General features: G+C 37.7%; 1 protein-coding gene and 2 pseudogenes across 1 annotated transcript; 2 read left to right on the top strand and 1 right to left on the bottom strand.

Moving 5' to 3' along the window:
- The first annotated feature begins 39,294 nt into the window (after window positions 1-39,294).
- Window positions 39,295-40,406, top strand: LOC112921752 (mitochondrial fission regulator 1 pseudogene; annotated as a pseudogene).
- A 12,264-nt stretch (window positions 40,407-52,670) lies between these two features.
- On the bottom strand, window positions 52,671-59,620 carry PTGS2 (prostaglandin-endoperoxide synthase 2). The gene is made up of 10 exons (XM_026001208.2): window positions 59,408-59,620; window positions 58,508-58,624; window positions 58,248-58,391; window positions 57,537-57,680; window positions 56,967-57,148; window positions 56,282-56,365; window positions 55,933-56,179; window positions 55,367-55,653; window positions 54,843-54,990; window positions 52,671-54,708 (listed from the first exon to the last, which is right to left on the bottom strand). Exons 1-10 carry the CDS (start codon window positions 59,457-59,459, stop codon window positions 54,299-54,301), a joined length of 1,815 nt encoding a protein of 604 aa, XP_025856993.1. The 5' UTR covers window positions 59,460-59,620; the 3' UTR covers window positions 52,671-54,298.
- A 173-nt stretch (window positions 59,621-59,793) lies between these two features.
- Window positions 59,794-68,648, top strand: LOC112921717 (non-POU domain-containing octamer-binding protein pseudogene; annotated as a pseudogene).
- The last annotated feature ends 3,441 nt before the right edge of the window (window positions 68,649-72,089 follow it).

Genomic DNA, 72,089 nt, shown 5'->3' with positions numbered 1-72,089 from the left:
CCATATACACAAGTGTGGCTACCATCTGTCACCGTATAATAGTATTATAATATCATTGACTATATTCTCTATGCTGTGCCTTTTCTTCCTGTGACTTGTTCATTCCATAACTGGAAGTCTGTATCTCCCTCTCCCCTTTACATATTTGTACATCCCTTCATCCTCTTCTCTCTGGTAACCATCAGTTTGTTCTCTGTATTTATAGGTCTGATTCTTCTCTTCCTGTGTTCTAACCTCAACTTTAGCACTTTATGGTTTCTCAGAAGACATCAATTAGGCCCTTAAATTTCTATATGACCAGTCCCTTATTTCTCTTTTACATACAATGAAACTTCTTTTTTTAAGCCTTGGTATAAAACACTAGGTTAACCCTTGTGTTAAAGGCTCATATAGTTTCCTTAACTTTTTCAAAGTTTTTGTTAAAATTATAATTCATGCATTTCTTTCAACAAATATTCGTTGAATGTCTTATATGTCAAACACTCATCTTGATGAATTCAGTAGGTTATAAAACAGGCATTATAGTGGGAAAGAGACAATAAGCTAGGTAAATAAGCCAAGCATATCATACATTACTCAATGAGAAGAGTTTAAGGAGAAAGGTATGAAATAGGGATGATTATAATTAATTACTTGCATAATTGTTTGATGGGTACTTGTCTTTCTCATGAGACTCAAAGGCTGTGTCAGGTATATTCAGAGCCATATTCTCTAGGACCTGGAGGGATCTTGCATGTAGTAGGTGCTTAGAAATATTCACTGGATAAAGTGAAGCACATGGAGAAAAACATTTTGAAAAAGCTTGGAATCATTAACAGCATGGTTGATATTATTTTGTTCTAGCCAGTCAAGGAGAGTGTATTCCAAGGATATTTCTTGGAGATACTAAGAAAAGAGGAAAGGAAAGGAACAAACTTTAGTTGAGTCCCTGTAGAGTGCTGGAACTGCCCTGGGTGCTTCATATTCACTCTCATATATGGTCCTTTAACAACTGGAGCTGGAAGGTATTACTTGTCTCATTTTAAAGACGAGGGATTGAAATTATTTTTCACTGATTAAAGATAATCCTTTAACTAGACTAGCAGTTTTAATTTTCATTTCCATCTTTAATGTAATTTTTTTGCCAGATAAGTTTTTATCTCTGAATTTTCAGTTAAGTTATGAAACCCTATTTCCTCATATTTGGACTTCCCTGTTTTTCAGGGAAAATGTTTTTCAGCCTGAAAAATGTTCATATAGCATCTGCTTTAATTAAAGTAGAAAATGTAGTAGTTGCATATATGAACACAAAGAAAATTTCTACTCTCTACAATAAGGCAGCCATGCTTCTGAATAGTAATATTTGATCCTTATTTCATGACCAAACTTTAAGGAATACAGCCTGAAACCAACTTTTCCATTTTCCTGGTAAATCTATCCATCTTCATATCCAGATTAGGAAGCTAAACAATGGCTGAACATTATAATTATATCATAGTGTTTATGAAGGTAAAAAAAAAAAAAAGTTGGCAAGGTTAAGGAAATGATGAGCCACAGAAAGTATATGGGATTTCCCCTAATCTCACATCATTCTGGTTGTGTTAATGTATACAGAGTTCAAGGAGTTGTTGTGTGAGGTCACTTCATGAAGCAATAGTTTATTATTAATTTATTCCTGGAAGAATAAAGAAGGTTGAAGATGATACAGGGGATTCTCAAATTTTCTGAAAGAAAGATGTTGGCATCTGACTGTAATGTGTGAAGAGATCAGAGTTGGTAATCTCTATGGGCGGTTTATCATCATGCTGAAAATGATAAAGCAATATAGGCAGTATGTGTATAAACATGTTTTACTGCCTTATATTTACTTACGTACCTGAAAAAATGCCATTCGTCTTTTTCTTCGCAGAGTAAGTACTCCCTGGTATGGTTTGGGATTTTAACTTCCTGGCTTACAAAATATTTTTGTTTGGGAGAACTGTCTCCTAGGTGGTATCTTTAAAGGACCAGGGTAATATGCTCAAAACCATGAGTTCTAAGAAGGAAAGGGTCATGTTCAATCATTTCTTTGTATTTCTAGCTCATAGGACAGGGTTGACATAGGGTAACAATTCAATATAATTTGTTAAATTAATGAATAATGTATGTGACCCAGTTGTTCTCTATCCTCTGATTTATTTTTACTCTCTAGTCTCTTAAATATTCCTATTTTCTTCACAGCATTTATCACTATCTTTTGTTTTATGTTTATTTGTATTATCTGAATCTTTGCTCTAGACTATAACTCCATGAAGTAAGGACTTTATTAGTTTTATTTATTACAATATTCCTTTTGTTTAAACTAGTACGTGGCACACAGTAGGTTCTCAGTAAATATTTATTAAATAATAAAGAGAAAAGCAAGATATACAAGCGAAACCACAAATGATAGTATATTCATCTGTATCGGTCAGAATCCAGTGAGAAGAAAGAAATCACAACAGTAATTTGAACGGAGAAAATTTGATATGAAGAATTGCTAAGCTGTAAAATTGGTTAACTACTAAAAGAGGGAAAGAAAACTCTAAGAAGTAGAAAAGTAGCAAACGCTTAAAGCATTTATTATTCCTTGGGCTGAAAGAGAGTTGAAGAAGGAAGGAAGAAACTAAAAGAGCTCTTCTCCCTCTGGCCAAGACTGAAGATTCAGACCTCCGGTGAGGGTGAGGCTTGCCATGGGAACACAGCGTGCTTGTGGCAAGAAACTTGCTAGGGACACTACAGCTGGTCCCCAGACCAACCTTCAGCGTGGCAGAAAAACTTGTCAGAGTGTCCACGAGGTGAGCTGCTGATACAAGGCATTACTAGGCCTTTTCCAGGGCCATCAACTGGCTGCCATGCCAAAACCACACTTAGGAAGCAGGAAGAGAAATCCTTCTTCCTACCTTGGACTTGCGGTGTCTCTCCAGCACCCTCTATTGAAAGACCCTAAAAACTGAGCCAGCTATCAAAAAAGAAATGTTTAAAGACGGCTTCAGGATCAAGAAACAGGGCAAAGAGTGGTCTTTGACCTGAAAAGCAATGCAATTTATAAGTGGCACAGTATATTATAGAAGAGATATGCACCTATTAGAAAGAAAATGTTATAGAATATATATAGCATGTTTCAATTTGGGGAAGCCAACTCACCAGCATGGTCTTGTTTCTGTATGAGCAAATAAGAAGCATACCAAACTGCTAACTCTGTATATACTAGAGGATAAAATAAGGGGCCAATAGGGGAGAATAGTAATGTTACTATAGACACTACAGATGTATTAGATTGCAACAATGAGTGCATATTACTTTGGAAACACCTACAAAATGTAGACTTTTTGTCAGCACTAAAGCTGTATGCTCCCTCACCACCCCCACCCCTGCCTTAATATTGACAGGGCCCCAAAAATGTTAGAGAGCACATTGTCCTCCTTTGAAAACATCTTGCTTAATCCATTGAGAATTGAAGCGGTCTCACTCTGATCCAGTTCTGCCCAAGGATATGTCACAGTAATTGGCAGTAATTGGTTTGGGAAAGGAAGGGTTCTGAGAAAACTCACTGTTCTTAAAAAGAAGGATCCAGGGCAGCCCGAGTGGCTCAGCAGTTTAGCGCCACCTTCAGCCCAGGGCCTGATCCTGGAGACCCAGGATGGAGTCCCATGTCAGTCTCCCAGCATGGAGCCTGCTTCTCCCTCTGGCTGTGTCTGTGTGTCTGTGTGTGTGTGTGTGTGTGTCTCTGTCTCTTATGAATAAATAATAAAATCTTAAAAAATAAATAAACCACTTAGTTTATTTATTTTTTAAATTCCACATGTAAGTGAGATTGTATAGTATTTGTCTTTTTCTATGTGATTTATTTCACTTAGCGTAACACCCTCTAGTCCATCCATTTTGTCATAAAGGGCAATATTTCATTCTTTTTTATGGTTGAATAGTATTACAAATGCTATAAATACATTATCTCATGAAGTTCTCACAAGAACACTAATATGAGTATACTTAGTGATTGGGTTACATAGTTGAAAACAATATAATCTTGGGACGCCTGGAGGGCTCAGCAGTTTAGCACCTGCCTTCTGCCCAGGGTGTAATCCCAGAGTTCCAAAATCGAGTCCCACATTGGGCTTCCTGCATGGAGCCTGCTTCTCCCTCTGCCTGTGTCTCTGCCTCTCTCTCTGTGTGTCTTTCATGAATACATAAATAAAATCTTTTTTTTTTTAAGAAAACAATCTAATCTATACCTTGAAAAGGCTCACAAATTAGTGAGCAGACAAACAGACTATAATAATATAGTATGATAAGGGTTATAGTAGATTTATGCATCCTTCTATGTTCAGCACCTTTCTGGTGGACTATTTCTCTTATTGTCAGTTAATAGTTAGGAAGCACTGATTCTATCACATACCCCAGCACCAAGAGTGAGTATATGACCTGGTCAGTCAGGCTATCTCATTGTCCTGAGTAATGTGAGTGTTCAGTAAAACAGGTAAATGGCCGAAGCTAGTTCAATGAGAAGCTATCTTAGTACTTTTGATGGAAATTTTAAAAAAGTAGCTGGTGACCTTCTTTGTCACCATGTAGTGGTGGCCTACTTGAGATTAAGGCCAATAATATAGGGGAAAATAAAGATAAAAATGGAGGAAAATATGTGGACTCCTGAAGACATTGGTTAAGCCACTATATTCAGCTATGCTTTAAAATTTACCTCTTGGTCTTTCCACTAGCTTTAACGTTTTGCTGTTTTTTAAAATATTTTATTTATTTATTTACCTGAGAGAGAGAGAGAGAGAGAGAGAGAGTACACAAGCCGAAGGGAGGAGCAGAGGGTGAGGGAGAAGCAGACTCCCTGCTGAGCAGGGAGCCCAAAGCAGGGTGGACCCAGGACCCCGGGATCATGACCCTGGCTGAAGTCAGGCACTTAATTACCAAATGAACCCCCCAGGCACCCTCCACTGGCTTTAACTTAATGCATTCTCTCTAGTTCCCCCTTCTCTATTTTTAAATGTTTTGGGTTTAGTTTTAGAACTTACAAACAAAAGTCCTGGTATAACAAATGTAATAAGGCATGGAAAGATCTATGGGTTCCTAAAGGAAGCTTACCTATTTTAGTTCTGAGTAATGGAGTTAGGGAGGTTCCAATAAAAATAAATCTTGGTAGAAGTGAAACAGATGTTTTCAAAGGAGAAATAATTAAGCTGAGAAAGGATAAAGGGAAAATAATGGAAAGGTGTAGGAAGGGAGTACGGCATGCTCACAAAACTATAGGTTGTTGTCTGTGGCCAGATCTTAGGATGCCTGTGGAATTTGGAGAAAAGATAAGACTGGGAAGATAGGTAGCCAGGGGTCAGATTTTGTACAGCCTTAGGTTTGTGTTTTATCTCGAAGTTGATGGGGGTTTACTGATTTGTGCCTTAGAAAGTTTGTTGTGATGACACTGAGGAAGTTATGTTAGAAGAGATAAAGCTAAACGCAGAGGTCTAGTGAGACTATGATAGGAATCTATATAAGAAGTGAAAAAGCTCTAAAGTAATATTTAAGGAGCACTTAATAAAAAGAGTTGACAGGGCTCGAAGATAATGGATTTGGGAAATCCAAGAAAGAGAAAAGTTCTAGGAGGACTTCATGTTTTTTATTTAAGCAACTTGGTGGTTACTGCTATTCGTCGCAATGGTAATTATAGGCAAAAATAGTAAAAGGTTATTTTCATTCAAATGCAAGAATAAGTTATAAAATATGTGAAATACTTTACATTCAAAAGTTACTTATAGAGGTGAAATGACAGATGTACTGTTAAAAGAAGGAGGAAGAAAAATCTCAGGTGATAAGTAAAGCATTTACCTAGTAACTTCTACCACTGATGAAATTATTAAAAAGTTTTAAAGATTTAGTCCAGTTGGCGGCTAACTAAAATAATGGAACCTCAGCAGTGAAAATTTTGGTAAATATGCAGATTTCTCCCCACAGAGTGTAATTAAGCTTATTATTTTGAAATAGACTTTGAAAACACTTTGAGGTCTCTATACCCTATAAAAGGAGTGGTTACCCATAAAACATCCTTTAAAAAATTACAGTGCTCTGAATGAGAGAGGTCTGCACAGTTTTGACTAAAATCGGCATTACCCAGGCTCATTAGCAATTTCATTCATCAGCCACAATGACAAATGCCACTGTGTGGTTAAAAAAAATCCCCAAATTAGAAATCTATGTTCTCATAGGGGGATATTCAGAAAAACACAATGTTGGTTTAGTTGGCAGTTCTTAACAGTGGATATCAAAAAAATTTTTTAATCATAATTAAAATAAGGATAATATCTAGCCAAGTTTCTCTCCTTTCATGAATATAACACGAATTTACTTAAATTGCCAGTTCTGAGGAACCTGGGTGGCTTAGTGGTCGAGCATCTGCCTTTGGCTCAGGGTGTGATCCCGGAGTCCTGGGATCGAGTTCCGCATCAGGCTCCCTGCATGGAGCCTGCTTCCCCCTCTGCATGTGTCTCTGCCTCTCTGTGTCTGTCATGAATAAATAAATAAAATCTTTAAAAAAAATCGCCAGTTCTGGTATGTTTGTTAAAATCATAGTTTATTTTTATATAGTCATTTTCCTGTTTGTTTTGTTTTTAAATGTTCATTGAAAAATTTAAACTATACAGATATATAAATATATGCTTTCTAAAACTTTAAGCTGCATGTGTGTGTGTATGTGTAGAGAGAGAGAGAGAGAAAGAACAAGAACTATTATTTATATATCTAATGTATAGTTTTAACGTAGGTGATTATGTTAACGTTTTGTTCTGCAACTTGATTTTCCACTTAATATTATATCATCAATAAGGTTTCATATTATTATGCCTCCTTATTTATTTTTTTAAATTTTATTTATTTATTTGAGAGAGATACAGAGAGCATGAATGGGGGTGGGGGCAGTGAAAAGGGAGAGGGAAAAGCAGACTGCCTGCTGAGCAGGGAACCCGAATGGGCACTTTTCCAGGATTCTGAGATTACAACCTAAGACGAAGGCAGATACTTAACCAATTGAGCCACCCAGGTGCCCCTATATCTCCTTATTTTTAATGGCTACATAATCTGCTAGAAATTATTTTACCACTCTTTTGCATCATTTAAAAATTAGTATATGCTTAAAAGGGTGTCTGGCACATAGTAAGCACTCTGTGTGCTAGGTCTTATCAAAACCAAAAGGGATTCTATAAAAGACGAGAGAGGATTCCAAATAGCAGGCAAGGCAGAGATGGGCTTGGCAGGGCCTGTATTTAGGGCAGGAAGCATCCAACACAGACAGAGATGCTCCAGGGCCAGGGCAGGCAGTTGATCTGCAGGCAAGGCATTTAATAAACTAGTTTTGGGGAGCGCCTGGGTGGCTTAGTCCGTGAAGCATCAACTCTTGGATTGGGCTCAGGTCCGGAGCTCATGGCTTGCAAGATCCAGTCCCCCTCAGGCTCCCTGCTCAGTGGGAGTCTGCTTAGACATTCTCTCCCTCTGCCCCTTCTCTGCACACTCTCTCTCTCTCTCTCAAATACATAAATAAATCTTAAGAAAAAAAAAAAAGCACTTTTAGGAAAATATACCTTATCTAAAGCTGAGTGTATTTTTAGAGATTGGTAGTTTCAGAATTTTATACAAATTAGATTTTCAGGATAGAGCCACTGTAAGTCTGTTAGCTGACTCAGCGCCAAGTATGATTCCAGTGTTTTGCAGGTGAGACACACATTATAGACTAAGACGCTTCTCCTAGTGCATGATGCGCTGTAAAGGAAATGTAGGCAATCCGTGTAAGGGGGAAGTGGTTAAGTGATTGAAAGCAGTTCAGGAATTGTGCAATGCAAAGCCATGGTCACAGAAAACTCCAAATGCGTTTTAATTTTCAAATGCTGAATTACACAGAGAATTGCACAAGGACAGTCTCAGAAGGCTCCCAACCAGACAACCATAATCATCCTGACGTACCTTGATTCCCATTGCTTTTGCCTGCTAGAGCACATTTGGAACATTTTAAGAATCTGCCCCACAGACAAAGAGGAAGTATTTTTGTTGTGAAAATCTGGCTTTTTGTGATTGGACAAGGAGAATTGCATGTACATTTAATTCACAAACAGTATCATCTGTCAAAAGCATCTCTCATTTAGTAGGGATTGAGATTTTTTTTTTTAAAGATTTATTTTTTAGAAGGGGGAGGGTCAGAGGGAAAGAGATCTAAAGCAAACTCCGCACTGAGCACAGAGAGGATGTGCAGCTCAATCCCCTCAACCCCAAAATCAGGACCCTGAGGTCACAACCTGAGCTGAAAGCTGAGTCAGGCACTTTAACCTATTGTGCCACCCAGGAACCCCGGAATTGAGGGTTTTTAAAAAGCATTTCTCTGTGGACTTAAGTAGTGATTCACTTGTTTATTTTTAGTGCATTTTTTCATCCTTTAATTTATTAGTGATAACTGAGAGACGTTGGCTCCTTACATTTCCTTTCTTTCTCAGAAATAGCCCAGCTCACCTCAAGATGAGTTAAAGCATTTGCTATTTGAGAGCCATATTGATTTTAATTCTTTTCATCATAAAAATTATACATGCAAATATAAATAATATATAAATTCCTTATACGTCACCATAGCTTTCATACAACATGAAACCAAAATATTAAATCCATAAAAAGTAAATTCCAGCAAAATTTAAAGCATTAATTTTTTTTTAGCATTAATTTAATCAAACAAACAATGTTGTGTTTTGCACAGTGGAAAATCAGTGCTGACTGCTACGGCCCAGGTGCTTTCACACTTTCTAGGCTTAGACTACATTATGCCATCTGTCGACTCAATTCTTCCAGAACTTTTCTCACAGTGTTGCACAGGGTGATAGAGCATAATGGGCAAGAGCAGAGGCTCTAGAGTTGTATTTCCCAGGTAGTTTAAATCCTGCTTCTGCTACTACTTACTGGCTCAATGACTTCAGGCGAATTACTTAACCATTTTGTGATTTAGTTTCCTCACATCTGGAAAATGGGAACAGTAACAGTCCCTATAGCATTGGGTTGTGATAATTCAGTGAGTTAATGGCCAAAGACTAGAACAAGAAAATATTCAATAAATACACTAGGCTGTGATGTCATTTGGCATACACATATAACTTAATTTTCATAAGCCAGTGTGGTGGCTTTGCAATGTGTCAACTTGGCTAGCCTGAACTACATTTCCCAGAATGACCTTTCTTGAAAGTCTTTGGTTAGGGTAAACCACAAAGGATATTCTTGTGCAAGATTTGGAAGGCAGACGTGAAGCAGCAATTATTTTGTGGCTCACATACATTGTCACTTATAGGCTGGCTCACCCACTTCGCGTAAGCCAGGAGCTGGGCCTACAACTCTTGCACTTCCCTCCTATAACTTCTCTGACTCTTGGGACAAGTGTATTTGTTTAGCCTCATGGTGAAGCCCCCCGCCCCCCCACCCTGACACTCCAGAATACACATAGCACTAAGGGCAGAGGAACAAAAACTGACATCAGTTTCAGTCCAACCTTGCAGATTCCAGCTCGTGCTTATGGGTTCCAGTTTATTCTTGGTCTCCCTGACTTTGCAACCATTTTCTCTTCCTGACTGCCTATCTCATAGATTTTAAGCTCCAGCACTGGATGGAAAGACAACAGACTTAAAGAGACTGCTTTTTAAGCAGCTCCCACAATTGTGTAAGGTCAAATCTCTATAACAAATCCATAGAGAGATCGATAGATCGATAGATCGATAGATAGACACACACACACACACACACACACACACACACACACACACACACAGATAGGTCCCTAGTGGCCCTGATCCTATGAATAAATGCCTGTCTGATAAAGCCAGAAATAATTAAAATAGTTCCACTTTACAACATGATCATAAACTCAAACGAAAACATGAACAATTAAAACACATGGATATCTGGTTGTAAGAAGATCATTTATAAAACTTGAATAAAATTACCCTTTAGGTTATGAAGCTTCACATTTAAAAAAATTCTCATAAGGTGTCCTAGATTATATCACCTTTGTAGCAGACACTGTAGACTTGAACTTTTCTAAAAATATATCATAGATAAGATTCCTTGACTCTCGGTCTCCAAACTTATCTCCTGATTCAAAGGAATTCTATCTCTCACTAACCACTCATTCTATATCAATTCAATCATTTTAAAACATTTTTGAGTACCTGGTAGGTGCTAGACATGCAGTTTTTGCTATGTATACAAAAACAAATAACTGTCTTTTCCTTAAAGGATCTGAGTTTCTAAAAGGGAGAGAAACAAACAAATAAGCAATGATGATAGTGTGTTGAGTGCCATGACGGAGCCATGCAAAGGACTCTCTTTGAAAAGGCAGTCAACCCACAAAGGGGAGGGGGGGAGAGCTGTCTAGAGAGCGAATATTTGAGTTGAATATAAAAATATAAATAAGGGTTAAGCTGTAAAGGGGAAAGATATTTCAGAGAGAAGTACATGACTATCTAGTTCTGGAGGCTCATGGAAACATGGAATTTTTGGAAAAATGCCTAGGAGGGAATCATGAATTTCATGAAGGTCAGGAGCAAGATCAGAGTTAGAATCACACTGTGAAATTATTTTAACTTTGGAGACAGTTAAAGTTGTGTATGAGAGAATACAGATTGAGCATAAAATAAGAAAGACAATGGTGGCCAAGAATGGTACTCAAAAGAACCACACCACTTTGCAAGCAAAGGAAGAAGCACCCTTAAAATAAATAGGAGGGGCTGGATAAGAAGCAGGAGAGAGTTATGTCCTTAAATCCAGGTGGTGAGGGGATTTAAAGAGAATGTGTTCAAAGTGTCAAATGCTGAAGAAGGTGCAGTTAAAATATGGATGGATGATAGAGGGATATTACGGGTGACCTTTCACAGTATACTTCAGAGGAATAGAAAGGCATGAATGAGTGATCCTGAATGCTCACCAACAAAACCCAGAACTACTGAAGTAGACAGTAGCTGTGAAAATGTTTTATCTTGTCACAGAAGCATTCTTTCCTTTCAAAATTTGCTATGGTGATTAATCTAACAAAAATCAGAATCTGCTGCTATCCTTATAGAAACCTCAGTTCAGTTAACTCCCCAAAGCTTACAGTATAGTCTCTGTGTTATCAATCCTAGTTGTGTAGTTCCCTTTCTTATAAAAGGATGATATAACCCATCATTGCTATGTGACTTATAGTGCCTTCTATAGGATGAGTTTATATGCCCAGTCCATTATGTTGGGCTTGTTCGTGTGACTTGCTTTGGCCAATGACAGATGAGCAGATGAGATATTTACTTCATTCAAGCAGAAGCTTTAAGAACATTTACATGTGTCCAAATTTCTGCTACAAGAATGCATGTCCCAAATAAGGACTGCTCCTTGGGCAGCCCGGGTGGCTCAGTGGTTTAGTGCTGCCTTCAGCCCAGGGTCTGATCCTGGAGACCCGGGATTGAGTTCCACGTAGGGCTCCCTGCATGGAGCCTGCTTCTCCCTCTGCCTGTGTCTCTGCCTCTCTCTCTCTCTCTCTCTCTCTCTCTCTCTCTGTCTCTCATGAATAAATAAATAAAATCTTTTTTTTTTTTTTAAGGACTGCTCCTTAATCCTGGGTGCTCTCAGAGGCAGATATGTGGAAAGAGCTATAGCAGATGACCCACAATCATTGATATATAATACGAGGAAAATTTAATGTTTGTCATTGAGCCACTAAGACTTTTGAGTTGCTTTTCACTTCTGTAAAGCTGTTTAATATGTAATTTGATAATGAATTTGGAGTAATTCTTAATAAGAGAGTACCCAAAATAAGAGAGTAGTGAATCCAGATTTATATTTAAGATTGATCACATAAGCAAATTTAGGACACAAGAAAATGCTTTGACAGGATTAAACATCTTTATTTATTTTTATTTTTTATGTAGGTTCCTTGCCCAGCATGGAGCCGAATCCTGGGCTTGGGCTCACAATCCTCAGAGCAAGAGTCTGACGCTTAATCAACAGAGCCACCTGGGCACCCCAGGATAAAACATCTCTATAGCCCACTTTCTATATCAGTGGCTTTGCATCTTCTTAACTACAGCTTTCATTACCATGTGGCATAAAGAGACAAATTCATTCCAGTTTTTTAATGGATATTTACCCTTATCCTCTTCTCTTGAGTAGTGATATTTCAACATGGCTATTATTTAGTTATCATGGACATACAGATTTTCATGCTGATTTGGCAACCACAAAATTTAGATATTTTTAAATTACCCTGTAATGTATGGGTATCTAGCTGAAAATTAATAACATATGACTCTTCTTAGGCTCTGTGCTTTTCATGTACACTAGAGAAAGTTCTCACCCAATCTACATCTGGACAGCATTATGCAGAATCTGGAATTCCCTTAAAATTTGAGAAAAAACATAAATAAACATCAGGATTCTTATTTTACTGCTCTTCTATGAATATAACACTGTTCCCAACTGGACCATGTGGGTAATGATTTCAATATGGATTAGTATTCATGTTACCCTACCCCTCCGTGACCCCATGGTCCTTCTCTGACCTCCATCGTCCCTGAGTTTTACCTGAGCCACACCTGGTCTCTCCTCCTATTTCCAAGTATAGCTTCATCTGCTCCACTACCTATTCCTGACCCTACCCTCTTCCCAAGTCTCATTTCATTTCACTAATTTAACCTGTGTCTTAGTGGTGAAATTCAAGAATGGGCTTTAGAGGTGGTTAGAGATGAAGTTGTTTGTGGCATATATTATTGAATGATTTTTTAAGTAGTGGGTTACTTTTAAGGCTTTATCAAAATACAATGTAAAATTCTTGTTACTATGTCAAAACTGTTCAAATTCTTTCTGCTTTCCTCACTTGTAACTATTTTTGATAAATCAGGGATGCTTCTCTGTAATTTAAAATAAAGGAATATATCTGAAATCTCTGGATTTTGTCCTTGGCCTCTTTAATGCCATTAATAGTGATATGGCCTGAGATATAAAGCTTTGTAGAGGACAGAGCCATTTAGATTGGATCTGAGGACTGGTAAATACCAACCAACAGTATATGGATTGGTTAAATTTTTTATTAATAAAGAAACTAATGAATTCACTTTATTTCTGAACAAGTTACATTACTTTCAGATAATTCATATTTGGGTTTTATATAGTCAAAGTTTAAGCAATAAAGTTCAAAGAATAGTGTAAGCAAATTAGATATATTTATATTTTTTTCTTTTCAGGATCACACCATTTAAGAGTCGCAAATTTGGAAAGGTTTTAGTTATCATTCTTCCCTAGAACACCTATCTCTCAAAGCCTTCTCCATTAAACCCCCTCCCTCCTCTCCTTTCCCTCCTCAGTAGCCATTCCAAGACTTAAATTCTAATCAAACTTCTTTTGAATTTGTGTCTTTTCTCCAACTGAGCTTCTACAAATCTCTTACTGGCTTGCCCAGCATGGCATTGTTGTTCAGAAAAGTCTTGTTCCTTAGTTTTTCTGTTTCCTAGTGACATAGAGATATTAAAATCTAAATACAAACTCTTAACATAGTCAAGGCCAATAAATAGTATTCATACCAATTAAGTCCCAGTGCTGTGACTCTAGGTCTCTGAACTTGGCTGCAGTTATTTTCAATTATTTTTCTGATGGTGAATTCACTTTTTATTGCTCTTCTACCACTGCTTATAAAATTATTTCATAGTCACTTTATAGATGCCTTGAGTAGTGAGTGTTGGGCTGGCAAGACTGGGGACCTCAAAACGGCCGACTCCAGGCCAGCAACCTCCCAATAATGCCTCCTTGCCACCCTACCCTAACTTAGCTTACAAGACCCGTAACCCTTGCCCTAATTGGAAGGCTGTCCTGCCCCCACCTTCCCGCCGAAAACTCTTTACAGATCCCCCTGCGGTCTGCCTGGGTGCGACTTCTCCCGCACTCTCCCTCCCCTGCAGGCCCCAGAGCAGTGCATCCCATTAAAAGCCTGTTTCGACCAACTTTTGCTTGGCCTCTCTATTCCATTTCACTACGGATCAGATTAAACCTGACAAGTAGTATCTTATAGATTAAAAATACTTCTTTTTCTAATTATAATATTTTATTTTTAACCCTCCCTCATTAAGGGCAATTAATATTGTCTAGCCTTTTTGGGGATATTCAGTAAAACTGGTGTGCTATTGCTATTTTAGGGCAGCCCCACCTTCAATTGTTCAGCATGTTTTGAATCAGTCTTGCAAGTTATTTTTAGTGATAAATTTCCCTAAAAACGTTGTGTTTCCAAGTAACCACAGCAAAGCATAAAATGAGTTAAGAAAAAAGGCATAACCTTGGTGGTGATGGTGTTTGATTGAGTGATAGGAGTAGGAGAGCCCCTACTCAGTGAGCTGAAGAAGGATGAGAATCAGGAGCCAGGGAGTATAGACAACTATAGCAGTAACTTTGCCCATAAAACTATAGGCTAGATGTAGGTATTAGCTTAAAGTACATTTGGGGAAAATAAGACATATATTATTTTTCGTGCTTTTTTAAGGTAAGAGAGAGCTGAGAATATTTAAGGATTCAGTGGAAGGGGTAAGAAGGAATTGAGAAGTTGAAATAAAGTAGGAAAACTAATGGAAGATGGTTTTTGAGGGCAAGAAGAAATGGAACCCAGTACAGATGTGGAAGGAATGCTGTGGGTGAGAAATAGGACACCTTTTCCAGCCTTTTTTTTTTTTTTTTTTTTTTTTTTTTTAGTATTCAACCCATAACAGAGTGGCACTCCTAGATGCCAAGGGATGAAAAGTTGCAAATAGCAAACCCTCTAACTCAGGAAGGGAGTGCAAACTGTGTTAGATGTAGCTGAAATTACAGTGGCAGAGATGGAGAGTGGAGTCATCCCTTAAGAATAATAATGTCTATACCCTAGGATTATCATGAGGATTAAAAGGAGATAATACATATAAAACATTTTTTTAAGATTTTATTTATTTATTCATGAGAGAGAGAGAGAGGCGCAGAGGGAGAAGCAGGCTCCATGCCGGGAGCCTGACACGGGACTCGATCCCGGGACTCCAGGATTGCGCCCTGGACCAAAGGCAGGTGTCAAACCACTGAGCCACCCAGGGATCCCCCATATAAAACATTTAGCACAAACCCCAGAATATATGAAAAGTACTCAATAAATTGTTAAGGATCCTGGCCTCGTTTCATTTTTTTTTTCCTGGTCTCCTTTCAATAAATAATAGTTACTACTATAAAAATAATACCAATAACAGTAATAGTATTCTTCAATTTTTTAAATAATTTATAAACTCCATCTGTACTAGGCCCTGTTTTAAGAATTGGAATATAAAGTAGATTGAAATGAAATATTTGTTGAAAGAATGAATGATTTTGCGTGTAATGGGACAGAAAGGCAATATAGATGATGAGCCAGTGAAGCAAATCCAAAAAGGCGATACAGAGTCCTCCAGGAAGAATTGGAGCTCAAGGGATGGCTTCAACAAGAGATGATAACTGAATACTTACCTAAGTAGAAAGTAGATGACATTGGATGGTGTATTGTTTTATCAATGGATTCTGTTTGCCAGTTCCTGTGTTGTGTCTATGGAAATCACACATGAACACACACACACACACATATACACATATGTACACATACACACATGCACATGTGTACACATGTACCTGGTAGAAATTCAATCAAAAGGATAATTTGAAAGCTTCTCAGATATTACCATATAGTTAATGGTGTGTTCTCTGAAGCCCTAGGTGCACTGTGGGCTCTCTGTGCTCCCAATCCTACTCCTGCTTCAACTACAACAGCTCCTCTCGTATCTTCTCCACCCTTGCCAGAGGGGCACTAAGGAGATTGTTCTTTGCCTTTTGGGACAATCCAGCCCTGCCCAGGTCTTTTAAAATTACAATCAGTAAGTAATCAGACCTGATATACCATCTGATGACTCAGTTATTATGCAATGAGAGTGAGTCACTTCTCTTCTCTCCACAATTTCTCTCTGGGCAGTCTTTTCCAATTCCATAGCCTAGACTGCCAACTGAGTGGCAGTGATTTGCAAATCTTTATCTCGTGCCCAAACCTCTCTTGGCCACAGATTCTACCTAAATAACAATGGAATAGCTTTACCTGGTTGTCCCAGAAGCACCTCTAACTCAGTATATGAAAAGTTGGGCTCACAGATTTCTCCACTAATTAGATCTTTCCTGTATTTCTATAATTTGTTAATTAGCATATTAGGGCTTCATTTTAGATGATTCCTTCTCCTCCATCCTCAGCATCTAATCTGTTCCTCTAACCTGTGTGTGTGTGTGTGTGCGCGTGTTTAATCTCCTAAACATCTCCTTCTCTCTATTTCCATTGCCAAAGTTCAGTTGCATGCTAATTTTTACAATGGCCTCTACTAATCTTTCTTTTAAAATACATTCTTCAAATAAACTATCACTAATTCCCCTTCAGAAATCATCAGAGAATCAGTTTCAAACTCTTGATTGTGCCTTATTTTCACTGCGTGTTCATTGCTTAATTTTCTAGCATCATCTACCAGCATTCTCTTCCTTCTATTTTTTCATTTCTCTTGTGATTTCTTGGCAAAAAAGGATTATCAACTCCCCAAACATATATATTTTGCCATGCCTCCATGCATGTATGAAGATTTTCCTTCCACCTAGAATGTCCTTTCCTCTACCTCTGCCACACCTCGTACCCTGCCTTTGTCCACCTGGTTCTCTTAGTCATACTGAAAACAGTTTTTCCATCTTCTCCTTGAATCCTTCCCACACCTCCTTCCCCTTCCCCCAGGCAGAGTGACTTGCTCCCTCTTCTCTACTCCCAAATACCTTCTTTTACATCTATATTGTATTAATTGCCTCATTATATAATAACTCTCTGCTTCATAGATTGTATCTTTCTGAGAGTCAGATCTTGAATGGATGAATGGATAAGGAAGTCTAAGCCAATTTTATTTCTCTTTTATAATATAAAAGTAGTTTAGATCTGAACAATTGAAGTGTAACTGATGTTTTCAGGAATCTGTGAAACATTCACAAACTGCTGTGATTCAACCCTACCGAGGACCAACTCAAAAAACGGTCAGAAAGCTTTTCTTTTCTCTTCTTACGATCTGTGGTTAAGTAAAGAAAATCTTGGGTCATTTTGCCTTGCAGTCTGTAGAGGTTTTGAAAATGTATTCAATATTCAAAACAGAAAAAAAATATTAGAATGAAATTTCCAATTATGGGTATGTTTAAGAATCATTTATGAGGGATCCCTGGGTGGCGCAGCGGTTTGGCGCCTGCCTTTGGCCCAGGGCGCGATCCTGGAGACCCGGGATCGAATCCCACGTCAGGCTCCCGGTGCATAGAGCCTGCTTCTCCCTCTGCCTGTATCTCTGCCTCTCTCTCTCTCTCTGTGACTATCATAAATAAATAAAAAAAATTAAAAAAAAAAAAAGAATCATTTATGAAATAATAGTAAGGTAATTAATTGGCCAGAAGATTGTAAGAGCACAAAGTGCCTTGGAGGATATTTATCATTTGGTTGTTTGTTATCTGCATAAGCTTCTAGTTATGCTGATTTTACAAAAAACATTTGATTTTTGTCCTTTTCTTTTGCATTTGATGCTGTCATAGAGGAGGTCTTCCATCTTTGTGTGTATGTGTATATATATATATATATATATATATATATACATATATATATTTATTCATTGGCAATTAATAACTGCATTTCATTGATTAGTTGAGAGCTAAACCGATAAACAAGATTTTTTAAAAAATCTATTCATTTCTATTCAAGAAGAGATATAGTTTCAGAAATGTTAGGCCTTTCTAGGCTAGGTACTAAAAACATAATTTTTTAGAGGGCTTAAAGGCAAGAACTCAAAATTTCATTATTCATTATTATTTTTCAGACTTTTTTTTAGCAATTATTATTTTTTGATGTGTTATAGAGCTACATTCCATTTCTTTTTATTATAGGCTCAAAAGGTGCTTGAATCACCATTTGGGAAAAAGAGTAGAGAAGGATTTCTTTTTCCTTCTTCTAAGGAAATATTAACTTTCCAAAGGAATATTAATCTAATTGGAGCCAAATCCTAAACATTGTTGGACCACATTTAGTTGTAGATGGGGGTATGGTATATAAGGTCCTGCATTTAATTGTGAATCTCCCTCCTTCCTCTTGTACCATGAAGCAAGAGCCAGAGAAAGTGTTGAAGGGTCTTCTTCAAAGGTAATCCTAGTCATCCTACTCTCTTTGTCCTTCTTGGCATCAACAAGCATTCTCATCTTTTTCGTCTTTTGTACCAAATGGTCAACCTGAAGTTAGTAAGACCCTAAAATATGGATTTATACTTAAACTAGTGAAAAAAAAGCACTTAAAGCAATCCTTTTCACCAGGTTACATTCATTAACACAGCTAACCAGAGATCTCTGCTTTGGAATTTAAGTACAGAACAAGCTAATAATAAACTGGTAACTTATTTGCCATTTCCCCTGGATTCTTATGAATATTTCTTCTATGTGGATATCATGTGAAAAGAAACAAAGCCTAGGTTGAAACACTCCTGGGTTTTCTGGCTATAATACAAGAATCCTCCTAACTCACATGATCATTCATAGCAAGCTGTTCTGGGACTTTGTCTTTATTGTCCACATTGTCATATAGTTATTGTCATCATCATCATCATCATCATCATCATCATCATCATCTGGATATTACCGAGAGTCTCCATGGCTGAATTACAGAAAATATCAGAAGAAACTGGAATCTGAGATGGTTTTAACTATAAGGTCAGAAGAGAGGATTGTGACATAATAATGATGGTAAAGATCATTATCATAATAATGTTAGCACTAACATTTATTGAATATTTAGTGTATGCCAGACTCTGTACTCATTGTCTTATATTTCCAATTTTACTAAATTCTCAAAAGAACTCTATGAAGTAGATACTATTATCATTTCCATTACATAGACTAGAAAACTAAGCGCTAGAAAAGTTAGGTAATTTTCCCAATGTCCAAAATGATATTAGTGTTCAGTATTATGTTGATCATGAGCATTTGAAAGGAAATGATGACTTTATAAATCTCATTTTGAGATTTATGTTCTCAGCAACAGTACAAACACAATTTGAAAAGGGACTAAAAAACAAATATGATTTTGTGGAAATTTTTGATAAGCTATATTCATTAAAATAAAATACTGATATAGGCATCTACCTTTATTTGGAAATGCAGTATTCTTTTATTTGGACTTATGTCCTAATTAAAGTTATAAATTGTTGAATTTAAATTTTGCCTCTAATTCTGCTTCCTATTAATGCCTATGGATTCCTTTTAATGCACAGTATCTGAACTCCACGCATTTATTAATATATAAAAACCCCATACTCTTGCTATTTTAAACTTAGAAGTTTGGTAGAAAAATATACATTTCTGGACTATTAAGAATATCTAGTCTGTACATTTTTAGACTATTTTTTCTTTGAGTGAAACCATCCAGATTTACTGAGTTGATTTTTGGAATCATACATTAGCCTAGATTGAAAAATATTAGCGAAATATTCCTTTTTTATTGCACCACACAGGGTTCATTTATGAACTCAAAACCAGGAATAGTTGGGCCTTCCTTGATTGGAGTTATTTATTTATTTATTTATTTATTTATTTATTTATTTATTTATGATAGTCACACAGAGAGAGAGAGAGAGGCAGAGACACAGGCAGAGGGAGAAGCAGGCTCCATGCACCGGGAGCCTGATGTGGGATTCGATCCCGGGTCTCCAGGATCATGCCCTGGGCCAAAGGCAGGCGCTATGCTGCTGTGCCACCCAGGGATCCCCCTTGATTGGAGTTTTATAGACATTAGGCAGATTTATAGTGTCTTGGTGTTATTGGGGGGGAAATAACGCTGTAATAAGGGAAAGGAGTAGTAGGGGAAATAAGTCATTATATATTTTGATACTCTGGACTATGGTAACAGTATTTCTAAGAATTATTTCTTTGATATATCAAGATGTTGATCAGTAATGCAATAATAAATTGGTGAAAAGGAGAAATTCTTTGAAGGTGGAATATGGTAGAAGAGAATTATAGAGATTTTTTAAAAGAAACTTTAGTTATAAGTTTCAAGTTCTTCATCTTAGAAGCTCCCTACATGCTCCATTGCCTCTGCCACTGTATATCATCATGTATTTTTTCATTCAGTGATGTACTGCACATATCAATTGAATATTAGGAGCCATTAAATATACTTTTTTTAGCAATATAATAAATGACCATGTGGAAGAAAGAAACAACTGAGAATTAGATATGAAAATATGTGCTTAATTGCAGTCTAGTGTAAGATTTTCATCAAAGGTCATTTTTCTCGTTAGGAGGATCATGAATTGATGAATAACATAAAGCAACCAGGACGATGTTTGTATGGTTACCTTTTATATATCAACTTTTCTAATACCATTAGTAGAAATTTTTATTATGATTTTTTTTTCCAAAAGGACTTATCCTCATTAAAGACATGCAAAATAAGGTTAACAAAATAGTAAATTGGAGCAAAGGGATAAAAGAAAATGAAAATATCCTAACTCTATAATAATTTATGTAGTTGAATTTCATATTTGTTTCAGATATTCCTGATATACAAGGGGGAAAAAAAAGAGAAAATATGGTCAGTCACAACAGGGCTTTTTACCTATTATATCATAACTGACATTATAAACTGAACATCATAATTATTTTAAGGGACAAAGGAGGAAACAGAGGCGCCTGCATGCCTGCATTATCTACCCAGGGATCCAGATAACCTGAGGGCGGAGAAGATCAATATTCGGACACACCTATGAATGCTCCGTATACTCCTGAGCCAAGGCATCATGGTTGGAAAATCTGTTACATAGTTGACATTATTAGGGCAAAGGGTGTCTCCTAGTTTCTCTGGGAGTGGGGAGGAAACACTTTTCCTCTGTCTAAATTCTAAAATACTACATTTATCACATTGAGAATAAATAGGAATAGATTTCACAGATTCAGATTCAGTTAATATCTGCACATTCACTTTTGATGTTAATTAATGTAATGATCTGCCACTAATAAAGAGGATGTTGCTTGCGTATTTGTTTGGCTTTCACTGTTTCTAGGCATGGTCTCATCCTATGTGGCAGGTTATAGCATCATCCAGTTCTCCAAAGGAATTTCTTGGAGTAGGAGATGTAGGGCTTCCCTCCCTGCTTTCTAACAGAAGACACAGAATTTCCCTTGGAGAGTGTGAAGACCAGCCAGTTCTTCAGTTAGGGCAATGATGTATGAGTATGGTTTCTGCTGTTGCCCTACCCTTTCAAACCGGATGAATGGCGTGAAAGGGTAGGGCTCTGCGACTTGATGCCTGGAGGAAAAGGGAGACAATTTTTGTGTAAATGTAGACTTTTGCATAATGAACCGATATGCAAGCTTCCAAGTTGTGCAAGTTGTAACGGGTAGTATTTTGGAAACAAACATACAGGTATAATCAGCTACTAAGATACATAAGCAGAATATGTGGAAAATGTTTTTCTCCTAGAGGGCCTTGTGAGGGGCGTGGAAAGGAGCTTTTAAAATGAGGGAGACACTAAATCCTGTTGCCATGCAGGGCTGAAAAAGTAAACAATATACACACTCCCAAGGGCTTTTCTTTAGAGTCTCTACTGGAATGAGAACAGCAGGCATCACATCCAACTGTTGCCATGAAAAGCAGGAGAACTAATCCAAGCAGAGAAGATTCATGTCAACTGGGAGCTTGGCTGAAAGTTAAGGGAACACTATTATAAGCGGTAATATTTATTAGGTAGATGATATTTCCTCCCAGATAATTTTTAATAGTTTGGTTTCAAGTAATATGATTAAAAAAACCCATAAGTTTTTTTATTGGATTAGAAAACTATCTTCATCCAGTTGGGATATCCACTGCTCTTATGAATCATCTTAATATGACTGTACAAATCACCACATTGTGTAGAATTGGTGTTCAGGGTGTTATGGCCTAAATTGTGTTGCCTTCACATTCATATGTTGAAATCCTAACCCCTAGTACCTCAGAATGCGACTGTATTTAGAACTAGGACCATATAGAGGTAATTAAGGTAGAATTAGGTAATAGGGGTGGGCCCTAATCTAATATGACTAGTATTCTTATAAAAAAAAAAAGGAGATTAGGACACAGACATGTACATGCACAGAGGAAAGATCAGGGGAAGAACTCAGGGAAAAGGCAGCCATCTGCGAGCCAAAGAGAGAGGCCTCAGGAGAAACCAAACCTGCTGGCACCTTGATTTTAGAATTCCAACCTCCAGAACTGTGAGAAAATAAATTTGTGTTTAAGCTGCTCAGCATGTTACATTTTATTATGGCAGCCTTGGGGAATGAATGTACAGATATAAAATTTTTAAAAATGACCTAGCAAGTATGTTTGGATTTTTAAAAGAATAATAAAGCAATATGTCTGCTTTAAAGAATAAAATTCACAAATTCTGAAGTTGGCTGAAGATTCAGAGCTCCTCAATTTAAATAAGTGTCTCCCTGGCTAGACTGTAAACTCCTTCAAAAAAAGGGGCTGAGCCATGTTCTTTTTTTCTGTGCATTCTCTGGGTGATAGTATAAATTAAGGTACTCCCTCTTGAACTTAGTTCTTTGATTTTTCATAGAGGGGAAGAAAGGGAATTCTGCAAACTATAAACCAAGAATCTTGCCCTCAATTTGAATCAGGAAACTAGAAAGAATTTATACAAAGATGATTAAAATTGAGCACGGTACACCACTAGTAATAAGGACTGTTAGCCTAATTAATCCCTCTTTGGGTAATTCATTCAATGACATTGAACATTACTGTTTAGCTCTTGAAAGACTCTCCACCTTTGACTTCTACAACATTGTTTTGATCTCTCATCCCTCCTTGACAAGAGTTTCTCTGTCTCCCTTCCTTGCTTTTCCTTTTCCAGCCGCCATCAAAGCTGTTGGAGTAACCATTACATTGAAAAGCATATTTGACATAATCAAAATGTAACTTCTGTTATTAAAATTTATTTATTTTTATTTTTTTATTTAAAATTTATTTTAATATTTTTTATTTTTATATTTATTTATTTATTTATTTATTTTTATTTAAAATTTATTTAAATTTAAAATTTATTTATTACTCTAAAATTTATTTGTAGGTCAGTCTTCCCTTATCCTGGGTGGGAATTGATGGTGCTTACACCCCTTTTCCACTACATCTTAGAATTTCAGAGACTTAGAAGCTAGGCAGGGATAGTGCTAGGACTCACATGCTCCTACTTGATTCATTCCACTGTTATCTTCGGTCAGGCTTTTCCACGTGCTGCCTACACTCTGAGATCAATCCTCATCGCCCGAGGCGTTGGGAGGAAAAAGAAGTTCCTATTGATCTGGATTTACAAGCCAATTTCAGTTTAGGTCATATGCCACATTTTTACGAACTCTAGACTGATATGTTGCTTTGAAGTATGGGAGCTGGGACTCTGGAAACTGCATTTCTCAGATTCCTTTGCTAGCTAGTTTCTTATCAGTTTCTATGAATGGGAAGTCTAGAGGAACATTAGAAGGCAATAGGTGGGAAGAAAGGAATTTCTTCTCCTTTTATTAATTGCCATCTCATCACTCCAGCAACTGGGGAAAGTGGCTCTAGCTTCCAGCTTCTTTCTGAACCCCCAACACTCCCTTCACTGTGTTCCTTACAAGAACCAATAGCTACCAAGATGTATTCCCTCAGTAGTTGGAGCTAACCATTGTTCTGCTTCATGTTACCTAGTGGGCCAGCCAGGATATGGTCAGCCACATCCTGAAAGTCCACACCCCAGTTGGAGATCTTCCCCCTACATCCTGGAGCACCAGGTCTACAAGATTTCCTCTTGTGAACTCCTGTGTTTCTACTCCTCACCCCTCTTTGCTTCTGCAGACCAAGAGTTTTTGTTCTTTCAGCCTTTCCATGCTTATGGGAAGAGTTCTCTGAGTGGGTTCCTTTCTGTCTTTGAAATATCCAATGTGGTTTCTGATTACTTTATTGGCCCCTGGGTTATACTGGGCACAGGGCCAATCACCAATTGCTGAAGCCAGAGAGTGACCACAGTTGGCCAAGCCTGGGACTTCTGTGGCTGAATACATGGTCTTTTATTAGAAAAAAACTGATTGGGAGGATGGCAGTAGTGGACAGCTGTGGGACAAAACCTATAGTTATTCTAGTAAAAAATAACCTTTTTCATGATAAATTAGGGAAAGGAAGAAGGAGAATAGTAACTGAAAAGTAGGGAGTGAGAGTAAGGGAAGAGTTCTGTTCTGAGATGGACATGCATGTTTAAACACTGGTGAGAAGGACTAATACACATGCAGAGGCAAAGGACCAAAGAAAGGAGAGATAATGGATGGTATGGGGCTCAAAGGAGAGTGGGAACTGAGATTGAAGCTAAGCCTTGAATAGGAGGTGGGGCACAACTGCTGAAATAGAAGTGAAGATCCAGGTGCAGAGACATTTTCTAGGTGCAGGAACTTGTGGGAGTTTACCGATACTGATCTCTCTCTTCTCTGTTAAGATGAAGGTAGGTCATTTTCAGGAAGGAAGGGGGAGATTGGGTCTATAGCAGAAGTTTGAAGAGAGAGGTGTAGAAAAGTCCTCTTCTAAAGGAGAGAGAAAGGTGGTCAGAGAAACACAATGTGGTTACTAGAAATACTGAAGCCACCTTTGAATTTAGTAATCATAAATTTGTAGGGGTATCAGCTTTCTCTCCTGTGTACCTCTTTTCTCTTTCTTTCTTCCTTTCTTTCTTTCTTTCTTTCTTTCTTTCTTTCTTTCTTTCTTTCTTTCTTTCTTTCTTTCTTTCTTCTTTCTTTCTTTCTTCTTTTCTTTCTTTTCTTTCATATATTTTTTATGGGAGTTCGATTTGCCAACATATAGCATAACACCCAGTGCTCATCCCATCAGGTGCCCCCCTCAGTGCCCATCACCCAGTAACCCCATCCCCCTGCCAATCCCCCTTTCTACCACCCCTTGTTCGTTTCCCAGAGTTAGGAGTCTCTCTTGTTGTCACCCTCACTGATATTTCCCACTCAGTTTGTCTCCTTTTTTTTTTTTTTAATTTTTTTTTTATTTTTTATTTATTTATGATAGTCACAGAGAGAGAGAGGCAGAGACACAGGCAGAGGGAGAAGCAGGCTCCATGCACCGGGAGCCCGACGTGGGATTCGATCCCGGGTCCCCAGGATCGCGCCCTGGGCCAAAGGCAGGCGCTAAACCACTGCGCCACCCAGGGATCCCCAGTTTGTCTCCTTTCCCCTTTATTCCCTTTCACTATTTTTTATATTCCCCGAATGAATGAGACCTTATAATGTTTGTCCTTCTCCTACTGACTTATTTCACTCAGCATAATACCCTCCAGTTCCATCCACGTAAGCAAATGGTGGGTATTTGTCATTCCTAATGGCTGAGTAATATTCCATGGTATACATAAACCACATCTTCTTCATCCATTCTTCTTTCGATGGACACCGAGGCTCCTTCCACAGTTTGGCTATTGTGGACATTGCTGCTAGAAACATCGGGGTGCAGGTGTCCTGGCGTTTCACTGCATCTGTATCTTTGGGGTAAATCCCCAGCAGTGCAATTACTGGGTCGTAGGGCAGGTCTATTTTTAACTCTTTGAGGAACCTCCACACAGTTTTCCAGAGTGGCTGCACCAGTTCACATTCCTACCAACAGTGCAAGAGGGTTCCCCTTTCTCCACATCCTCTTCAACATTTGTGGTTTCCTGCCTTGTTAATTTTCACGATTCTCACTGGTGTGAGGTGGTATCTCATTGTGGTTTTGATTTGTATTTCCCTGATGGCCAGTGATGCAGAGCATTTTCTCATGTGCATGTTGGCCATGTCTATGTCTTCCTCTGTGAGATTTGTTCATGTCTTTTGCCCATTTCATGATTGGATTGTTTGTTCTTTGCTGTTGAGTTTGATAAGTTCTTTATAGATCTTGGAAACTAGCCCTTTATCTGATATGTCATTTGCAAATATCTTCTCCCATTCTGTAGGTTGTCTTTTAGTTTTGTTGACTGTTTCTTTTGCTGTGCAGAAGCTTTTTATCCTGATTAAGTCCCAATAATTCATTTGTGCTTTTGTTTCCCTTGCCTTCATAGATGTGTCTTGCAAGAAGTTGCTGTGGCCAAGTTCAAAAAGGGTGTTGCCTGTGTTCTCCTCTAGGATTTTGATGGATTCTTGTCTCACATTTAGATCTTTCATCCATTTTGAGTTTATCTTTGTGTATGGTGTAAGAGAATGGTCTAGTTTCATTCTTCTGCATGTGGCTCTCCAATTTTCCCAGCACCATTTATTGAAGAGACTGTCCTTTTTCCAGTGGTTAGTCTTTCCTGCTTTGTCAAATATTAGTTGACCACAGAGTTGAGGGCCCATTTTTGGGTTCTCTATTCTGTTCCATTGATCTGTGTGTCTGCTTTGGTGCCAGTACCACACTGTCTTGATGACCACAGCTTTGTAGTACGACTTGAAATCTGGCATTGTGATGCCCCCGGCTCTGGTTTTCTTTTTCAATATTCCCCTGGGTATTAGGGGGTCTTTTCTGATTCCACATACATTTTAAGATTATTTGTTTCAACTTTCTGAAGAAAGTCCATGGTATTTTGGTAGGGATTTGTGTGCTTTTTTCATTTAAATTCTGGTATATGAGTATGAGGAGTAGGTGTACAGAAAGTATGAAAAAAGTGTAAAGTTAGTGTAGGGAAAATGTGAAGAAAGTGTAGAGAAAGTGGATATTTAGTTTCTTCCAAAAGGGGGGATGGAGAGGAACAAGAAAGTTGAGGTTTGGGCAAGAGAATTATTTAGGTGGCCAACCATTATATTTATTCTGGAAAAAGGAAGACAAAAGACAGAAGGGAGTGGAAGAAAAGGAGTACAGCAGAGATTCAAAAAACTGGAGAACCCAAAGAGTTCCAGGTACTCACAGAAGCAATCTTGAAGGATAGAAGGGATATGGTCACAGAGCACATGGACTTTAAGTGATAATTATGGAAGTGGGCCACTAAGGTAAAGGAAAATTTATTGAAGAAGAGAATGTCATGGAACCAAGAAATATTTATTTCTAATTGCTGGAATAAGAGCTTATGTATATGCTCAATGCTTTTTGCATCCAATATTAGTTTTCTCCTATTGTGAGCCTATTGAAAGCAGGGACTGTGTCTAAAATAATTTTTTTTCATCTAGAGCTTCACAAAACCTCTTTCCCATAGAATATTTTGCAAGAACAATATATTCTTTTCCACTATTTAAATTTTAATTCCAGTATACTGAACATACAGTGTTGTATTAGTTTCAGATGTACAATATAGTGAGTCAATGATTCTATACATTGGCTCAATGGTTGAGCATCTGCCTTTGGCTCAGAGTATAATCCTGGGGTCCTGGGATCTAGTCCCGCATTGGGGTCCTCACAGGGAGCTTGCTTCTCCCTCTGCCTCTATCTCTGTGTCTCTCATGACTAAACAAATAAAATATTAAAAAAAAACCAACTCTATACATTATTCAGTGCTCATCATAAGTGTATTCTTAATCCCCATCACCTATTTCACCCATCCCTCTACCCACCATATACACACAAACATAACGTTTATCCCTTCACCTATCAGTGGATACTTGGGCTGCTTCCATAGTTTGGCTATTATAAATAATGCTGCAATAAACATAGGGGTGTATCCTTTCAAATTAATGTTTTTGTGTTCTTTGGGTAAATACCCTGTAGTGTCATTACTATATCATAGGATAGTTCTATTTTTAATGTTTTGAGGAAACTCCATACCATTTTCCACAGTGGGTGCAACAGTTTGCATTCCCACCAACAGTGCATTGGGTCCCCCCACCCCCGCCTTTTTAAAGGAATTTATTTATTTAATTGACAGAGGGAGAGAGAGAATGGACAAGCAGGGAGAGCAGCAGAGGGAAAGGGAGAAGCAGGCTCTCCCCTGAGCAGGGAGCCTAATTTGGGGCTTGATGTGGGGCTCAATCCCAGGACCCTGGGATCATAACCTGAGCCAAAGGCAGACTCTTAACTGACTGAGACACCCAGGCACCCGTGAAGGTTCCTTTTGTCCACATCCCTGCCAATGCTTGTTTTTTGTTGTTGTTTTAATTTTAGCTATTCTGACAGGTATGAGGTGATATCGCATTGCAGTTTTGATTTGGATTTCTCTCATGATGAGTGATGCTGAGCATCGTTTCATGTGTTTTGTTGGTCATCTGTATGTCTTTTTTGGAGAAATGTCTATTCATGTCTTCTGCCCATTTTTTAATTGAATTGTTTGGGTTTTTGATGTTAAGTTGTGTAGGTTCTTTATATATTTTGGCTATTAACCCTTTATCAGATATGTCATTTGCAAATATCTTCTCCTATTCAGTAGGTTGTCTTTTAGTTTTGTTGATTGTTCCCTTCACTGTGCAGAAGCCTTTTATTTCAATATAATCTCAATGGTTTATTTTTGCTTTTGTTTCCCTTGCCACAGGAGACATATCTAGGAAAATGTGACTACAGCCGTGTCAGAGAAATTACTGCCTGTGCTCCCTTCTAGGATTTTTATGGTTTCAGGGCTCACATTTGCGTCTTTAATTTATTTTGAGCTTATTTTTATGTACGGTGTACGAAAGCGATCCAGTTTCCTTCTTTTGCATGTAGCTTTCCAGTTTTCCCAATACCATTTGTTGAAGAGACTTTTTCTCATTGCATATTCTTTTTATTTTCAGATTTTAAACCCATTTTATTATTTTTTATGTCTTTAGATATGGTTCCAATTTTATTTATTTTTATTTTTATTAGTTTCCGAGAAAGAGTTTAGTGATTCATCAGTTGCATGTATCAGCCAGTGCTCATTACATCAAGTGCCCTCCTTAATACCTATCACCCAGTTACCCCATCCTCCACCCATTTCCCTTCCAGCAACACCCCGTCTGTTTCTTTTTTTTTTTTTTAAGATTTTATTTATTTATTCATGAAGGACCCAAAGAGAGAGGCAGAAACACAGGCAGAGGAAGAAGCATCCTCCTGGTGGGGACCTGATGTGGGACTCGATCCCAGGACCCCATGATCATGACCTGAGCCAAAGGCAGATGCTCAACCACTGAGCCACCCAGGTGACCCCCTCAGTTTGTTTATAGTTAAGAGTCTCTTATGGTCTGTCTCACTCTCTGATTTCATCTTATTTAATTTTAAGTTATCTCTACACCCAACATGGGGCTCAAACTTACAATCCCGAGATCAAGAGTTGCATGAGCCAGCCAGGTGCCTCTCTCATTGCATATCCTTGCATCTTTTATTGAAGATTAATTGATCATATAATTGTGGGTTTGTTTCTGGGCTTCACTCCTGTTTTATTGATCTATGTGTCTTTTTGTGCCGGTACCATATTGTTTGGGGATTATTTCTTGATTTCTCATTATATTATTTATTATTAGTGTATAAAGAAATGCAAGGGGTTTCTGCACATTGATTTTATACCCTCCAGCTTTACTGAATTCATTTATCAGTTCTAGTAGTTTTTGGTGGAATCTTTAGGCTTTTCTATATATAGCATCATGTCATCTGCAAAGAAGTTTTACTTCTTCCTTACCAATGGGAATGTCTTTTGTTTCTTTTTCTCATCTGATTATTGTGGCCAGGATTTCCAACACTAGGTTGAATAAAAGTGGACATCCATGTCTTTTCCTTATCTTAAAAGGAAAGATCTCAGTTTTTCACCATTGAGGATGACGTTAGCTGTGAATTCCTTATATGTGGCATTTATTATGTTGAGGTATGTTTGTTGAGAGCTTTAACCATGAATAGATGTATTTTGTCAAATGTTTTCTCTACATCTATTGAAATGATCATATGGTTCTTATTCCTTCACTTATTGATGGGGTATATCACATTGATTTGCAATATTGAGCCACCCTTGCATCCTGGAAATAAATCCTACTTGATTTTGTGGTGAATGATTTTTCAATATATATTGCATTCCATTTGATAATATTTTGTTGGGGATTTTCGCATCCATGTTCATCAGAGATATTATTCAGTAGTTGGAAGAACAATATTTTAATAAAATAGTGAAAATGGAATTCAGGGATCTTTTTTTTTTTTTTTTTTTTAAGTGGCCTCCATGCTGGGGCTTGAACTCACAACCCTGAGATTAACACGTGAGCCAAGCTCAAGAGTCAGACACTTAACTGACTGAGCCATCCAGGCACCCCTCAGGGAATTTTTTTGACCCATTTCATTGCCTTCAGAATGATAAGATATGAATATTCTCTGCAAGTTTAGCAACTTTAGGTCTAGTTGGGGGTCAGTTATTTACCCAAGGTGAGCTAAAGCTAACTTCAAATATACAGAAACTTCATTGAGTTAAGAGAGAACACATTCTTCTGAATTTTTTATAACACAGAGCGTTTCCTTTGTTCATTTGTTTTCTTCCCATACATGGCTTTGCAAAATCAGTAATGAAATGGCTATTACTGGGCATAAATGGCTATTACTGGGCATAAAGTGCAGATTTAAAGGGGTGCGGCATTGAAAGGCAGTGACAGTCCAGCCACTGATCATTTGAGGGAAATGAGAAGTGTAAATGGCTCCCATGTTGTCATCTTTCCTGTTTCCTGTGAAAACAGGAAAGATGAGACTCTGCTCATATGCACACGTTTCCCCCGTCATACCTCTTTTTAGTCCTATGTAATATTTCAGTTGTATTAGCCCTCTTTGCCTCATGCCCACCCTCTCTGGTCCACTCCCTGCACAGCATCCTGAGACTTGACACAGTTTAGGATTAAGCTATCGACTAACTAGTGCTTAGAGAATTTAAAGTCATACCTGTAAAGTCCTATGTATTCAGAGTGACATCCCAAGTGATGCTTCCACTTTTGACTGCATTTATCTTGCTCACAAACTTTTTAAAAAAGGATTAATAAATAAATTTATTTATTTATTTGAGGTGGGAGGGGCAAAAGAAGAGAGAAACTTAAGCAGACTCCTAAGCATGGAGCCCAATGCAGGGGCTATCTATCTCACCACCCTGAGATCATAACCTGAGCCAAAACCAAGAGCTGGGTGCTGAACTACCTGCACCACCCAGACTCCCCTTTGCTCAAAAACTTTTAATGAATCTATCACTCTTGAGGATTGGAAGTTATTCACAGAAGTGAAAGACTTGAAGTTTAGAAATGATTTACTTAAAAAAATTTGAAATGCAGCAACTGAAATGTCTTTCAGTGGGTGAATGGTTAAGCAAACACTGGTATATCCATGCAATGGGATACTGCTTAGCAATGAAAATGAATGAACTATTGATACATGCAACAATCTGGATGGATCTCAAGGGCATCACACTTAGTGGAAAAAAGCCGGTCTTAAAAGGCCATATACTATATGATTCCATTTACATAACATTTTCCACATGACAAAACTATGAAGGTAGAGAAAAAATTAAAGGGCAGGGACGGTGTTGGGGAGGTATGACTATAAAAGAGGAGCATGAAGAATTCCTACAAGATGGAGGCCCCTTGGTGGCTCAGGGGTTGAGCATCTGCCTTTGGCTTAGGGCATGATCCCTGGGTCCTAGAATTGAGTTCCACATTGGACTCCCCACAGGGAGCCTGCTTCTCCTTTTCCCTATGTCTCTGCCTCTCTCTCTCTCTCTCTTTCTCTCTCTCTGTCTTTTATGAATAAATGAATAAAATATTTTATTTTTAAATAAAATCTTTAAAAAAAGAATTCCTACAAACTGTTGGGATAGTTTTATCGTATTATTTTTCATCACCACACATAGTTAGAAATTTTTTTCTTGTGATGAGAACTTTTAAGTGCTACTCTCTTAGCAACTTTCAAATATACAGTACAGCATTAACTACAGTCACTTGTTTGTTTGTTTATTTTTTAGTCACTTGTTTATTTAATAGTGGAGTCTGTGTCTTTTGACTCCCTTCACCCATTTTGCCCATATTCTGTCCCCTGCCTCTGGGGTGCCACCTGCCTCTGGCAGCCACCTATTTGTTCTCTGCATCTATGAGGTCTGTGGTTTTTGTTTTTGTTTTGTTTTTAGATTCCATATATAAATGAGATAATATGTTACTTGTCTTTCTCTGACTTATTTCACTTAGTATAATGGTCTCAAGGTTCATCCATGTTGTTGCCAATGACAGATTTTTCTTTCTTGTTTTGTGGCTGAATAATATTCCATTTTTGGGGTGTGTGTGTATATTCCATTTTCTTTATTCATTTATCCATCAATAGACACTTAGGTTGCTCCCATGTCTTGGCCATTGTAAATAATGCTTCAGTGAACATGGGATTACAAATATCTTTTTAAGTTAGTATTTTTTCCCCCTCTGGATAAGTATCCAGAAATGGAATTTCTGGATAATATGACATTTTTATTTTTAATTTTTTTAAGGAACCTTCATATTGTTTTCCATAATGCTTCACCAATCTACATTCCCATCAATAGTGCACAAAGTTTCTTTTTTCATCACATCCTTACCAACACTTGTTATTTCTTATCTTTTTGATAAGAGCCATTCTAACAAGTGTGAGGTTATATCTCTTTGTGAGTTTGATTTGCATTTCCCTAATGAATAGTGTTATCAAGCACATTTTTCATACACTTATATGTCAATGGTCATTTGTATGTCTTCTTTGGAAAAATATCTATTCAGATCAGCAGCACATTTTTAATCAAATTGGGTTTTTTTGACATTGAGTTGTATGAGTAGTTCTATATGTTGATTTTAATAGTGGCTACATTAATTTGTTTATGGTATCAAAATTACATAGAAGTAAACACACACACATCAATATACACAGGCAAATGAGTGCATTGAGAAACTAGTGAAAGCTGAATAAGGTATGTAATTTAATTAGCTGTACTTTTAGTCAGGATTCTTCAGAAAAAGAGTCAGAATATATACATGCTGGAGACCTAGGAAAGCCAATGGTGTAGTTTGAAGGCCTGAGAACCAAAGGAAGCAATGCTGTCAATTTTAGTCCAAATCTGAAGGCCTGAAAACCAGGAGCACTGAGGGCATGAGGACCTTGTCTCCACTATGCAGTCAGGAAGAAGGAGGATAAATTCCCCCTTCCTCCACTTTTTTGTTTCATTCTGGCCTTTAAGGAATTAGATAATGCCCACTTCTGTTGGAGAGGATCATCTGTTTTACTCAGTGTGCTGATTCAAATACTAATCTCCTCCAGAAACACTAAAACAGACATGCTCAGAAATACTTTTGAACTGGCTATCTGGGTATCCTGTGACCCAATCAAGTTGGCACATAAAATTAACCATCACAGCAGTATTGTACCAATGTCAATTTCCGGTTTTGATATTGTGTATGTAAGATATTTATATAAGACGTCACCATTAGGGGGTGTTAGGCAAAGGTTGCACAGGATTGTATGTACTACTTATGCAACTTCCTGTGTCTAGAATTATTTTTAAAAGAGTTTACAAGTCAGTTTGAAAAGAATTAAGATCACTTCTAAAATAATATCATCTTTACTTATTTGCATTCTGATTGAAAGGTAAAGAAAGGGCCCCACTCTATTCTAAGAACATTCTCTGCAAGATTATGAGAAGGCCCAGTGAATAGCTCTCAGTAGAGCATTGAATGAATCTTGCTCTTGGTTATACTCTGATCCTATTAGACTGGTTCTCTCTGTATTGGAGTCCCTCATTTACCGAATTTTCTGCTCCTAAACTTGCATCAGCCAGTGCCTGGGTGTGATTGAACATTCCAGATCCTAATGACTTGTCTACCTGGCTCTCAGGTCATGCTTCATTATTGTTCTATCTCTACCAGGCTGGATAATGGTCTTAGACAAACTCTGTACTTTCTGACTGTGTTATTTGCATACCATTCCCAGCTTAAATGACCTTTCCTTATAGGGCTTTTCCTTTGTTTATGATTCTAAACTCTTCAATTCTGCTCCATTATTCTCTGTTGGAGTAAGAGTATAGGTTTTTTCTAAAGTAACACTTACCACACTTTGTACTCATGTCATATTTGTTTGTTTATGCATTTAATGCTCATCTACTCACTAGACTATGAGCGCAGTGAGGACAGAGGCTATGTCTATTTTCTTCTTTAAGTGAGGAGGAAGCCATCTGTATGCATGGGCCTACAGTGCTCTTGGCCAAAAGTGGGAAAAGCAAGGACAAAGGATCTGAGGTAGGAGATTTCTTAGAAGTTTAAAGAGTAATGAAGCCAGTGTGGCTGTGTAAAGTGAGCACAGGGGAAGCCATAGGAAATGAGGGAGAGAGGTAACAGAAACTAGAGCTTGGGAAGGATGAATTTAGGGTTGTGTAGACCTATAAGGACTTTGGCTTTTACTCTAGGTGAAATGGGAAATCTCTGAGGGTTTTAAGCATAAAAATGACTTGACATGTTTTTAAAAGTATTTCCATTTTATGATTCTTTAGCATCTCTTTAAATTAAACAAATTTAAGAGGAAAAGAAGGATGCTATTTATCAATTTCCTAAAATCTCACACCTGGTACCTAGAAAACCCCATGCCAAGTGTTTTTCTTGCATCATTTCCTTTGGCGCAATTATTTGCCACATTTAACAAATTATGAACCTAAGGCTTAGGGAGGTTACAAAAATTACCTAAAGCCATAAATAGTAAATTGCAAATTTCTGATGCAAACTTAGATCTGCTTTATCTCAAAGTGCATTCCATCAACTTCTGGAGTATAATATAATCCTAGAGTGAAAGGAGATAAGGCTATAGACATAGACAGTCTTCAGATTGTCAAAAACTTTGTTTACCATATATAGTAGATGCTTATATATTTTATCTGTCTCATTTTCCCTGCCCTTCCTGCTCAGCTATCCATCATAGTACCTTCTCCCCAGGGCTGGGTTGAGTACCTGATTTGTACTTGGCCTCTTAGAGTGACTCATTCATTCCTCCAGCTGCAGTGATTGGGCCAAAATGAACATGTGATCCTGGTCAAGCCAACCTGAGACTTTCATTTGGGAGCTTTTTATTGGAACTAGAGAAGATTTCTCTTCTGGGTCTTGGAGATGGAAGTATGTAATCAGGAAATGTCATCAATCATCTTTCTTGCCACATGGAAAAACTAGTACATCATGAGAAAAAAATAATTTGGGTGTAACACTCTTCATTGTCAGTCAACTCAGGAGTGCTTTGTAATATAACCTAAAGCAGGGGTGGAAAGGTGGAATGAATATTCTGTTTGCATATTTACATCAGATATATTAATATTAGCACTTGCAATATAAAGTCAAAGACTTGTAAATGGGTAACTCTCTCAATTGCAATAAGTTTCTGAAAGAAAATCAATCTTCTCTATTCTGGGCTGTTTGTGGATTAAGACAAAATGGTCCTCCATCTGGACTGAAGATTTCCATCTACTATTCTTTCTCTCCTCTCAAACTTGCCCTATTAAATCAACAAACATTAAGATCCTCTCTTTACAAAGTAAGCAGAAACAGACAGAAGAGATGTCAGAGGCTGTGATTTGTAAGAATTTTAAAAAGTAGATAAATCCACAGTGTGTGATCAGGGTTTGTCACACCTCTATTCAAAGTCCCCAGAGACTCTCCTGTCACATTCAGAATCAATCCAGAGTCATCACCATGTCCTACGAGGCCCTAGATGATCAAATCTATGGCTTCATTTCTGACTTCATCTTCTACTGGTTTCCTTTTTGCCTATGACCCACATGACACTCTCAACTTCTTTCAAGTCTCTATTCACCAAATCATTGAGGCTTTTACTGTACTCCCTAAATAAAATAACTTCCCCAAATTTATGTTCTATTTCCTTTATAGTACTTGTCGCTACATATTTGTTTATTTGTTGATGGTCTGTTTTCATTCACTGAACTGTAAAACTCTGTAAAAGCAAGGACTCTATTGCTTTGGTCATGATCCCCCATATCCTCTGGCACATAGTAGTGAGGGCTCAGTAACTATTCTTTGATTGGATACATGAATGTAATTTGACATCCATTGTGACAATATGCTAACAATTGATTTGTAATTATTGCCAAATTATTCAGAGTTCCTTGAGTAAGTATTTATTTATTTATTTATTTATTTATTTATTTATAAGAGACAGAGAGAGAGAGAGAGGCAGAGACACAGGCAGAGGGAGAAGCAGGCTCCATCCAGGAAGCCCAATGCAGGACTTGATCCTGGGACACCGGGATCATGCCCTGAGCCAAAGGCAGATGCTCAACCACTGAGCCACCCAGGCACCCCTCTTTTTATTCTTAAATTAACATTGCTAAACATTTTCCTTTTCTCAAATCGGTCATGCACACACAGATACACAGGTTGGAGAACCACTGGTATTGTAGAAGAGGAAACATAATTAAGATCACTTTGATGATTAAATGAAGGATAGCATTGAGGGCTTAATTAGCTTTTCTTGTTTGTCCTAAATTTAGGTTTTCTTTCAAACTTACTTAGCTTTTTCATTTGTTTAGATTTTTTTTCTGATAACTGTGCTTCATTTTTGTTAATATTCCATTATATTTATTAAATTTTTACTGTCTCTAAATAAATTGCTATCGATATTATTTTTCAAAATATCCAACCTGTCATATAATCTCTCAATTCCATTTTTTTCTGGAGACAACCCCCAAGCCCTTTGTTATCTTGTTCCAATTCAAGCAGTTGCTTCTAGGCCTGCTGAGTGTCTCATCCTGGCTCTTTAAGCTTTATCATCAAAGTAAAACTGAATTTTGTCATTTTGCTATAATGGATATCTAGTTTAATAAGACCCATTATATTCTTCTTTCTTGTTTTATGTTCTTATTTTACTATAGTAATTGTCTAATAGCTTCTGATAAAGGAGTACTTAACAGAGACATTTTTTTAGCTTGGTTTTTTGGTTCTTGCATGTCTGAAAAACCCTTATTTAGCCTCACATTTGATTGGACTTTGGCTACTATAGAATTTCATCTTGGAAATATTGGACTTTGGCTACTATAGAATTTCATCTTGGAAATAGCCTTCTCTTGGAAGTTAACAGGTACATTTCCACTGATTCCTGGTATCTAATGCTCTTTCTGAGAAGCCTAATGCAATCTGATTTTTTTTCTTCTAAAAATTATTTATTTAGAGAGAATGAGCAGTGGAGACAGCAGGAGGCTGGTGGTGGATGGCAGAGGGAGAGAAAAGAGAGACTCTCAAACAGACTTAGTGATGAGCATGGAGCTCAGGAGCTTAGAGCATGAAGCCCAATGAAGGGCTCAATCTCACAATCCTGAGATCATGACCAGAGCTGACACCAAGGGCCAGATGCCTAACCAACTGAGCTACTCAGGTGCCCCGATTTTGTTTGATTTTAATTATGACTTAACTTTTCACCTTATCTCTGGAAACCTTTAGGTTCTCTTCTCCATTACTTCATTCTTCATCACTTCATCACTATGAAATTCCAGAATTTCATAACACTATGGTTTGTGTCTGTTCTCACTTTTTAGGTTGGTACCCATTAACCTCTTTATACTGTCAGATATTTTATGTATAATTTAAAATGTGTAAAGCAAAATTTCCCTATATTGTTGTTGTTTTTCTCTTTGCAAACCTCCTATTTATTAAAATTAGATCTCCTGGATTTCTCTAATTCTTTCATCTTTTATTTCCCATTTTCCTCACATATCTTTTATTCTACTTTCCAGAAAAATTTCTTGAGTTCAGTTTTCTACACATACTGAATTCATTATTGTCAGCATCAGGTGTTTCATTTCTACAAATTCTTTTCATTTGATGATTGGTTCATTTTAAAGAATTATCTTTTGTTTTAAGAAAGTAAAAATTTCTCATCTGAAATTAAGGTAGGGGTTTTGCTAAAGGAAGGATGGTTGCAGAGGGTGGGGAGTGAGCCAACTGATGTCCTGTTAATCTGCCTAGCCTGTGCCACCTCACTCTCTGCTGCTTCTCAGCTATTGGCTTATTAAAGAGTTTTCTCTCAGTCAATTCCTGATTGTACTGAAGGCCCAATTGTGAAATGAAAAGCTATATAATTAGCTTTGTATAGGATAGGATGTAGACTTTATAGTGAGGGAGTTTTCATCAAAATTTAAAATTATAGGGATGCCTGGGTGGCTCAGTGGTTGAACATCTGCCTTTGGCTCAGGGCGTTATCCCGGGGTTCTGGGATCGAGTCCCACATCAGGCTCCCTGCATGGAGCCTGCTTCTCCCTCTGCCTATGTCTCTGCCTCTCTCTGTGTGTCTCTCATGAGTAAATAAATAAAATATATTTTTAAAAGATTTAAAATTATAAGCAATAAAGAATTCATGGGTTTGAGTTCATAAAAAAGAAACAAAATTTCTGTTCAAGTTAAGATATTTGATATTATATACCAAAATATTGGGAAAAGTTAACTCTGGGTGATAAGAATGTGTGATCAGAAAGAAAGAAAATTCAAAAGATTGAAATAAAATTGAGGAATAAGGAATTAAGCTTGAATGCAGTAGGAATGTAATGAAGTATAAGTTAAGGTGGGAAAGAAAAGTATAGAAGTTAGTGGAAAAGATCATGGGTTAAATTTTATGAGCTAGTACAGAGCTAAACGATGATAACGGTTGCCTAGGAAAGGAGAAGATGGTGACTGAAATGGAGTAGTACTGAAAATCATGGACCATTGAATGGGTTATCTACACAGTCCTTGTAATCTAAAAAGTGGGCAAGAGTTTTGGCAGGGGAGGGGGGCAGATGTGCAAGACTCTGAACAATATCAAAATCCTCAAAATCTCATTAAAGATTGTCCAAAGGTAATGTGGACTAGGGAATTGGTGGACCACACCTCTAGGGTTTGCTACTTTATTCACTGAAGTATCCCACTGTACTCACCCGTAATTAAAGTGGGCAATTTATAAATGGCAATTTTAGGATCAATCTAGGAAGAATCATATTTTTAACAAAGCATTATTATTATATTTCTCCTCTGCTTAGCTTCATCTACATGGCAGACATTTTATGTAGGGTTGAAAACCTCTACTTTCTTACTAAACTGCTCTTGAGTGTTTCAAACTCTTAATTTGTGTGCATACCTAATTGCATCAATGAATTCAGGGTAAAGGAAAATGAAAAGGTCGGGAGAGGCTGAGATATGATAAGAAACTTTTCAAGTCTAAGAAATTGTATAAGTCAGTATCTCCCTGGGAGAGCCAAGCTGGAAGCTGGAGCAGCTCAAGAAGGCACCTGGCTGCCACGAGGCAGAGTGTGCTTATTGGACCATGTGCTGCTATATATGCCTGAAGTACTTGAAATGCAAATTTGGAGACACTTTGCCATCTAAATGTTTGGCTGGATTAAGCGACTAATTAGGATGGTTTTTCAACTGGTTGGAGTAAGCATGCAATCGGTACTCTGGTCTGGGAAGCCATATGGTTCATCTCGAAGTATCGTAAGAAAAATTGGTACTAACTTATCTCTGATCCAGTGTCCAAGACCAATTTTTAATATTGGTCCAAGAATTTGGTTTCAGCTTACCTACAACAGAGCCCCAGCCATCCAGGAGAAGAGGCAGTGGTGTCTTTTGCTGATGTTGGATGGGTTAGCTAAAGAAGGAGAGTGTTCAACGAGACGAAGGACAGACATCAGACCAAGGCAACCCCTTCAGGATGACATTCCTTTCTTTGAGAAGCAGCCAAGCAGACAGTTTTCCTTACCAAGTCTGTCTCCAGAAGAGCCTCAACAGAAGACCGCACTAGCAAATGAGGAAGTATTGCGGAAGATCTGTGCCCTTGAAAATGAACTTTGCTGCTCTCAGAACACAGATTGCCAAAATTGTGACCCTGCAAGAACAGCAAAATCTCACTGCAGGTGATTTAGAACCTACCACATCTGTGGCTGCAGCACCACCCTCTGTCCCCCCAGCCTCCGACACCTCCCCCACCCCTCCCCCCATCAGGGCTCCACCAAAGTGTGTCTTCTGTTGACTTGATAAAAGGGCGAAGAGAGAAAAAAGCTTGTGCTGGAAAGACTGGTTAAGAGCAGTCCAAAGAAATCTGATATGCCAAAAATGCTAGAGATCCTTAAAGATATGAATAGTGTAAAACTGCAGTCAGTAAAAAAAGGTCAGAACAAGATATAAAGCCCAAACCGGTGGATGCTATGAGGGCTACCCTGCTGCCCTCATAGCAGAGGCTCTGAAAAAGAAATTTGCTTATCGATATCGAAGCGATAGTCAAGGTGAATTTGAAAAAGGAATTCCAAAACCTGCATCTGAGGTCACCTCAGAAACAGTGTTGTTTGGGCCACACATGCTGAAGTCTACAGGAAAAATGAAGGCTTTAATTGAAAATGTTTCAACTTCCTAATAGACAGTGAGCCGAGAAAAACTATCCTTGTTCCAGCTGTTGGTTGGTTAGGGCTGTTGGCTAGTAGAAATCAACAGTATTTAGTAAATACCTGAATTTAGTATTCAGTGGTATCCTTTTAAGTCTAATTAGATTCAGCAATAACAAAAGCACCCTAAGTTTGTGGGGTTTCTCTTATTTTATGAGATTAGTTCTGAAGTTTTCCATAATGTGTATTCAGAGATAGCATGTTTCTAATGTGTAGTCATAATGTTTAGGTTTCTAGGCTTGAAAACATTTATATAGATTTCAGAAGAAAGGACATTTGTAGTTGTGAGTTTTTAATTCCTAACACTAATTTATCTGTGCAAATGTTTTATATGCATATATTTAGGTATAACATAGTATGTAAAATTTAATAATGACATCAGTGAGGGTAGTACTGTTACCATCATTAGTTGTCAGTAATCATTTACTACTCAGTGATGGAACACAGGTTGTTGGAGTGAAATATTTAGGATTGGAACCTTTTGCCTTGAATAAGGCTTTTACCTTGGATTTTCTATCTCATTTCCTTGGGAGATGGGGTTCAAGTAGGAACCAGATAATGTTTACTGCTGAAAATTCCATAATGCTTTCATTTAAAGGGAAGCCAAGACTATGAAAGCTGCTTTCACTTTAGTGCTGTTCAGATTGAGAAAAAAAAAATGTAGGTTTCATATAGATTTAATTCAATAATTTGATTTTTCACTGTAACAAGTGAAAACCAGAATGTGCCATCTTTTTTTTTTCCAGTTGAATAAATGGCATCATAAAGATGACTCATTGCAAAATTAATACTTAATGGGAAATGGCAGCATAATAGGGTTTTAAAATTTTTAATATTGGTTGAATATAGTAGCTTTATAGTGAAACATTGAATAGGCGAAAGAATTTCCTGTAAGTTGTTTATCATTGGTCAGAGTGCTGTTCTGTTGAATTACATTATACAGCAAACCTTAGGTGCTATTTGGAGAACAGCTTTTCTCATTGAGAGCTTCTGAGGAATTGCTATTAAGTGATCATTCGTGAATGTTTGATAAATCTTTATGGTTTTCTGTATTTCTGTTAAACTCAGCTATAGTTAATGCCAGAATCTCCTACCATGAGTAAATACTTGGATTTATTTAAATCTAGCAAAAAGAAGTGGAGATAGGTAGACATCTAAGTTATTGAAAATATGTGCAATGTTCTCAATATTAGCAAATGTTATTCAGCTTAAATTTGAACTGTGACTTATTTTACATATGTTGATTACATTGTTTCTAATTGATGATTTAAAAATTCTGCCTTTAAAAAAATTCAGAAATTTTGCCTGAATTACATATTCTGACCTCCTAAGGAATTTATATTTGTATTAGTATTGAATTTTGGCCACTGCTCCAATGGAAGAAATTACTGTTTTGAAATAAAGCAAACTTACGTTTTCCTTGGGAAAAGAAAAAGAAAAAGAAGAAGAAGAAATTGTATAAGTCCCCTACTGATTTACATAGGGTTGTTTACAAACCCACTGATTGTCTTGTCTCCCCCAGGTCTGGCTGACCACTTCCTAGTTTGATAAAGATTGCTTAGAAGCCAAGAAAACATTAGCAAGATTCATTCAGAGGAAGTTACGTAAGAACTCATTTTATTTATGTTCCTTTATAAATATTTCCACACCCACCCTTTACCTAAACTGTTCACACTGCAGCCCCTCCAAAGAAACAAAACAAAACAAAACAAAACAAAACAAAGACCCACGAAACACTGAAGTTATAATGAAAACAAATTTATAGTCAGTTTCCCATGGGTGGTCCTATGTTTGTAATCAGTGTTCATAATTAGTGCAGGTTTTAGGACTGTTTTCTCCCTCTCCTAAATGCAGTAAAAGTAATCCTGGTAGTATATCCCTCCCTTCCGTCCTGAAGTTCACTTCTTCTGATTCCATAGTCCTTCAATATTCACTCAGTATTTTGTGGACACCAGGATTCTGCCTAATGGGGTCCAGGAACCCATATGGCTTAAATAGGTTGAATTAACTGCTTTAAGAAAATATCTAGAGAAGACCGTTTGCTGCCAGAATTCTTTCAATTCTACTGACTTCTGGTCCCCCAAATTGATGAAAATGCAGACTGATTTTCATATGTAACACACACACGCACACACACACACATACATGTGTATGTACACACTTTTTTTGAGAGAAAGAGAGAGAGAGCATGCAAAGGGGTGGGGGAGAAGAGCAGAGGGAGAGGGATAAGCAGAATCCATGCTGAGTGCAGAGCCCAACAGGGGGCTTGATCCCACAACCCTGATTATGGAGGAGAGTCGGAAGAAAAGCAGGCAGTGGCATGGGTCCCCAGTTTTTAGATTCCATATATAAGTGAAATCATATGATATTTGTCTTTCTCTGTCAGATTTATTTCACTTAGCATAATATCCTCTAGGTCCAGCCATGTTGTCACAAATGGCAAGTTCTCCTTTTTATGGCTGAGTAATACTCCATTGTGTATATGTACACATCTTCTTTATCCCTTCATCTATCGATGGACACCTGAGTTGCCTCCATACCTTAGCTATTATAAATAGTGCTGCAATAAGGATGCCTGGGTGGCTCAGTGGTTGAGCATCTGCCTTTGGCTCAGGGTGTGATCCCAGGGTCCTGGGATCAAGTCCTACATCAGGCTTCCCACAGGGAGCCTGCTTTTCCCTCTGCCTATGTCTCTGTCCCTCTCTCTCTGCGTCTCTCATGAATAAATAAATAAAATATTTTTAAAAAATAGTGCTGCAATAAACATAGAAACTTTCTTCTTCAATTTTAATTCCAAGAAAGAAGTTATACATTCTTTTTTAAAAATCTCCTCCAATTTATTCACAATAGACTAGAGTTGATCCTGACAGATATAGCAGAGAGTGAGCATACAGGTAAGGAAGATAGTTAATCAACTCCACAGCCAGTATTTGCAGAGAAAATTCAAAAAAGGAGAAAAATCTCTGAAGAAATTCAATGATGATTACATGAACTTAAAGACTATACTTAAAGCAAATGTGTGAGATAAGACCTAAGACAAATAAATAATAAGGCCCTTGAAACAGGAAGCACACACCCTGCCAGTCTATGTGGGATGCCACAAACAGGTCCAAAAAAGACCAAAACATTAACATATACTAGAAAGAGACTGAGCTCAAAATGCACTATATGATTTTTTTAAAAATATTTTATTTATTTATTTATTTGACAGAGAGAGAGACAGAGAGAGAGAGAGCTCATTGCAGGATGAGGGAGCGGGAGAAGCAGACTCCCCACTGAGCAGGGAGCTTGGTGCAGGGCTCCATCCCAGGACTCTAGGATTATGACCTGAGCCAAAGACAGACTTGTAACTGACTGAGCCACCCAGGCACCCCTGCACTATACAATTTGTTGTACATATGTACATATCTTCCTTGACTTAAAATAAAATGAGGTTATGTCTGGGAGCTGCAGCTCACTACAGCTGCCCAGCATCACAAGAGAGCATCACTCAGGAAAAGTTCAAAATTCAAAATCTGAAGTACAATGTTTACTGAATGCACCATCATAAAGTTGAAAAATCATTAAGTTGGGGACATCTGGGTGACTCAGTGGTTGAGTGTCTGCCTTTGGCTCAGGGCGTGATCCCGGGGTCCTGGGGTCAAATCCTGCATCAGGCTTCCTGCTTCTCCCTCTGCCTATGTCTCTGTCCCTCTGTCTGTCTCTCATGAATAAATAAATAAAATATTTTTTTAAAAAAGAAAAATCATTAACTTGAACCATTATGAGTGGTGAACCATTTGTATATATCTAAGTTAGGTAATTTATATGCCTACTTTCCAGTTTAGGATGTGGGCCTATTACTCCCAATCTATTTGTCTCTTGTCCTCATTAACTACTATGTTAGTAGTTTCCTATTACTACTGTAATAAGATTACTTCCAATTTAGTGGCAATTTATTAACGAATTTATTTTGTTTGTAACTCATTAATAAATTTATTCTCTTATAAGCCTACAGCTTGGAAGTCCTAAATGGTCACATTGGGCTAAAATCAAGGTGTGCCTTCCTCTCTGGAAGCTCTGTGGGAGAATAACTTTTCTTGCCTCTTCCTGCTTCCTAGGTTCTTTCTATCTTCAAGGCCAGTAATAGCTCGTTGAGTGTTTCTCACATTGCATCATTTTGACACTGACTGTTCTGCCTCCTTCTTTCACATACACACAAGGACTACAATGATTACATTGGATAATCCAAGATGGTCTTTATTTTAAGGTCAGATGATTAGCAACCTTTATTCCTCTGCAGTCTTTGTTATGCAATGTAGGGCAGATTCCAGTAATTAGGACTTGGACAACTTTGAGGAGGTGGGGTACATGATTCTGTCTACCACAACTACCAAGATAAAAAACACTGTGTAATGTTTCCTATAACACTATGACAAGGTAAATCTTTTTGAGCTTCTTATCCCCAGTCTCTTATGCCCGTTAAACCATCTGAAAAACAAAGAACTATATTGTTACCACGGGATACGTAGATATATTTTTTAAAGATTTTATTTATTTATTCATGAGAGACACAGAGAGGCAGAGACATAGGCAGAGGGAGAAGCAGTTTCCCTGTGGAGAACCTGATGTGGGACTCGATCCCAGGACCCTGGGTTCACGACCTGAGCTAAAGGCAGATGCTCAACCACTGGGCCACCCAGGTGCCCAGAATACGTAGATATTAAGTTAATTTCGGAGTCAGGTGTGAGACGAGGAATTATGTAGCCTTCTCTAAAACTTCTCATAGTATAATTGAATAAAATGAAATCCAGAGGGATTTCTAGTTCTCCATGTCACAGAAAGCCAATGTTACAACCTCAAGTTACTTGAGAATATTTATGATGTATATAACCTTGTAAATAATAAAGAGAATTAATATGAGAAAAGGGAGCGCTGCATCAATTTGGTGTTAAATTCCCCAAAGTTGGGAGCTTTAATACAGTTACTCTGTTTCTACCATTTGAAGGCTCTCATTCTTTGAAGCAGGCTTCCTCTAATTTAAACAGCATTTCAGTAACTCAATATTTAGACTATTACCCTATTACCCAATAGCGCTAAGCCAAGTCTAAATAAAATATACCATGACAATATTACAGAAAATTTACATTTTAAATGGTAGGCTTCCGGGTATGGGCTAAAGAAACATTCTTTTGCTTTGCATCACCTCCAACTGTGTTTTGCTTACAGAGAAAGATTGTTTACCTCTTGGCCTTTCTTCCTTGCTTCTTTCCCAGTAATATGTAAGTGGAAAACACTCCTTCAAGAGCATGTAAAATATATCCCACCCTGTGCTTTATGAATGTTGTCATCATGCACAGGTATTGAGTAATAGCCAGAGAAAGTCACGCTATTCTGCTTCCATATCACCTATTAGACACAATTGGGAACATGAAAGAACAAGTGAGTGTTCTCTGGCCAGGGTTCACTCTCAAAAAGGCACAGATGCAGGGGAAGCCGAAGAAGCCATAGAGGCTGTGGCACCAGACCAACTCAAATCTTAAGCTTCTTCCGTTTGACTTTAGTGAGGAGACATCTAGGAAAGAAACAGAGAAGTAAACTGACAATAACTCTCCCTGTGATCTTTATCAAATAACGATCTTTTCCCTGAATATTTTTCCCTGTGGCTTCAGCTCATAGACAGTGTGACCATTTCTTTTTCTGGGTTTCCATAGCATGCTAAAATAAATTTTACCTAATTTAGGCATTCAAATTAATTATTGGAATGAAAACAATCTGATCACTTTTGATTGACAGTTGTGTTTATTGAGGATCCTTGAAAGTAGTGATTTATGTCTGGCTTAAAAAGCAGAATGATTTACCAAACTGTTTACTGTTTATCTTAAGCGACTCTCCTCTCCTTCATAGCCAGACTGTGGCTAAATGCAACCAAAGTTTGAGTCCTTGATAGTACATTGGAATTGGAGGTGAGGTTGGGGGACAATTGTGATTTCAGATCTTTTTTTTGTTTGTTTTTTACCCTCAGCTTTGTTGAAAGCTATAGGAAATAAAGCAGCTCTGAGCTCTCTAAGTCTGTGATATTATGTTCTTAAAACATTATTAAATTAGTTCTAACACATGTCAAAGATATCTATCTATCTATCTATCATCTATCTATATGGAATGGAGGAAAATGAGGGAACATCAGAAAGTCAATTTTGAAAGTAACTGTTTCTTGATTACTAACGTGATCATGTAGATAGTATGAAATATGTAATACATAAGCTGGAAATTAATAAATCCAATCTGAAATGGATATTTAGTGTGTGATATAATATAATGTGATGTTAGTACATCCAGGACACATAAAGTCCAGATATTAGTCCACGTGTTTTTAGGAGGAGGGAGAGAAAAATTAGGTAGGACGCCGCTTTAAGTTATGGAACTAAATTTTTTTGGAAGAAGGCACACACAGAGGACATAATTCTGTGTGTGTGTGTTTTAATTTGTTCGTTTAAGTTGTGTTAGGGAAGGTAAATGGATACGAAGCAGTCACATTTAAATAATGTAACCTCAAGAAGAAAAAGAGAAAAGGAATATCATTATTTCTCCTGATAAGAAAACTGAAAGATATGATAATAGCTGCATTCAAATATATGAGATTTGCATTTCATTGACTTCCCTTGTTAGCTATTTTTTTCCAATGTCTAAAGACAAAATAAAAGGGAGTGGTTTGAGGGTTTAGTGAGTCTCTTGTTAGGAAAAGTTTTAAAAATCGATGTTTCCAGTGACTGAAGGAAGTCATGTCATCTCTTTATTTAATGATTGTTAGTACAGTTATATGGTTGTACAATTGTAATATTTCTCAAGAAAAGAAGAATGCAAGATGAAAACCTGATTTTTGGGATCCCTGGGTGGCGCAGCGGTTTGGCGCCTGCCTTTGGCCCAGGGCGTGATCCTGGAGACCCGGGATCGAATCCCACATCAGGCTCCTGGTGCATGGAGCCTGCTTCTCCCTCTGCCTGTGTCTCTGCCTGTCTCTCTGTATGACTATCATTAAAAAAAAAAAAAAAAAAAATTAAAAAAAAAAAAAAAAGAAAACCTGATTTTTTTCAGCCAGGGAACTAATTGTGTAACTGAAATATTAATAGAGGACCACTGTTGTCCATGCTGTGCCTCATAATTGAAAGAGCTTTGAAATTAAACACATTTGAGCTCTGTGGGTGCTTGGGTAAGTTATGGAATGGTTCTAAGCTTGTTTTTATCTTAGTGAAACGATAGTAACAATATTTTCTCCATGGGATTGTCATATAGAATAAAAGTAGCATTTATAATAAGATGATGAGTATATAATAGATAACAAATATATGCAGAAAATAAACATAGACCCCAAAAATATTGTTGGGAATTATCTATTCCGTCCCAGCATATTTTCATTTTTTTATTGCTGGGATATAAGTTATATTGGGATATAAGTTGTATTTGTCAAAATGCACATGATTATATGGACAGTTCAATGACTTTTTAGGACAGATATACCTGTGTCACTCATCCCACTCTACTGCTACAGAAAGCTTTGTTATTTATGCACCTTCTCAGGTAATCTTTGCTACTCCCTTTCCCTCAGCTATGATTCTTGATTACTTTCCTTTTAGATAGTTCCTTATAGGACTTTATATAATTAGAGTCACACAATATGTATTCTTTTGTGCCTTTTTTCCCTTCTACATGTTTTTGAGATTCATCCATGTTATCGAAAGTATCAGTAGTTCATTACTTTCTACTAATGAATAGCATTCCATTATGTGGAGATACCACCACCTGTTTAACCTTATCCCATCTCTTGCTGATGGAAATTTGCATTATTTTCCGTTTTTTTTTTTTTTTTTGTATTATGAATAAAGTGGCTATGGACATTCCTGTGCAAGTATTTTGTGTACACTTTTGTTCATTTCTCTTACGTAAAAGCTAGAAGTGGATTGCTAGATTATAGGGTACATTTGTGTTTATGTAAAACTGCCAGATTGGTTTCCAAAGTGGGTATAACGTTTTACACTCCCATCAGCAATTATGAGAGTTTCATTTATTCCAGTCTTTGTGAACATTTGGTAATCAATGATACATACTGGTTCTGTTTCTCTCTTTTTCTCTCTCTCTTTCTCAATCTCCCTATTCCTTGCAAAATTGAGAAGGAAAGTGAGAGAACATCAGGGATTCAGTTTTACAAATAAGAGAGACAGGGACAGAAACAGAGAAAGATTTTAAGGGACTGTGGAGGCTGGGATACCTGAAATCTTCAGGGCAGGCCAGCAAGCTGGAAATTCAGGTAGAAATTGATGTCAAGTCTAAATTCTTCAGGGCAACAGTCTGGAAATTCAAGTAGAATTCCTGTGTTGCACTCTTAAGGAGAATTCTCTTTTGGGTAATGTCAGTCTTTGCTTTGTAAGGCCCTCAACTGATTACATGAGGTTCGCCATAGTATGGAGAATAATATGCTTTACGCAAAGTCTACTTATTTCAATGTTAATTATATCTAAAAATTCTTTCACAGGAACATCTAGACTGGTGTTTGACCAGACGAATGGGCACCGTATCTTAGCCAAGTTGACATATAAAATTAACCATTACACTTAATCTTTTAAATTTTAATGAATCTAATAAGTGTCTAGTATAGCTTACCATGGTTTTAATTTGCATTTCCCTGATGACTAATGATGTTCAACATATTTTCATATACTTATTGGATATTCATATATCTTTCTCAGTCAGTTTCTGCTTAACTCTAAATAGTTACATTATTTTTTTTAACTATTTAGAGTTATTTATATGTTCTATATTCCAGTCCTTGTTAAATGTGTGTGTCGTGACTATTTTCTGATCTGTGGCATGTCTATTCATTTTCCCAGTATAGTGTTTTGATGAGCAACTTTTCTAGTTTTATGAAGTAAACTTCATTAATCTCATTGTTCTCATATCATTCTTTGAAAAGACTTTTGTTGGTTTATCCATTAGATTGCATTGCTACCATTGTCAACTATGCAGTTGTCAGACTGAACTAGAATCTCCATCCCAATTCTGAATTTTTTCGAGAGAGAATTTTACTTTCCCAGCTTGGTTAGGTATCCACTCTAGGACAGTCTATTGCGGCAGTTTGGATAAAAGTCAAGGAAATCAAATGATACAAAAGTGGCCTGTAAACCTATTCTTGCCACCAAGAATGACATTGCATCTCTTCCTTTTTTTAAAAAAAAAAAAACTTTTTATTTTTAAATAACTATGAATTTGCAGGAAGTTGCAAAGAAATGTATAGGGAGGTACCATGCAACCTTCATACCACCTCCTCTAATGTTGACATCTTACATAATTATAATCCAATATCAAAATCAGGAAATTTACCTCAGTACAACCCACAGACTTACTCAGATTTCACCATTTATACATGCATTTGTGTGAGTGTATGTACATAGTTTTATGCAATTATGTCACATCTGTAGCTTTGTGTAACTACCACCTCAATCAAGTTGCAAAAATATTCAATCAGCACAATATCAGATCATATATATATATGACCACATAATAGATAAACTTGTGAGACTGGCTTTTTTTTCACTCAGCATAACTCCTTTGAGTTCCATTCAAGTTGTTGCATGTATCATTAGTTGTGTTTGTTTCGCTACATAGTACTGCATGGTGTGGATCTACCACAGTTTGCCACAGTCTGTTTAACAGTTAACCTTTTGAAGGATATCTGAATTATTTCCAGTTTGGGGCAATTATGAATAAAGTTGTTATGAACCTTCATACGCAAATTTTTATGTGAACATAGTTATTCTTCTGGGATAAATGCCTGAGAGTACAATTGCTAGCTTGTATAATATGGTAGGTAAAATAATGGTCCTCCAAAGATTTCTAGACCCTAATCTCTAGAACCTGTGAATATGTTGCCTTACATGCAGGGCCCAGGGGACTTTGTGTATGTGAAAAAAATTATGAATCTTGAGGAAGGGAGATTTTCCCAGATTATTTTTATCGGCCCAAAGTAATAAAAAAAAGGTCCTGATGAGAGGGAGGCAAGAGGATCAGAGTCAGAGATATTAGAAGGTGCTATCCTGCTGCTTTGAAGATAAAGAAAGGGACCATGAACCAAGTAATGCAGTTAGCCTCTTGAAGCCAGAAAAGGTGAGAGACAGATTCTCTCTAGAGCTTCCAGAAGAAACACAACACTACTGACACCTTGATTTTAACACATTGGATCTGTCTTATTTCTGACCTCTAGGACTGTAGATAATAAATTTGTGTTGTATGAAGCCAGTAAATTTGTAGTGATTTGTCATAACATCAATAGAAAACTAATATACATGGTAAGGGAATTTTTAGTTTTAGAAAAACTTTCCAAATATTTTTTCCAGAGTGGATATCTCTGTCTTCTAAGAGCTTACTCTTTCTTTAAGAATTACCATATATTCTACTTTTTTCATGAAGTTTATTCTTGTTCACCTACTGAATATTTTGTAATGCCCTTTAAGTACCAGACACTGTTCTGAGAGCAGTAAATAATGCAAACAAGGTCCTTGCTTTCATAGACATGAAATTCTACTGAGGGGACACAGATAATAAACATACAAATCAAGATAATAAAAGAAACAAACACCAAAAAGATGATGAAAGAGCTTAAAGAGTAGTTAGTTTGGTGATTGGAGAAGGCCTTTCTGAGAAGCGGACATCTGAGCCAAGATTTGGACATTGAGAAGGTTCTAGCCATGTGGAAATCAGAAGGAGCATTCTAAACAGAGGCAGCAGCTTGAGAACCCCTGATGGTGAACAAATCAGAAGAAAGCAGATGTGGTTGGAGCACAGAGAACAAAGGTAGGACATTATGGTAGACGAGATCAGATAGTTAGGCAAGGGTCTGATTACTGAGACACTTTAAGATAGGATGAGGAGTTTAAGTTTATCCATTGTGTAATAGGAAGTCATTGGAAGATTTCAACCAGGAGAGGAGCATATCTGATGTATGTTTGACAATGATCACTCTCATCATTATAAGGAGAATGGTTTGGAATGAGGCAAGAATAGAAGGAAGGCCAGTTGAGAGAGAACTGTACCAACTAGGTTAGTAGTATTGAAATTAGAGAAAAGGTGAGAGGTGTAGAATTTGTTTGTAGTTATAATCAACAAGATTGCTGTGGGATTGACTATGGGTGTGAAGGAAAGCAGGGTTTTTTGCTTGAGAACAACACGGTGGTGTCCTTTGGATGATTATTTTGGATTGGTACAAAGAGGGCAGAGATTGTAAAATAGGACATTAAATGTATGGGTTTGAGTGGATAACTTGTCAATTGACAGTTTGAGATTGTTCTGGAGAAATGTTTGGGAGTGATAATGTTTCAAGTTATGAGCTTAGATGAGATTAACCTGGAAGAGGGCAGATAAAAAGAAGCAGGGAATTAAGATACAATTTATAGATACAGTGGATGATGAGATTTTTTAAGTCTGAAGGTAGAGAAAGACCAGGAGAGTATCAAACCAAGAAACCAAGGGGAAAAAAATCTTTCAGTAAAGAAACCATAGACATTTGTGCTGAATGCTACTAAGAAGTCAAATAAGCAGATAAGGATGGCAGAAATGAAGTCAAGCCAGTTAAGTGCAATGGAGAGAGTAGACAAGGAGTGATTGTAAGGAAATGAGATAAATGAGGGTAATGAATAGTGATGAGGCCAATGGATCAGTAGGCTCAGTGGAACTAGAGAGTGAGTAACATGTTAAAGTGTGAGTACTAAGATAGGTGAGTTAGGAGTCAAGGAAGATGCTTGAAATCAAGATTTTGGTGATGGTATAGCAACTGATGATAAGATCAAGATACGTGTATAGCCATCACAGGAATGAAGAAGGTCAAGGAAGAGAAAAGCCGGGTAGGACCATGTGGTGGTCCATGTGGATATTGATATTATCAAATTACCATGATTGGGAAAACAACAGAAGTCCATGAGCCAGGTATCAACTGAATAGAACATCTCTTTGAACTTTTTAATTTTGTACCTTCTTAATTTTTTACCTTCTTTATTTTGTACCTTCAAAATAAGACATTTTGTCTTATTCTTTGCCTTCTGTGTACTTTGTACTTGTTTTTTTTTCCTTCTAGATTAGGCAATGAAAACACCATTGTTGCTATCTCTGATAGCACAAAGCACACATTTTCCAATACAGTGTTATAGTGAACAAGGGATAACTGATCCTAGGAAACCTCTGATGGAGGCAGAATCATTTCATTAACAGCTAGTCTGGTTTGGAATAGATGCTTCAGAGAAATCATACATCATGACAAAGATATATGGAAACAGTCAAAATTTATTTTAGAAGAGATTTTTCATTCTTAGATAGTATAAAAATAAACAGGCATTTGTTAACACTTACATAAGTTAATTTAAATACACATTTGTCTGAGGCACCAAAACATTCATATATTATACTCCAAATTCAGTCAGCATTGATATTAATAACAAATTTTTTCTTCCAATCAGTGAAGTTAAAATGGATTTTTTTACATAAGCCCTTCTAATATTGACTATTTCTTAACTTTTTAAACATAAAATCTTAAAAATTCCCCTGAGTTATTTCCTTTAATAAAATGTCATTTTCTTTCTCTACCTAAAAGACATGCTTCCTCAATTATTTACAAATACTGATGTTATCTGTAATCAGTGCATGATTTAAAAATTTTAGAATCCACAAACAATATTAAAACCCACAGTGATTTGCACATGTGTCCTCAATAAGTTATAGCTGAATGAATTAATGAAGGATCCATAGGTCCCTCAAAAGTGTATAAAAGGTCTTATGGTACATGCAGGTTAATGAGACACAGTATTCTCTGTGGGCTGGTATATAGGTAAATCTATAATTCCAACTTTCCATATTTCAATATACCAGAGTTGGGTTCCTGAAAATTTACTCACAGATCTCAAATAATTTCTTAGTGTTTAATAATTCAGAGTTAATCTCAAAGATATACTGATTCTCACATAATGCAAAAAAAAATGATTGCAGCTTAAACCTAGTTTATAATAACATCCTAACAAAACATAAATAATAATCCTCAATAAATTAAGTATACAGTACCAGCAAATGTCAGCTGACAATGAGATGCGGAAAAGAAACATTATCTTCCCGGGAACTATTCAGAATTTGACTTTGCTTTTAAATGAGAAAGGATATTCATAATAGAAATACGAATTTCTTCCATCAAGAACCCCCTACAGTTCTTTACCAGTCATTAGCCTCATTGAAGCCTTCTGTTGCAATTTAAAATTAATTTACAAAAAGATCGCTGCCTTTCACTTAAATAAGTGTATACTGTTGTGTATAGAGTCCTTTAAGGGCTGGTTTTTTTTTCCTTTCATTCCTCTTAAGAGGAGCTAAATTACTAGTAGTCCTGAGTTGAGGTTTTCCTGAAAACTTACACAAGTTCAGGTAAGAAAGTATAGACAGAGTCCAAAGAAAGGTGTACTCAGATCTTAAAAATCAAGGAAACAAGTAAACTGATCAGAAGAGAGTTTCTACCAGCACAGTGGCTAACAGAAGAAAAGAAACAGTGTGCAGGTAGTTGCTTCTAATGCACCAGGGAAGATACACTAGAAATCCCGATAGTGTAGGAAAAAAACTTGCAGCATTTTGTCATCCTGGAACAGCATTTAAATATCCAACATCTTCGCTTTTGTTCATAATAATAATATAAACTGAAATTCAAGTAAAAGGATGTCAAACTCATTTATAAAACAGAAAACTGTTTTCCTCTTTAACCTGAAGACATCTTTAAAATAGTGACATGAAAATCTTCACAAGTATGACCCCTTTCTCCTTAACAGATGTTAAGTAACATAAGGAGTTTAACATAAATATTAAATAATTAAGTTAAAAGGAATCGTCCATATAAATAAATAAATAGGATTAACAGGCTTCTATAGTTCAGTTGACCGTTCTTTCAGTAGGACTGTGGGATTGATGTCATCTAGACCGGAGTGCGAAGAGCTTGCATTAATGGTGACTGTTTTGGTGAGCTGTCCGTCTTGAACAGAGAATGCAGTGAATGGACAGCCCTTCACGTTATTGCAGATGAGAGACTGGATTGAGGCAGTGTTGATGATTTTAAAGCCTACTTCTCCACCAAAGGTGCTAGGCTTCCAGTAGTCAGGTGAACAGATGGGATTACCCATAAGTCCTTTCAAGGAGAATGGTGCTCCCATTTCTACCATGGTCTCACCAAAGATGGCATCTGGGCGAGGCTTTTCTACCAAGAGGGCAGGATACAGCTCCATGGCATCAATATCACCATAAAGGGCCTCCAACCCCGCAGCCATTTCCTTCTCTCCTGTGAAGGTGACAAAACAGATATACAACTAATGTATAAAAAACTTTATACCAAAAAAAAAGTTTTAACCCCTTGCTCAATTCCCTTTCAACTTGTTTCCATTTGACCCTTGATTCTTTTAAGAAGAATCTCACCTGTGAGTTCTTCGAATGATGTATAGGGCTTCAGCCTAAAGCGTTTGCGATACTCATTAAGAGACTGGTATTTCATCTGTCTGCTCTGGTCAATCGAAGCTTTTGCTACTTGTTGTACTGCAGCTGGAACATTCCTGCCACCGGCAACCTATGGGAAATGAATTAAATTGTAGAATAAGGTCTTAGGCATCTTTATGATGATCTCTACTTTAAAAGCATTCATTCCTTGGGTACAAAGGAGGGAAGACTAATGCTCCCAGCTGAGACCTAAACTAAGTTAGAAATATTTCTATAATCTACAGATTCTGTAATTATAGAATAGTTTTCAAAAATATTTTTAAGCTATGACTACATATCGCTATTTGATAGCTGGAGACTACAAGTTTAGACTTCCAAAAATTGGGAGGCTTTTTTAAGAGAAGAATTGGCTAGCAAAATATTAAACTTTCAGTAAGAGTTCAGAAAGATCACTTTGGTGGCAGAAATTCTGATTAGTCCTTTGTTTTTTCAATAACAAGGCTTACCCTGCCAGCAATTTGCCTGCTGAATGATTCCACAAACTGGGTAAGGCCATGTTCCAATAATATAGAGTTGTTGTAGATAAACTGTTGGAAATTGTACTCCTGGTCATCTATTTGCAAGGTGTCAGGCAGGAGGGGATGCCAGTGGTAGAGTGTGTTAAACTCAGCAGCAATACGGTTTTGGTACTGGAATTGTTGGTTGAAAAGCAGCTCTGGGTCAAACTTCAGCTTGAAGTGATAGCCACTCAAGTGTTGTACATAGTCTTCAATCACAATCTTAATGGTTTCTCCTATTTACAAACACAAAAAATTGGAGCATTAATTCTCTGATCAAGCAACTGAAATGCAATCTTGTTAATCTGCTATTCTTTCACTTCTATTTTGTCCTGGTATACCAACAAAACAGAAAAGTATTAATACCCTCAATCATGCTCAAAGACTGAAATATAGAGCATGTGATTTTCCATTCACTACATTCTCCCAGAATTACTTAAAACAGATCAAAAGTAACATGCTAGCTTTCTCTGGGGGAGAGGGTTTTATTGAAACTATTTTCTCTTCTTGCTTACCTATCAGTATTAGCCTGCTCGTCTGGAACAACCGCTCATCATCCCATTCTGGGTGCTCCTGTTTAAGCACATCACACACTCTGTTATGCTCCCGCAGCCAAATGGTGGCATACATCATCAGACCAGGCACCAGACCGAAGACCTCCTGGCCCACAGCAAACTGCAGGTGTTCAGGAACATGAGGTGGGTAGATCATCTCGACCTGAGTATCTTTGACGGTAGGAGGATAAACCTCTCCATCAATTACCTAAGAAACAACAGGAGTACAAACATTAAATTTTAATCAGGGGAAGGTTTTAAATATGGGTTAGTTGTGAGTCATAATTATTAATATTCCAATGGAACAAACCTGATATTTCATTTTTCCATCCTTGAAAAGGCGCAGCTTATGCTGTCTATCCAAAGTTTCCCCATAAACATGATTTAAGTCCACCTGGAAGATTATGGAAAAATTTTAATTTGTTGCTGTTGAAGTTCTAAAGTTTTTATAATGTAATTCATCATTAAATAATTAACAATTTGATAAAACATATTTCTCTCACAACCACAATAGTAAATTAGTTTGTCCTCTGACACTACAAACCTATGTCTCTTGTGTTGAAAGGTATTTTATAGCTCATAGAGTTATAAGTATATAATATGCTTCACTATATGGTATTTCCTTTAATAAGCATCAGAATATATTATTGATATAAAATTCTTACTGGTAAGTTGGAACTGTGTAATAATGCTGCAAAAATCTCAATATTTAAAGCAGCATAATCAGAGTACAAATAGCTTTTTTGAAGATGCAACTTTTTGCAGTGCTAATATTTTAAAGTAAAAATGTAAGATTCAAATTACAAATAATAATGTCTGTATATATGCATGTGTGTGTGCATGAGTATTTTTACTAAACAAGTGAATTAAAATGGAAATTCCACTAAGGTTTTTATAGATGGAATTTTTTAACAAGGGGGTGATTTGGTGTGTATATATATATCTCCTTCATATCAGTACTCAGTGTGACTTTTGCTATAATTTGAATTTCTTACCCCATGGCCCAATCCTTTGGTGAAAGCTGGTCCTCGCTTATGATCTGTCTTGAAAAATTGATGGGTAAAGTGCTGGGCAAAGAATGCAAACATCATATTGGTGCCTTGTGGATCAGGAATGAACTTTCTTCGCAGAAGAAACTTTTCCACAATCTCTTTTGAATCAGGAAGCTCTTTCTTGCCTGAAGAATGAGAAAGCTAAGATAAGAATTCAAGTTCAAGCAAGCAGTGAATGTCAATTTACTCTGGGGCTTTCTTCACTTACAGGAGAAATAAAGGTGTGAACTGTATTCATCTGTGTAAATAGGATTATTAATATAAATGGAAGTTCTAAGATATAGGGAAACATTGAATAGTTTTACTTTAACTAGTATTAATTTGGTTTTAGTGAAGGAATTTGAAAATGTGAAGATATTATACCAAAATGTCCACTTTCATAGGACAGTTTAATAGTTTAGAGATTCACAGATATCCTCAAGCAAAAAACATGCTTTTATTAACAAATAAATGATAGTTCCAACCCAATCCCTATTGGAATGAATATATCTCTAACTGCCTCCCCGTACTCACCTTTCACACCCATGGGTGTTGGACAGTCATCAGGCACAGGGGGAAGAGCTCTGGTATAATAGGAGAGGTTAGAAAAGGCTTCCCAGCTTTTATAGCCGTAGTTCACATTATAAGTTGGTGGACTCTCAATCAAATGTGACCGGGCTGAAATTTAAGAAAAAAAATATTGTTTTATTTGTTCCTATACGCAAGACATATCAATGTTCACTTTTACTGTACAATGTGCAAAGTGGCACTAAAGACCGAATTTAATTCCATCAGTCAAAGATAACCTATTGTAAACCAGTGGTCCATGGATATTCAATTAACAACTGGACCACACTTCCTTCAGATTGGTAAGAGCAGTGAATTTAGAAGAGGTATACAGGATTGTTAAGTAGAATTCTGAATTTGAGACAGAACTTTTACAAACTGAATGGGACGGAAATGTCAATATTTTGGGCCATTAAGATAGAAGGCAAAGGGGCGCCTGGGTAGCTCCATCAGTTAAGCATCTGCCCTTGGCTCAGGTCATGATCCCAGGGTCCTTGGATTGAGTCCCATGTCTGGTTCCCTGCTCCGCAGGGAGTCTGCTTCTCCCTCCACCCCTCCCCCCACTCAGGTTCATTCTCCCAAATAAATAAATAAAATCTTAAAAGGTTTAATAATCTAAAGTCTCATAAAGAACATTTTTCTTTGAGGAAATTGAAAACCTTAGAGACTTGTACTTACATGTCAACACATATTTCATAATTGTATTTCGCAGGAAGGGGATGTTATTGACAATGTTCCAGACTCCCTTGAAGTGGGTAAGTATGTAGTGTACTGTATTTGGAGTGGGTTTCAGGTATAATTTTATTCTTGTCAGAAATTCAGCTGCAAAAACAGAAAAAAGAGGGAAAGATTAATAGGACCCATTATGAGACACTAGTAGGTAAAATGGTAACTGGACATATCCCAGTCCAAATGAGGGCACCCAAGGGCACACTTACGTGTTGAGCAGTTTTCGCCGTAGAATCCTGTCCGGGTACAGTCACACTTATACTGGTCAAATCCTATGCTCATACAAACACCTTGGTTTTGACATGGGTGGGAACAGCAAGGATTTGCTACAAAAAAAGTAAGGACAGTAAATGATCCATTCTTTACTTTCTTAATCTTCATTTAACATTGAATTATATGGATCAACTTTACATAAATAAATTCAAGAAATCTACAGGTAGTCATGGGCAAACAGTTTTTAACCTGTGGCACAGAATAATTATAATGAAAATACTATCCTAAATAAGGCCAACAACGTTCAACCAGGGAAGCGAGGTTGCCAAGCTTTCTTCAGTAACTTTGGAGATGTTCAAATTAGCATTTTTAAGGAGCTCACAGAAGTAGCACCCTCAAAAGTCAAGTGGACGTACCTAGTACAATTAATCAAAATGTAGGAGAAATTTCAGCGCAAAAACAGCGTATTGTTAAAACGTTCTGCTTATCTTCAAAAAGTAACCTGGGCTTTCCTGGGTCCAGAAAGCACCAACTAGGGCACGTAAACCAGTTCCTCCCACCCCAGGAGCAGAACATCTCCTATATTGGTTGCTCCCCAGCCTTATCATAATGACCATCGGCAAATTAGTATCCCTACTCATTCCTACTTATTAGCGGATGAGAAGGGAGACCCACACCCGCTAAGTGACTGGCTCAGGCTGAGCAGAGCAGGTGGCAGAGCTCGGGGGGCCACCCAGGCCTTGGGGCCCCAAACGGTCCAAGCTCTTCACCAGGTCAAACATCATCACCTCCTCTCCCGGACTGTTTAAAGCCCCGAGCGGGCCCGGGGGTCCGAGCGGAAGCTCCGCGGCGATTACCCAGCCGAGGAGCCCCCGGGCGGGGAGCCAGGTACCCACCTGCGCGGACGACCGCCAGGGCGGCGCAGAGCACCAGGGCGCGGGCCAGCATCGCGGCGGCGGGCGGGGGCGGAGGCGGAGGCGGAGGCGGAGGCGGAGGCGGAGGCGGAGGCGGAGGCGTTCCCGTCCCGGGCTCGGGGCTGCGGCGCTGGAGGAGGCGCTGTGCGAAGTTCCCGAGCGTGCTCCAGACGCTCGCTGCAAGTTGTTTGACAACTAGTCGCTAACGGACGGAACCTTCCTTTTATGCATGATAACTAAGCCCACGTGACGCATGACTGTTCCTTTCCACCCCCCTCCCCCCCTCCCCATCACTCTCCCCTCCCCCTGTGTACTTAATAATTGCGTAAGGATTTTTTTTTTTTTTTTTTTTTTTTTACTCCACGCAAATGAGAAAATCGGAAACCCGAGAAGCTGCCCTGGACTTCCCCAAGGGGGTGCAAGGCGAATTGCCCCCCTCGGTTCCGGAGGGCGCTTGGAGCTTCGGAGAGCGAGCGGGCGGCGCGGCGGGTCCCCCTGCCGGGAGGGAGAATCCGGGGCCGCCTCTCCCGGAATCCGACGGCCGGAGGTCCCAGGACGCAGGGAATCTCCCCGCGCGGCCACCCCCGCGTCTCATGCCCAGGTCTTTGCGGGGCCGAGGAGTCACAGTCTGGACAGACGGGGCCAGGAAAGGCTGACACGGGTTACGTCATGTCATGTATGTCAAACATGTCGTGATGTTCGTGGCGACCCGTCACCTAGTGTATATGTAGCACATACATCCATACATCACGATTTTCTAAAAATTTTGGCTGAATGAAATAGAATAGCTGGAGCCAGTATGCACATCTGTAGGCTGCTGGTTCCTCGCCCCAGGACTGCTCCTAAGCGGGGATCCTGCCAACAGTCCATCTGAGCTAAACTACAGTGTTTCCCCTCTTGTGATGAGGGATCTGCTGGGATGCTAAAAGCTCAGCACATCTGCTTTCGTGCATTTCTTTCACCACTTTGGCCACCAGCCCTTCACAGGAGATACACGGACAAGAATCTAGTTTTTTTTTTTTTTTTTTTAAGTTTGCTTTTTTTTGTCTTTCTGCCCACTTTTCAGAGACGAGGAGGACTGTGCCGGTGGATCAAAGTACAACATTGCATTTACTTTTTTTCAATGGGGCTTAAGAGTGCAAATTTTCTATTCTCATTTTGGAACATACTTTGATGAGGAACTGAGTAGAATGGGTGGAAAAGATGGATGATTTTGACAATTTAAAATTTCATCGTCCTTTGCTTTTATTTAATATCTTTTGGTTGGTGATGTAAGGGCGAAATGAGAGACAGAGATTGAGAGTGAAAGGAAAGTTAGTTACCAGCAGCAAAGTGGAGAATAACAAGTTCAGTTAAGCCATACATTCTTAGCACTAATAGAAATAACAGCATAGAACCTAAAGTAAAACGACACCGGATACCTCCGTCTGTAGGAGTCTTGAAAAAGAGACTCACTTGGAATTTTTTTTTTCTTACCATTTTGCTTAAGGTACACGGTATCTGATTTTTACATGAGACACAAATGACTAAAATTCCATCTCATCCAAGAAGCCTTTTTCCTCCTCTAGTCATATTTAATCATTCGATTTGTGACACTCCCATTTATTGTATTAAATCCTACGTGAAATTTTAACTAAGAGCATAATTTTTTAATAATTCCATTTTCTATTAAATGAGTAGGTTGTATGTATTCAAATTTTAGAGTGATATTTAGGGCCACTCATTTGAGCTTAATTTTTAGGTGTCATGTAGGAGTCCATACTCTGACTCTGGTAGTGTACTAAAGTTTTACATTGCAATCCTGAATTCGTGTTGAAGTCCTCATCATCGATATCCTCTTTATTAGATCTTAATGTGGAGACTGAATTCAAAGATGAGGACAAAACAGTCTAGAGAATAATCACATTTAGACTACTTGGAATGTAAAGAAATTGAACTCTCGCTCACAGTGGAAGTTCAATGAAAAAAATCTATGTGGTTCAACTGCTTGGTTTAACCTGTAACTTCAGTGGCATGATAGAATGGAGAGATTTCCATGTACCTCTACAGTCAGAAGAGAGTTCAAAGAGAAAATGACACTTGAAGGATGGACACTAGAAAGAAGTCCAAGTATGGGCTTGAGGAAAAACCATTAGGATATCATTTATTAAGTAATTTTGACAAGTCTGAGACCATGACATAGAGTGGATAGTACATTTGGGAATCCTGGTCATGAGGGGATATGAAATGTCCCAAACCAAATCCAAACAGCTAAACCTGTTTTATGTGGAAAAGTACTATGATTACTGTGCAATGATATATCACACAATAAAAAATAAGGTTTTGATTATGTAAAATCATAGCTCTCACTTTTGTGTATATTTAGTGTTCTGTTAATATTTTATATATATATATATAAACTAACTTAAAAAAAAGTCTGAGATATTATATATCTCAGACTTTTTTTTAAGTTAGTCTCCAAAATGTATTGGGAAATTCTCTGTATGAAGAAAAAATAAGAAAGCATATTAAAAATCTGCCAGAGTATTCTGTTGAGTTTTACTGCCCCCTTCTGCTACTTGAATTTCTATCAACTTCTTTTTCTTTGTGATGCTGTGGAGATTGGTAGGTAGATTTCTGTGTCTGATGTTATAATGGTCACAAAAGTCTACATGTGCAGTGCTTATTTTAGATTTAACTCCTGAGTATACGGAAAGGGAATGAAATATTTATTAATTGAAGTGATAAGCCATTTATATGAGTTAAAAGAAAATAAAAAATAAGGAGTCTTAATACCCCAAATTCCGAATGGGATAACATTTTTTAAAAATATCTTTTTTTATTCATTTGAGAGAAAGAGAAAGGAAGAAAGCAGGGGAGTGGGTGGACAGAGGGTGAAGGAGAAACAGATTCCCTGCTGAGCAGGGAGCCAGCTGAGTGGGGCTGGATCCCAGGACTCCTGAATCATGACCTGAGCTGAAGGCAGACTGTTAACCAACTGAGCTACCCAAGTGCCCCCTAAATGAACTAACGTTTTTGAGACACATATTTTTATTGTTGAACAGGGTTTTACCACTCAGACATGCAAGAATGCTCTGATCTACTATCTCCGGCATGGAGGCTCTTTCCATGACCCTCCCTTCTACTTTGGTTGATTTAGTGATTCATTCAGAGGGAGTGGAATTTGCCCCACATCTTTTCATTCATGACATGCTGCCTAGAAGAGAAATTTTGCCATCCTGCATTAGGGTTATTCTTATGAGCTACTTTAGCAAAGGTATGCCAGAGTCTATCTGTTCCGTAAAGGACAGAAATGCTACTTACAAAAAGCCATTCCTGGCTATATAAGATAGAAGTTTTAAGGCCATAAAGAATGTTTTTTTTTAATTAAAAAAAATATTGTCACATAAACCCATGAAGAAATACCAGATAATAACCATTTCTGAGTTTTATGAAAAGCTGGTCTTCTTTCTTTCTGTCAAATAACCCTCGCCCTTGATTTTTCTTTTTCTTCATTTTTCACGGTTGCATGTCATAACTACTCAGATGAGCCAAGGTAGACTGAACCAGTCCTTGTGTTAGAGTTGGGAATCTCAAAAGGGAATAAGGAAGTGCAGGGGTGTGTAAGCAGGTCGAACAGGGGTGGGCATAGTGAGAACACACTCACCTATTAAATATCAGGATTGGGACTTCCAATCTCTGCACCAGCACATAAGGAGCTTGAAACTTACCACTTTATCCTAATAACAAGTAAAAATCTGAACAAACTGAAAGCTCAGTACTCTTCTTAGATCTCTTAGGGCAGTGAGGTGATAGGATAAAATGCTCCCCCCCCCCGCCCCCCAAATTTGAGAGATAAGCCATACGGAGAAGCACAGCTTAGCAGAGCAGAAACTCAGAAGCAGAAACCTCCACTGAAACCAGTACTGGGACTGGAAAATTCAAGGTATAATTGACAAATTCTGGATGCTTAATGTGGAGAAGTCTGAGAGTTAAAAACCTCAGGGAAAGGAGCCCATGCTTTTATGAGTTTCACCTCCTGAAGCTCTACCAGGTTCTCACACAGCAAATATCAGAAGGAAAAAAAAACCCTTGAGGACCCTTGAGAGATTGATAGGGAAAGGGGAAAAGTAACTATCTTGAAATATGCCAGAGCATTCTGTTCTTTTCAGTAAGGCCTGCATTCAAGAGAAACTATTTCACCAGAACCAGAGCCTCAACTTTTGGGATTGTATCAGAATGAAACTAACCTAGGGGAAAGGAAATACCCACCTCCATCCTCTCTAGCCTTCCATCCTGCCTACTTACTCAACTCCAGCTTGGAGCCCTTAGCCCCATCTATAAGACATGGGACTGGGGGACTGAAAAGCAGTGTGACATTCTCAGTTCAAGGGCTTAGGCTCACTAAAAGACTGAGCCCTAATCACAGGATTATAGAACCTTCTCCTCACCTCATACCTCACCACCACATTGCCAGGGTCCTATACGAGAGTTCCTTTCAACCCATACACCATGTCCAGCTCTCAACAAAAAATTACGAGGCATACTGAAAGGCAAAAAACACAGTTTGAAGTGACAGGACAAGCATCTGACCAGACACAGATATAATAGAGATATTGGAAGTAACAAACTCTTACTTTGAACAACTATAATGAACACGCTAAGGTGGCTCGTTAAAAAAAAAAAAAAAAAGGAGATAATATGCAGAAACAGAAAATATAAGCAGAGAGAAAGAAATTCTAAGAAAGAATCAAAAAGAAATGCCAGAGATCAAAAATACTGCAACAGAAATGAAGGATGTCTTTGATGGGCTTATTAGTAGACTGGACATGGCTGAGCAAAGAATCTCTGAGCTTTGGAATATGTCAGAAAAGTTTTCAAAATTGAAAAGCAAAGAAAAAAAATACTGGACCTCCCCCCCCACCCAGCCAGAATATCCAAGAGCTGTGAGACAACTGCAAAAACTTTAATATATGCATAATGGGAATATAAGAAGGAGAAAAAAGAAACAGAAGCAATATTTGAAGCAATATTGATTGAAATCTTCCTGAAATTCATGTCAGATACCAAGCCACCGATCCAGAAAACTCAGAGAACACTAAGTAGCAAAGAGCCAAAAAAAAAAAAAAAAAAAAACTACATCTAGGCATATCGTATTCAAATTGCAGGAAATAAAAAAGAAAAAAATCTTGAAAGAAGGTAAAGGAAAAAAAAACACCTTACTTTAGAGGAACAAAGGTAAGAATTACTTTCTACTTCTCCTTGGAAACCATGTAAATAGAAAGGAACACAGGAAAATATTTAAAGTATGGAACAAACAAAAAAAATAAAAAATCTAGAATTCTGTACCCTTGGAAATTATCCTTCAAAAGTCAAAAAGAAAAAATTTCTCAGACAAACAAAAATTGAATGAAATTTGTAGCCAGTAGGTCTGCCTTGCAAGAAGAGTGTTAAAAGATATTCTCCAGAGAAAAGGAAAATGATGATAACTCAGAAACTCGAATCTACCTAAAGAAAGGAAGAGCATTAGAGAGGGAATAGGTGACAGTAAAATCAAAATTTTTATTTTTCTTATTCTTTGTTGATCTAACAGATAAGTTTGTTCAAAATAATAACAAAAATGTATTTGAAGATTATAGCTTATGTGTAAGTGAAATAAATGACAGCAATGATACAAGTGACCAGGGGGAGAAATTAGCAATATTTTGTTACTATAAAGTACTTGTACTGCCCATGAAATGGTATAATGTTATTTGAAAATAGAGTTGGGTTAGTTGTAAATGTATATGGCAAATTCTAGGGCAACCACTAAAAAATGTTTTAAGAGGTGTAATTGATGCATTAAAAAGAAATAGAATCCTATGAAATTCTCAATTAAAATCACAATTAGCAGAAAAAAGAGTGGAACACAAATATAGGAACACAAAACAAAAACAAATAGAAAACAGTAAAAAAAATGGTAGATATTAATTTAGCTACATCAATAATTATTTTAAACAACAAAAAAGAGATTATCAGCATGGGTCATAAAAGACCAAACTATATGATTTTTACAAGAAACCCACCTGGCTGGCTGCCTGCTCAGCGGCGAGCCTATTTCTCCTCCATCTGCCCCTCTCCCCTGCTCGTGCTCTTTCTCACACGCTCTCTCAAAATAAAATAAAATAAAGTAAAATAAAATAAAATAAAATAAAATAAAATAAAATAAAATAAAAAGAAATACCTTAACAAATTTAGAACAATAAAGAAATGTATGCTGTCACACTACAATGGAATTAAACCAGAAATCAATAACAGATAACTGGAAAATCCCCAAATACTTGGAGATTACACAATATACTTTGAAATAACACAGGAGTCAAATAGAAATACTAAGAGAAATTTTAAAATATTTTGAACTAAATGAAGATGAAAATACAATTTAAAACTTGTGAGTTTCAGCAAAAGCAGTGCTTCAACGTTGAATGCATATATTACAAAAGAAGGAAAATCTAAAATTAATAATTCAAGTTTCTACTTTAGGAACCCTAAAAAGAAGAGCAAATTAAATCCAAGTAAACAGAATAAAAGGAATAATGTATATTAGAGCAGAAATGAAATTCCAATTTCAATGAAATTGAAAATTGGAAATCAACAGAGAAAGTCAATGAAACCAAATTCTGGTTGTTTTAAAAATCAGTAAAATCCATGTCTCTAGCTAGGCTAAGAAAGAAGAGGAAGACACAAATGACAAATTTTAGAAATGAAAAAGGGAACATTATGACATATCTCATGGAAATTAAAAGGATATTAACAGAATACTATGATCTGAAATACTTATGATACTCCAAGTATATGATATTCTAGAAAAGGCAAAATTATGGAAACAGTAAAAGAATGATGGTTGCTAGGAGTTAAGGAAGGGGTAGGGATGAATAAGCAGAGCATGGAGGATTTTTAGGGCAGTGAAACTATTCTATACGATACTGCACTGGAGTATATGTGTCATTCATTTCACATTTGTCAAAATCCAAAGAACCTCCAACATCAAAAATGAACCCTAACGTAAACCATGGACTTTGAATGATAAGGGCATCTCAATGTTGGTTCATCAACTGTAACAAATGTACTACTCTGGCTGGGTTGGGGGTTGATAGTAGAGCAGGTTGTGTGTGTGTGTGTGTGTGTGAAGATGGGGCATGTAGAAACTCTGTGCTTTCCACTCAATTTTTCTGTGACCTTAAACTGCTCTAAATATTAAAGTTTATTAATTAAAAAAAGGAACCTCAGTCTATAAATCAGGGCTTTTGATTTTAGCTGTTTTCTTTTTTTAACTTGTTAACCTATGAATTCTATTCCCCTCACAGATGTTTCACTTCATTTTTAGAGATAGAAGAAAACAATCTCCACCACAGGAGCCATAAGACTGTTTTGCTGGAAGCAGTGCATATTTGTTTACTGACTATTCATTATCATTGATAAACATCTTCCAGGTTGAATGTTGCAGGATGAATAATGTCAGATGCTCATTTCTTAACTAAGATCTTACTCTACCCTAGGGACAACGATTCCCTTGCAAATATCTGAAGAATTTGTTCCTTCTCTCATTCCTTTCCTATCCAGAGATAGCATTCACAAAAGGCCTCTTTCTCCCTTTGTTGAAAATCTATATTCTCTTGTCTTAGATATTTGGTTCCTTTTCAATTGCTTCAACTGGAGTTTGAGTTTCCTACTTCTAAAGCTGTATCTGTACCTCAGAATCAAATCCAAATTTCAAACCCACTTTTCCAACTGGATCTTTTCATTTGACCATACTAAAAACCAAACAGGGTCACCGTTACTCTGAGGAGAGAAGAGTCGGTAGCGGGGTGCAAAAACGCAGAGTAATAAAACCTTTAACTTGGAGAAGCAAAACCATACTCCAAGGGAGCATCGTCAGCATCACCACCAGCAGCACCACCAGCAGCAACAGCAGCAGCCACCACCGCCACCAATACCTGCAAATGGGCAACAAGCCGGTAGCCAAAATGAAGGCTTGACCATTGACCTGAAGAATTTTAGGAAACCAGGAGAGAAGACATTCACCCAACGTAGCCAGCTCTTCGTGGGCAATCTTCCTCCTGATATCACTGAAGAGGAGATGAGGAAACTATTTGAGAAATACAGGAAAGCAGGTGAAGTCTTCATTCATAAGGATAAGGGCTTTGGCTTTATCCATTTGGAAACCCGAACCTTGGTGGAGATTGCCGAAGTAGAATTGGACAACATGCCACTTCGTGGAAAGCAGCTGCGTGTGCGCTTTGCCTACCATAGTGCATCCCTTACAGTCCGAAACCTTCCTCAGTATGTTTCCAGTGAAGTGCTGGAGGAAGCCTTTTCAGTGTTTGGCCAGGTGGAGAGGGCTGTAGTCATCGTGGATGATTGAGGAAGGCCCTCAGGAAAAGGCATTATTGAATTCTCAGGGAAGCCAGCTGCTTGGAAAGCTCTGGACAGGTGCAGGGAAGGCTCCTGCCTGCTAACCACATTTCCTCGGCCTGTGACTGTGGAGCCCATGGCCCAGTTGGATGATGAAGAGGGACTTCCAGAGAAACTGGTTATAAAGAACCAGCAACTGGGGATCCCTGGGTGGCTCAGTGGTTTAGGGCCTGCCTTTGGCCCAGGGTGCGATCCTGGAGTCCCAGGATCAAGTCCCGCGTTGGGCTCCCTGCATGGAGCTTGCTTCTCCCTCTGCCTGTGTCTCTGCTTCTCTCTATCATGAATAAATAAATAAATAAATCTTAAAAAAAATAATAAAGAACCAGCAATTTCACAAGGAGCGAGAGCAGTCACCCAGACGTCAAGAAGAACTTAGGAGGAGCTGTACCACCAAGAAGTGCAAAAATGAAAGCAACTGGAGCTCAGACAAGAGGAGGAGCGCAGGCGTCGAGAGGAAGAGATGCGGTGGCAGCAGGAAGGATTCAAGGGAACATTCCCTAATGCAAGAGAACAAGAGATACGGATGGGCCAGATGGCTATGGGCGGTGCTATGGGCATAAACAATAGAGGTGCCATGCCCCCTGCTCTAGTGCCAGCTGGTACCCCAGCTCCTCCAGGACCTGCCACTATGATGCCAGATGGAACCTTGGGATTGACCCCACCAACAACTGAACGCTTTGGCCAGGCTGCAACAATGGAAGGAATTGGGGCAATTGGTGGAACCCCTCCTGCATTCAACCGTGCAGCGCCTGGAGCTGAATTTGCTTCAAACAAACGTCGCCGATACTAATAAAAATTTCAATGTCTAGTTGCCCCAAAACTCTTAAAAGCAGGACCTTTTTTGGACTACCCAGAATTCTGCCCTGGAAAAGTGTTACGGATTCCTCCCAATAGTGAGGTCTTTCTTGCCTGTACTACTTCGAGGGCGTTTACTGGAGGCTGAAGGCAAGGGAGGGGCGATATTTAACAAATCAGTTCTGTGTGGTATATCCTTTAACTAACTGATTCGGTGTGGTGCATTCCTGAAGTCTCATGTGATTCTTAAGGGTCTTGAGGGTGGGGGGTGGGGGTGGAACCATGGCAAAATGGATCCAGTTAGAGCCCCCATTAATCTTGATCATTCCATTCTTGTCCATCCTGTTCTTTTTGCTTTCTCATTCTTATATCCTCCAACCCCATAGACACTGCTCCATACACCACAAAAACAAACATCCCCCAATGACCTTAGCCCCATTCCATTCACTCACAGGTGGGAAATCAGGCAAATGTCCACAGAGATCACAGACAACATACATATGATTCTGTTATATCCCGTATATTACCCCTTCATGTCCCAAGGAAGACCTTTCTCTTAGAGATTTTCATTTTAGTGTATCTTTAAAAAAAATATTGTGTTAAGTTGCCTCCATCTTTTTTCTGAGTAAGGACAACCCAGGAAAGCCCCTTTTTTATCTATGATGCTGTTCACAGCTTTTGATAGGCCTAGTACAATCTTGGGAACAGGGTTGCTGTATGCTGAAGGCTAGACAGTAGCTCTTAGCCATCTTAGGTAGTTATGCCGTGCATTTTTTTTTTTTTTTAATTGGTGTACCATGTTTCATTTGTCCCTGATACCTTTGGAGTTTTTCTGAGAAATGGAGCAGTAATGCAGCATCAACTTTTAAAATACGTTTGAAGTCTTTAAAAAACAAACAAACAAACAAACAGATCATCAACAAAAAGCTATTTTCCTTTCATATTCTCCATTGGAGTTAACGAGCTTACAACCCACCCAGAGCAATTATGTCTTTGTATTAATCAACGTTTTACATGCTACCTATTTTACTTAGATACTTTGTTTACTGTCTTTCTTCCCCACCAAATATGTAAAGTTTACAAATATAGGTGCTTTTTTCACTGTTGATTCCAAGTGTGTGGAACAGTGCTACTAGAGATCAATAAATCTTTTATTGAATAAATGGGTGAATCTATCTTTTGTGAAATAGACTTTAAAAATGAGATGACTTTTACTTCATCTTGTAGTCATTTCTTAAAGTTGGAATATCCAAGTCAAAGGAATCTACGTTTTTAAGGCTCTTTAAAATGCAGTGGTTATGGCAGACGCTGTGGGCAACATCTAGCTGTGTGAATCCTGGAGCTGCTTTGGCCGTCTTGTACAAGTCAATATATCAATGGTATAAGAATGGAAGGTTAAGAAATACCTGGGTCCTTGATGGCATTACTGAGATAGAGTCCTGGTCAATTTACCCTTGAGTTTGCCCTACCTATGGGTTTTTTGCTAAATGAGTTCCAATAACTATACATACGCAGTTGGGCTGAACATGCGTCACTTTTACTAATCTTTGTTTTAAAACATATGGTCTTAAAAGCGGTAATAACCATCATGTCCCATCTGTTAGGTCTAATAGCTTCTCATTACTCTTGAAATAAAATCTAAACTCTTTACAATGGTCTATAAACTTTCTCCCTCACTATGACCCAGTCACACGGGTTTTGTGTGTCTTAACCACATCTTTTTGTTGCTGAAAGGCCTTTGGATTTGCTATTATTTACCCAGAGTGGTTTTTCTGAGTTTTTTTTTTTTTTTTGATTCTCAGCTATCAGCTCAAATAATGTAACCCCAGTTACTTTCTCCATTATATATTCTTGTTTTTCTTCATCTTACTTTTTACAATCTAATTTTTTAAATTTACTTAGTTGCTTATTGTCTTCCTCTCTCAAATATACTCATTGTGAGAGTATCATCCTTGTTTCTTCAGTTCACTCCTGTGATCTCTAACACCAAATACATGTACCCAATTCATGGTCTGTTCTCAAAATAATTTTGTTTTGTTGTTTTATATATATATATATATATATATATATATATATATATATATATATAATTGAAGTTCGATTTGCCAACATATAGTATAACACCCAGTGCTCAACCCATCAAATGCCCTCCTCAGTGCCCATCACCCCGTTACCCCATCCTCCCACCCACCTCCCCTTCCACACTACCCTTTGTTTGTTTCCCAGTTAGGAGTCTCTCATGTCTTGTCACCCTCTCTAATTTTTCCCACTCATTTTCCCTCCTTTACCTTATAATCCCTTTCACTATTTCTTATATTCCCCGTATGATTGAAACCATATGATGATTGTCCTTCTCCGATTGACTTACTTCACTCAACATAATACCCTCCAGTTCCATCTATCAAAGCAAATGGTGGGTAACCATCCTTTCTAATGGCTGAGTAATATTCCATTGTATATAAATATATACACGTATATGCCATATCTTCTTTATCCATTCATCTGTTGATGGACATCAAGGCTCAAAATATTTTTTGAACAAAGGAATAAGAATATGATAATAAGTGATGATCAGAGTGCCTGGGTGGCTCAGTTGGTTAAGCATCTGCTTTCAGCTCAGGTCATGATCCAAGTGTCCTGGGATCCAGCCGAACCCCTCATTGGACTCCCTGTTCAGTGGGGAGTCTGCTTCTCCTTCTCCCTCTGCCTTGCCTCACTCATGCTTGCTCTCTCTCTTTCAAATAAAAAAAAAAACTTAAAAAAAAGAATATGTGATGATCAAGCCAATGGTTATATAAAAAAATGTTAACTAGATAAAATTATTTATTTTTTATTTTTTAAAGATTTTATTTATTCATGAGAGACAGAGAGAGAGAGAGGCAGAGACATAGGCAGAGGGAGATGCAGGCTCCCTGTGAGGAGCCTAATGTGGGATCCAGGATCACGCCTGGAGCTGAAGGAAGACGATCAACCACTGAGCCACCCAGGTGTCCCTGATAAAATCATTTAATACTTATGTATTTTTTAAATACAACAAAAAAATAAGTAAAAGAAAGATTATGGAAATTTTATTTGTCAAATAATTGTAATATTATTAAATAAAGAACACTTACAAATGAATAAAAAATCTGAACATGCCAATTGGTATACAGGCAAAAGCCATGATCAACCAATTCAATAGACAATTGCTTAGTAATCATAAGAAAATAATAAGAAACTAATCATAAGACTTGGTTAGTAATCCCATAAGAAAGTCATAAGGCAATAATCATAAGAACATATAGTCTGCACTAAGAAACAAAGAAATGCAAATAAAATTCAGAAATAACTGAAAAATTAATAATTAGTGATGAAATGAATACTATGTACATTTTTGCAAACGTATCTGTAATGAAGAGAGATTTTATTTTTTTTTTTTTAATTTTATTTATTTATG

This window comes from Vulpes vulpes, chromosome 13, assembly GCF_048418805.1.
Source record: "Vulpes vulpes isolate BD-2025 chromosome 13, VulVul3, whole genome shotgun sequence".
Classification (NCBI taxonomy): Eukaryota; Metazoa; Chordata; class Mammalia; order Carnivora; family Canidae; genus Vulpes; species Vulpes vulpes.
Note: the sequence above shows the minus strand (reverse complement) of the source record. Positions and strands in the feature narration are given on the sequence as shown.

Coding starts and splice junctions, on each gene's coding strand:
- PTGS2 (XM_026001208.2), bottom strand. CDS start 59,459: ATGCTGGCCCGCGCCCTGGTGCTCTGCGCCGCCCTGGCGGTCGTCCGC. Junction 57,681..58,247: donor TATGAAATATGTGTTGACAT/GTAAGTACAAGT, acceptor CTTAAATTTCAG/CCCGGTCACATTTGATTGAG. Junction 56,180..56,281: donor ATGGAAAAATGAAATATCAG/GTTTGTTCCATT, acceptor GTTGTTTCTTAG/GTAATTGATGGAGAGGTTTA.